At 37.3% G+C, this 72,089-nt stretch overlaps 4 protein-coding genes and 1 long non-coding RNA gene across 7 annotated transcripts; 1 reads left to right on the top strand and 4 right to left on the bottom strand.

The window, feature by feature from the left end:
• The first annotated feature begins 12,462 nt into the window (after positions 1–12,462).
• Positions 12,463–13,595, top strand: LOC131638222 (uncharacterized). The gene is made up of 3 exons (XM_058908769.1): positions 12,463–12,543; positions 12,646–12,711; positions 12,768–13,595. The coding sequence occupies exons 1-3, from the start codon at positions 12,463–12,465 to the stop codon at positions 13,593–13,595; spliced, it is 975 nt and encodes a 324-aa protein (XP_058764752.1).
• A 21,882-nt stretch (positions 13,596–35,477) lies between these two features.
• LOC131638220 (uncharacterized mitochondrial protein AtMg00810-like) lies at positions 35,478–36,500 on the bottom strand. Its single transcript, XM_058908768.1, has one exon. The coding sequence runs from the start codon at positions 36,498–36,500 to the stop codon at positions 35,478–35,480; it is 1,023 nt and encodes a 340-aa protein (XP_058764751.1).
• A 4,910-nt stretch (positions 36,501–41,410) lies between these two features.
• LOC131638226 (uncharacterized) lies at positions 41,411–48,010 on the bottom strand. Of its 3 annotated transcripts, none has more exons than XR_009294616.1 (6): positions 47,795–48,010; positions 46,761–46,847; positions 46,641–46,683; positions 43,482–44,877; positions 43,316–43,394; positions 41,411–41,726 (listed from the first exon to the last, which is right to left on the bottom strand). It is a non-coding gene; the product is annotated as an uncharacterized LOC131638226 (long non-coding RNA). The 3 variants fall into 3 exon arrangements; XR_009294617.1 differs by lacking the exon at positions 46,761–46,847 and having other exon boundaries at positions 43,482–44,697; positions 44,808–44,877; positions 47,795–48,008; XR_009294615.1 differs by lacking the exon at positions 46,761–46,847 and having other exon boundaries at positions 47,795–48,009.
• An 11,673-nt stretch (positions 48,011–59,683) lies between these two features.
• On the bottom strand, positions 59,684–60,934 carry LOC131638219 (uncharacterized). Its single transcript, XM_058908767.1, has 2 exons — positions 60,341–60,934; positions 59,684–60,247 (listed from the first exon to the last, which is right to left on the bottom strand). The coding sequence occupies exons 1-2, from the start codon at positions 60,932–60,934 to the stop codon at positions 59,684–59,686; spliced, it is 1,158 nt and encodes a 385-aa protein (XP_058764750.1).
• A 9-nt stretch (positions 60,935–60,943) lies between these two features.
• Positions 60,944–61,354, bottom strand: LOC131638216 (uncharacterized). The gene has a single exon (XM_058908761.1). The coding sequence runs from the start codon at positions 61,352–61,354 to the stop codon at positions 60,944–60,946; it is 411 nt and encodes a 136-aa protein (XP_058764744.1).
• Between the last annotated feature and the right edge of the window lie 10,735 nt (positions 61,355–72,089).

Here is a 72,089-nt window from a genome sequence, read left to right as displayed (position 1 = left end):
GTAGAAGCAATCATCGACGACAAACCATGGTATCACGACATCAAGAACTTTCTTCAAAAGCAAGAGTACCCTCTTGGGGCGTCAAAGAAAGATAGAAAGACTTTGAGAAAGTTAACTTGTAGATTCTTCCTGAATGAAGATGTTCTGTACAAGAGAAACTTCGACATGGTTCTGCTCAGATGCGTTGACAGAAAAGAAGCAGAAGTACTCATGAGAGAAATACATGAAGGTTCCTTTGGTACTCACACCAATGGACATACCATGACAAGGAAAATACTGAGAGCAGGATATTATTGGTTGACGATGGAGTCAGATTGCTACCAGTACGCAAAGAGGTGTCACAAATGTCAGATCTACGCCGATAGAATTCATGTGCCACCATCTCTTCTCAACATAATCTCTTCCCCTTGGCCTTTCTCCATGTGGGGAATCGACATGATTGGAATGATCGAGCCAAAAGCGTCCAACGGACATCGCTTCATCTTGGTAGCTATAGACTATTTCACCAAATGGGTTGAAGCAGCTTCATATGCAAACGTTACAAGACAAGTTGTCGTCAGGTTTATCAAGAATCACATCATTTGTCGCTACGGCATTCCTAGCAAGATAATCACTGACAATGGGTCAAATTTGAATAACAAAATGATGAAGGAGCTTTGTGAAGAATTCAAGATTGAACATCACAACTCATCTCCTTACAGACCAAAGATGAATAGAGCTGTAGAAGCAGCTAACAAAAACATCAAGAAAATCGTTCAGAAGATGGTCATCACTTACAAAGATTGGCATGAAATGCTCCCGTATGCTCTTCATGGTTACCGTACATCAGTACGTACTTCGACTGGAGAAACTCCTTTCTCCCTTGTTTATGGCATGGAAGCAGTCCTACCCATAGAGGTTGAGATTCCATCAATAAGAGTCTTGATGGAGGCAAAATTAACAGAAGCCGAGTGGTGTCAAAGCAGATTCGATGAATTAAACTTAATCGAAGAAAAGCGCATGACAGCTTTATGCCACGGACAGCTATATCAACAAAGAATGAAGAAAGCTTTCGACAAAAAGGTTCGACCTCGCACAATCAAAGAAGGCGACCTTGTACTAAAAAAGATTCAATCTTTTCTCACAGATTCGAGAGGGAAATGGACTCCCAATTATGACGGCCCCTATGTGGTCAAGAGAGCTTTCTCAGGAGGAACCTTAATACTCGCGACTATAGATGGAGAAGAATTCACCCGTCCTGTGAACGTCGATGCAGTCAAGAAATACTTCGCCTAAATAATTAAAAGAACAGCTCGCTAAGTTGAAAACTCGCAAAGAGCGACTTAGGCAAAAAAAAGCGTCTCAGTGAATCGAAAACCCGAAAGGGCGATTCAGGCAAAAGTTAGAGACATAAAAAATAAATAATCAATCCCGGTAGACTTAAAACCCGAGAGGGGTAGTTTACGCAAAAGTTAGGGATATATGGCAAGTAACTGTGTTCAGGACAAACTTGATCATTCAAAAATACAGCGCAACTCCGAGTGGAAGGGAAAGATAACGGTTGTCACGTTTCATCGTAGCCCTTTTCCCGAACAATTACCAATTTCCAACTTTGTAGATACTCCATGGAATCAAGCATTTGGCTGATTACCATTCCATATATAATAATTTGAGCCTTGTGCCTTTCTTTGCAAATCGAGTCTTATTCAGTTTCTTGAAATGCATTTTAAGTTTAAACAGTCATTTTCTTGAAACAAATGTTTTCATAAAATAAAATGAATTTACTTGCAAAAATAAAGGTGAAATTTCTTTCTAAGGTTTACAAACAATAGGAAGAATGCAAACAGTTGCTCCGAGAACGGTTGAGACTCCGGGAACCAAGATTTCCCCATGAGGTCGCTTTGCGAACATCTCCCGATGACGGATCTTCACTTCAATTCATATTACTCACTTCGGACAGCGGACAACTGATAACCAGGTATTCCCAACAGAGTTCGAACTACAAGAAGAGAACATCTTCTGATCAACAAGATTCAAGTCGTATCATAGGATTTTACATCCGCGACAATTCTATTCACATTCACTTTGCATTTCATAATCATCGTAATATTCATGCATTTTGTCTCACACCATATTTGCGTAATTAGCATAGTCTAGTCAGGTTTTGATCATATATACCCAAATTACTTGGGCATATACTCAAGATTCCCCTGCAAAGTTGTGAAAGGGTTTTCTTCTTCATAAAGAAGGTTCATACACCCAAATTCCCCAAGCAAGTCAACAAATGGTAGTCTCCCTCAAAGAGATAGTTTGTTCACTTTTGGAATTCCCCAATTGAGAATCTCCTGCAGAGCGACGCTCGACAATCTTCTTCAAATAAGGTAGTTTGTTTCGCATTTTGAATTCCTCAGAAGTTCGGTATTTCCCCAGCGGATCGACAAAAGATCCCCAACGGAGTCAGTGAATGGTAGTCTTCATCCAGAAGATAGTTCAGATTCCTCAGCGTAAGTAGATGAATGGTAGTCTTCTTCCCGAAGACAGTTCATCCACTTTCGAGCAAAGTCATTAGCCCCTCAAAAGAGCGCGGGACCATATGACAATCCTTCAAAAAACGTCAAGTTGAAAGGAGGGATGGTGAAGTTTCTTTATTTACCGTCAAATGGTATCTTACCTCCAAGTGCTGGTAAGAAGTTTGATGAGGAAACAAACCTTTGAAGTTTCTTTATTTACCGTCAAATGGTATCTTACCTCCAAGTGCTGATAAGAAGTTTGATGAGGAAACAAACCTTTGAAGTTTCCTTATTTACCATCAAATGGTATCTTACCTCCAAGTGCTGGTAAGAAGTTTGATGAGGAAACAAACCTTTGAAGTTTCTTTATTTACCGTCAAATGGTATCTTACCTCCAAGTGATTGTAAGAAGTTTGATGAGGAAACAAACCTTTGAAGTTTCTTTATTTACCATCAAATGGTATCTTACCTCCAAGTGCTGGTAAGAAGTTTGATGAGGAAACAAACCTTCGAAGTTTCTTTATTACCATCAAATGGTATCTCATCTCCAAGTGCTGATGAGAAGTTTGATGAGGAAACAAATCTTTGGAGAGTTTCTCTTTATCTGAGATATTGTCCAAAATCACAACTTAGACCAGTTTCGAGGTACAGACATCCGAAACAAGGGGAAGTTGTGCACCTTTTTCTAAGTGTCAACACTTAGTTAAAGAAGATGGATTGTGCATCCTACATTGCCATCCATTCACCAGAATCCACATGACGTATTCCTACAGGAGTTTGTCTCCTCATCCCCCGCCAAGTGCGACAACGGGATCAAGTCATGAAAAGATTTTATCAATTACAACATCTCAGGAGCGCCCAAAATTCGGGCATTCTTTGATATTTAAGTCTCTTTCACGCAGGAGAGATCGAGATATCAATCTCTCTCCCTCCGGATAAAAGAAACTTAAATAGGGGCATATGTCATACCCTAATTTTTGACCCCCCTGAGATGACATATCTTCAGGATTTTCATCAGGTCAAAGCAAGTACCCAGAGCAGTCACTTCTTCATTTGGCATTTAATCAAGGATGTTCAAAGACAAGAAAACTCAGGCAAAGGATCAATCAATAGAAGGATTGGTCTCTAACCCAATCATAGGACTCAAAAGCTTCACTTTTATATTCACCTATGATTGATTAGACACTCAGTCATCTGAGTACAGGTTTACTCAGGTCACCAGACTAGGGTTTTTGAGCCTATCAAGGACTGAAATCAGGGATCACCTTTGGGAAACCCTAAAAAGCTCCAGGACATCTATTAAAGACTTCAATCATCTTCAAATGATCCATACAATAAGATCCACTGGACATCACACCTCAATTCAAGATCCACAGTCACCAATTTCATCTGGTCGACAATTAGGGTTTTTAACCTAATTCATCTGGATAGTTGACTTTTAATCAGGGCATGGATCCAAAACTCAAGACATGATTCAAGAACCTCTACTACCTCAATATAACCCATTTACATCACTCATTTGAGGAAAAGATCTTAATTCCACACAAAAGTCCAAAATCTCACCTTATTTGGAAAAAGTCAACTGTATGGGATCACCTTTGACTTTTAAGATTTTTGGTCAAACCATGACTTTCAAAGATCAATATCATCAATATATGGATATTAAAGTCATTTGAACAAAGAAATTCAAGAAGAATCATCAAGGAGCAAAAAGTCGGGAATTAGGGTTTTTGAGGGCATTGTGGGAACTCAAAATTTCACCTACACAACTCAAAAAACTTCCAACATGAAAGTTGTAGATCTTGCAAAATAAAACAACATCTTACAATGGAACTTTTTTCAAAAGATCAATCATTTAAGAGATTTGGGAATTTTGAAGTTTTAGGTCATAAACACTTAGTAAATTTTCTAAGTGTTTTTAACCTAGTTTTCTTCCAACTTTGGCCTCATTTTTCACAAATTTGCCAAAGGATTCTGAAGGAACCATAAACTAATGATTTGAAGTAGATGTTTAAGGCTTTCCAAATTGTGTTCAACCTTCTCCAAATTCATTTTGAGCTAAGAGTTATGCTTGTTCAAAGTTGGCCTCATGAAGTGAAATTATAGGTCATGTACAATTTGAAACTTTGCAATTTTGTGCATTTTGCTTCACTAAGTGATGCTACACGACCTCTAATGCATCTGAAAACATGCCATGCATCCAAATTCATCATTGCATAAGGATTAGAGAAGATTCCCAAAAACAAAGGCATGTGATTATGTAATGATTGCATTTTTGAATTTATGGCAAATGATGAATCATCAAGGAATCTTGCTCTAAGCCAATTAGAACTCTCCTCTGAATCAGAAATGTTCCCTTAGATCATACAAGATCAATGGTTGGGGAAGCTAGCCCGAAAATGCATCATTGCATTTGGGATCTTTTCAAATTTTCTTCTTGGCTAAGAAACCAAACTCACTTCACTAAGCAAGCTCACTATGCACAATTACTCTGAACCAATTGCCTATAAATAGAGGGCTCTTTCTCATTCAGAAAACACACCAAAGCAACATAATTCTTGCTTTCTCTCTTCTTTCTTCATACTTAAGGTTTTCAAAGGTTCTTTGGCAAGAAGACTCGGATTCTTCAAACCAGAGCTCTTCCTTTGGAATTAAGTATTCAAACACCTTAGGGGAGTCATTTAGAGGTGATCCAAACCTCTGAAACACTTCTGGGCGTGGAGAATCATCATCTTCACCTCTCACTTGGAGCTGTTGCAGTTGGGGTCGAGCAAGAAGTTCTGGGCACTTTCAGTCCAAGTCAGGCATCTCAACACCTTCCAAAGGAGTCATTGAAGTTATCTGGATCCTTACAATAGCTCTGTAACACCTTTTGATCAGAGCCAAATCTTCATTTTTCAGGTAAGTTTCAAAAGCTTCAAACTCTATGATTCACGCATGATAAATTTAAAATGAAGTTACCAGTTGGTTTCTGCACCTTCATAGATCATTAGCCCTCAATCAATTGCATCAAATCATGCATATATAGTATTTCATGTTTAATTTCAGTTTTAGGGTTCTTAGTATTCATGCTTGCGAATTTTATGTTATACTGAAAATAAATAAAATTAAAGGACACCATTATGATCCTCGTTCAAAAACGAGCAAAATCCATGTTTACATCTTTAAGTTTGGTTGAGAAACGAAGGAGATAGCAAAATTCAAAATTTTGAAGCTTGAGGTTGAAGATGAAGATGGTGGCACCATTTTTGGAATTTCCCAGATTTGAGTTTATTTTATTTTGAATGATGGGTGTGTTATCTACGAATTCATCGTAGTGTCCCAATGGTTACAGCGCGCGTCCAAAAGCCTTGCCTTGCCTTAGGTCTGGGGTTCGATCCCCCCCTCAGACCTTTTGTTCATTTATTTTCTTTTTTAGCTCATTCATTGCTTTGTTCTACATATAATCATATGGGCTCCCTTCTTAAACAAGCCACGCGCGTGGCCCAGTTGGTATTTGTTTTGTTTGGTAATCTATAGGGCGTGGGTTCAAGCCTTGAAGGAGACAAACCCAAATTTTGTATCACTATTTTCCTTTGTTTTATTCACAAACTTCACATAATTATTTAACCTATCAAATTAATCCATTTTCACTTCATTTTTCACACACTTGTTATTTAATATACCTATTTTATGAATAATCAAAAAAATCATAAAAATATTATTTATTTCATGTATTTTAATTAGGTTTAAAATAGTATGTTTTAAGTGTTTTCTTAAATACTTTAAAATATATATTTTCATTTTGTTTTAACCTAATTACTTTGTGAATAATTTTATGATAAAACCCTAATTATTTAGGTCTTAATTAGGTATAGATTTCATCTTTGCCTTAATTAAGTTGACTTTTGTCAATATTCAAAACTGTTTTCGATCTCTGATTAAACAGATGATTAAGGTTTTCAAACAACAAAACCTTATATCATTTCAATCATTTTCAACTGTTTCTCATAAACAGTAAATCATTTTTTAAGTGGGCCTCTAATAGAGTGTAAGTCCCAACACCTTGTTCTCTTCTTAGCTTGTTTTCAAAACTGTATTTTCAAAATCTTCTTTCTGTTTTCAAAACATTCTTCTGGTATTTGAAGGGCATTATTCCCGGTGAAACTCTTCAGATACCTATGTGACCTATGTCCATCTTCATTTCTTCTGTTTTCAAAAAACCATTAACTGTTTATCATATATATATTCAACTGTTATCCATCAATTACTGGTAAGGCTTTGTACATACTTCTTCAAAGGCCTCCACTCCATCCAGGTTAGGCTTTACAAGCTTCCCATTTACAGTCTTTATTTAAATTATTGTCAAATATAGAACTGTTTATATATATATATATTAGAACTACGTTTGAGTATAAACCTTAGGACAGTTAAACTATATATATATTATAGGAATATGACCTAGGATTGAGAATGTCTTCCCGGTGAAGGCTCTTTCCTAATTAGAGATCTGTAGTTCAAACCCCCAAGATGAATTATTCTCGGTGAAACATCTTGACAAAAACCTTAGAATCCAAAAAAATAGGACACATCCACCCAAAGAGGAATTATTCCCGGTGAAACCTCTTACCCATTTGCTTAGAGCCAAAATAAGTTCAAAACTACATAGCTTTCTCTTGTGCTATAACAAGGACCCTCGATGACCCTCGATTAGCCTCCTCTTGGGCTTTGTACAAGGACCCACAGGCTTCTTAAAAGCATTTCCAGCTTCCTCTTAAGCTTGTATACAAGGATCCATCAGGTTTCTTATAAACATAGGAACAGGTCTTTAGTCACCTCTTAACATACCCTGGTGAGTTTCTTCCAATTTAAACCAGACTTTAAACAAGCTAAGTTTGTCTCAATTTTACATTGAGTACACCTTTTGGAATGAGAGACATGGACAGTCTCTGTCACCCTTATCTTCATCAATTTTCCTTAGCAGAGTCTAGGATCCATGTTTGCTTATCCTCAGCAAGAGTCGGCCTTAATCTTGGGCTTTAAAACAAGAAGTCTCCACTAGATATTCTTTCTGCCATTTTAACATTCTTTCATTTCAACAAAAACCCCTGGAAAGGGTTAGCCTCCAAAATCACTTCTTCAAAAACCAAAGATTCATTTCTCTTAGGAGATAATTTCCCCAAAAGAGTCAAAACCCCTGGAAAGGGTCAGCCTCCAAAAACATGACAAAAATCAGTCTTTTAACAGACAATTTCTCCAGCTGAGTCAAAATCCCTGGAAAGGGTTAGCTTCCAAAAAAAATCAGTCTTTTAATAAATAAATCCTTCAGTAGAGTCAAAACCCAACAAAAACAGTTAGCCTCAACCTTGGGCTTCATACAAGGCACCAAAACAATAAAACTCCCCTGTTAATAGTGAGCCTCAACCTTGGGCATTGTACAAGGCAGATAATAGAGTCTCCTCTAGTGAGTCCTTCATTGTTCAGTAGCCACAACCTTGGGCTTTGTACAAGGCAGATAAACCATATGTCGTGTGTCAAAGATTCCTAACATCTAGGATCTTTTCCCATAGAGTCATCCATACTCAGTTTATTTAAGAGTCCGCCACAACCTTGGGCTTCATACAAGGCAGAAAATAATATTTCCCCCTAGTTAGAGTCAGCCTCAATTCTGGGCTTTGTACAGAACACCAAATAAAACCCATCAAAATAGATTTTCCCTAAGTAGAGTCAGCCTCAATTCTGGGCTTTGTACAGAACATAAAAATCCCTTGTAAATTAATCCCCAGTGGAGTTTTCTCCCAGAGTCATAATAATAATCAATCAATCAAAAAAGCCTCAAGCTTGGGCCTCATACAAGCCAGTTAAAGATCAAATCTTTTATACAGTAGATAGACATAGCTTATCTCTATAGAGAGATCTTTCTTCTATCTCACCACATTCAAACAAACAAACATTACATTTCATTTTAATCAAGTCTCCCATTTAGGATTTTGAAAGGCATGAGTTGGCAGTAAAACCCAGACATGTGGTAACTTTCCCTAATTTGGATGAGCATCTTTCTTTCATTTAAGAGGCATTTGACTGGTATACTTGCACATACACAAGTAAGGTCCCCCTCTTGAATGAAATGAATTCAGTTATTCTGTCACTCTTTTAATGTTTGTGGTGGAATAGTAGAAATACCTCTCTATAAAGATGACTTCATGTCTCTTTACTGTTAACAGAGATTTAATTCAAGCTTCAACCTTGAGCTTCAAGCAAGGCACCCAAAAATAATTAATAATTAATTAGTTCCCCGAACTACATTAAGCTCTGACTTCCACTAGGGATATGTAGGCATGAGGTTCACAAGGAATCTCAGCGAGCTAATAAAATACCAAAAATAGTCAGTCTGTCTGTCTGTCTTTCTTTTATTTAATTCAATTCCTTCTCCTAATACAAAGGAGAAACTTTTCCAATAATCATTAGCAGCACAAACACATTTAGACACAGAGAAGGTTCCTGTAGAGTACTACAGATATGTAGGGTGCTTAAACACTTCCCTATGTATAACCGACCTCCCGGACTCCAGAATTTCTAGTCTAGGTGAATCCCCACACTTAGCAAACTCCTAGGGTTTAGTTGAGATCTTTTTTCCCCTTTCCTACTCGTAGGACAAATAAGAAAGTTCGTGTTTTATCGTAGGAAGAACTGAAATAAAATTCATCCCACCACGGGCGCATTCTCCTTCCAAATTTCGCGTGAAGGGTCTAGCGTGCCGTCCTCCCAAGTGAAACGGGGAGGTAAAAAATACGACAACCACAGGTGTCTCAGCAGATGTTATGACAATGTCAGGAACATGGGTTCCTTGAAAGAGCTTATGATGAAAGAGTAAAGAGCTTGCTCTTTTGCACATAGAATATTTGTCATTCAGGATGTTAGGAAATGATTCAAGATAATTCCACAAATAAGGGAGGGGAAAGCAATGGGGCCTTTAACACTATAGCTACCAGCATGCTTTAAAGTTTGCTTAAAAATATAAAACCCATAGTCGACTTTGGTCTTAGTCCCACCAATAGCAAAGATGAATTTACCTAGAACAACAGATGTCATACCCTAATTTTACCCTAAATTTTTAGTTCATCATTAACTCATACCATAGGTATTACCTTAGTTATTTCTTATCTTTGTGCATCATTACATCATACATATTCCATATGGTCATGATCCTTTAGTTGAAGTTCATCTGCATTCCATAATTCATTTGCATTTTAGACTTCATAATTGTTAAGTTGGCATTTTTTTAGTCCTTTTAATTTTTGGATCTTTAATTGCATTTTTATTTTAATTTTTATTTCAAGACATTTTGGATTGAGTTAATTAATTAAAATCATATTTTAATTACTAATATCAATTTAAACTAAGATGGAAATAGGAATTATTATCATTTATCACTTATTCATTTTTCTAAGCATTAGTAAACAAATAAATAGTAGTCCAAATTTGCACCACATTAAATTAATAAAAATAAAAAAAATAGTTTTATTTTTTCTTTCTATAATTACAATTACTTTGTGAATAAAAAAAATAGTTGTTGCTATCTGGTCAAGTGAGGACACACTGTGCTTCGTCCCATTTCCCACGCATCTGTCCAGCCTTTCATGTAAATGCCATCATGTTCACCATCAAACCATCATCTTCATACAGCATATAGCATATGCTCTGTACAAAACAACAAACATAACAGTCCAAAAACAAACAAAAACCTGTTTCAAAACCTGCAAACCCTGTCCACAAAACAACAAAAACTTCTGCTATCATTACACCAAAATAAACTAAACCAAACCTGCATACAAAAGTAACAAAATCAGTTCACTAATATGTTCAAATCCATCCCCAATTTCCCCCCAAAAATGATTTCAATCCCCCTATAAAGCATAGGAGACGAAAACCTCACAACTCAACCTTGAGCAATTCATTAAATAATTCAAATCGCACAGAGTCACGAAATTCAGAAGAAGAAGAAGAAACAGAAAGCATACAAAGGGTGGCTCGAAGTCAAAAAGGAGAAGCGTGAGATGTTGTCGTTGTTTTGTTCATATCTGAGCGTTGAGAAATAGAGTGAGAACGAGAGAGCTGTGAGAGAAGTGAGGGCGGTTGGGCCAGATCCATTTTTTCTGCAGACCCACACCCCCAAACGCCTCAATGCAGTAGGCAAATGGGCTCATTCTTTAGCCCAACTTGTTTACTTTTTTAAATAATCATTTTCAAAAAATGTGAAAAACATAAATAAAAACAAGTCTTTTTATTTAGAATAAATTCAAAGATGTCAACCATTTTCATTCAAATAAGTGCTCGATCCAATATCGAGTCAATGGCAAAACTTCTAAAAAAATAAAGAGAACTTCAAAAAAAAAACAAAGAGATCAAGTGACAAGAGGTGAACACCTCTTGAATACCTTCGATCATTTGAATCAAACATTAAAAGTTCTTTCTTAATCAAAGAGATCAAGTGACAAGAGGTGAACACCTCTTGAATACCTTCGATCCTTTGAATCAAACATTAAAAGTTTCTTTCTCTAAAAACGTTTTCATTAATTAAATCAAGAGAACAAGTGACAATTGGTGAACACCTCTTGAATACCTTGATCTTTTGAATTAAAATACATTAATTAAACAAGGACAACAAGTGACAATTGGTGAACACCTTTTGAATACTTTGGGTAAAGAAGGCGCTAGGTGAACACCTATGCTCAAACCTTTACTAAAACTCCATAAAAAATCATTCTTACCAACTTGGATAACAAGTGACAATTGGACTCGCATCCTTTTGAATATCTTGGGTGAAGAACGCGCTAGGTGAACACCTATGCTCAAACTGTTCACTAAACATCCATTCTAAAATCCATCAACAAACTCGTAGTTCTTTCGTAGTTCTTTCGAACTACAATCGCTCTGATTCTTCCATTGAAGATATGTAGGCATACGACTCAAATGTCTTGGCGAGCACACTAATAAAAAAATATAATTTCGTAGCTTCGAACTACAATCGCTCTGATTCTTCCATTGAAGATATGTAGGCACAAGACTCAAATGTCTTGGCGAGCACACTAATAACAAAATATAATTTCGTAGTCCCGAACTACGATTGCTCTGACTTTCCCATTGCACGAGGGAATACGTAGGCACAAGACACAAACGTCTTGGCGAGCATAATAATAAAAAATATTTTCTTTTTTCTCCCTAATAAAAAACCAAAAACATGTTCTTTCTCTTAATAAAATAAACATAGACTTAAGCTACCTCTCGATTGCAAAACAACTAAATGGGTCCCATCGAGTACGATGGAGGTAAGGGGTGTTAATACATTTCCCTTGCTTAACCGACTCCCGAATCCAAATTTGGTTGCGAAGACCATCTTATTCATTGTTTTCATTTCCCAAGGGTTTTATCAATATTTTCCCTTTCCCATTGGAATAAATACAATTTGGTGGCGACTCTGTTTGTTACCATTTCGTGGCGACTATTTTTTGACCCGCAACAGCAGAAATTGTAGACTTGTGTTAAGTTGGCACCCAGTTGGCAGCTCCAATCCTGTGAAGTATAGCATACTTCACACTTAGCTTGCTGGCATTCAATTTTTCTTTGACAGGCCACGTCTTGACTTGTCCAGCAGTAATTACCTTGCACATTTGATTATCAGACACTTCCAACTCAGGCTGAGCTTCATTGGATCTTTCTAGAAATTTGTTGATCACAATGGAGAAGTTAACACAATTTCCCCTGACAAACACTTTCAAGTAATCCTTAGCTTTCTTGTTGGCACAATCTTCATGTAAATTCACAATGAACTCCTTCACAAGGACTTCATAACACTTGGAGAATTGATTCACATTTTTTATCAGCCCAGCTTCATGAATGAGATTCACAATCTCTTCACACTCAATTGGCATCAAAGCAGGCACCCTGTCTGTTTATTTCTAGGTGAGATCTAGGGACAATAAATTCTGGTACTATGGACAAGGATGTAATTATTTTTGAGAATAGACCACCCATTATGGATGGGTCTAACTATGACTACTGGAAACCTCGTATGGTAGTTGTTTTGAAGTCTGTGGACAGCAAGGCCTGGAGAGCTGTGAACAAAGGATGAGAACATCCTACGAAGAAAGATAAAGATGGAATTTCTGTTAATAAGGATGAGGGTCACACTGAAGGTGGTCAAGCTGAAGAGAAAGAACCTGAGAAGACCAATGCTGATAAGGTGATCAAACTTGATGATCTCTCTAATGATGACTTGGTTGCTTCTATCAATCCAAGTATAACCAAAAGGCTTATGAGGAGGAAGGGAAGCAAGCTGTGGATGAGGACTCTCTGAAGAAAAAGACTGTGGTTAAGCCCAGTTCTGTTGGCCCCAAGAAATCTTGGAGCAAAGTGGTGCCTAAGAAGAAAAAGGCTAGAATTATTGCTGAGAATGAGTCGGATTCTGATGTTGCTCTGGATGTCAATGACATCCCTCCCAAGAAGAAGGCCTCTACTAGCAAGCTTGCTGCTAGTGTCCCTGAAGTGCCTATTGATAATATTTCTTTTCACTATCCATCCAGTGTAATCAGATGGAAATATGTCTATCAGAAAAGATTGGCCTTAGAGAGGGAGCTTGCTCAGAATGCTCTTGAGTGTGAAGAGATTGTGAATCTCATTCATGAAGCTGGGCTGATAAAAACCGTGACTCAATTCTCCAAGTGTTATGAAGTCCTTGTGAAGGAGTTCGTTGTGAATTTACATGAAGATTGTGCCAACAAGAAAGCTAAGGATTACTTGAAAGTGTTTGTCAGGGGAAATTGTGTTACCTTCTCCCCCACTGTGATCAACAAATTTCTGGAAAGATCCAATGAAGCTCAGCCTGAGTTGGAAGTGTCTGATAATCAAATGTGCAAGGTAATTACTGCTGGAAAAGTCAAGACGTGGCCTGTCAAAGAAAAGTTGAATGCCAACAAGCTAAGTGTGAAGTATCATATACTTCACAGGATTGGAGCTGCCAACTGGGTGCCAACTCAACACAAGTCTACAATTTCTGCTGTTCTAGGTAAATTCATCTTTGCTATTGGTACTAAGACCAAAGTCGACAATGGGACATATATTTTTTAGCAAACTTTAAAGCATGCTGGTAGCTATAGTGTTAAAGACCCCATTGCTTTCCCTTTCCTTACTTGTGGAATTATCTTGAATCAATTTCCTAAGATCCTGAATGACAAAGATTCTATGTGCAAAAGGGCAAGCCCTTTACTCTTTCATCATAAACTCTTTCAAGGAACCCATGTTTCTGACATTGTCATAACATCTGCTGAGACACCCCATGGGTAAACAATTATGTGTGTTCTTTATTGTTTTCATGCGTTTCTGTTTTAACGATTTATGTTGTGTAATTGTGGATGTCATAACATCTAGTAAGACATCCAGCGTGAGTTACTAGAATTTTCAATGATAGATGTGAACCCTTGGTACATTGTGGCAGTAGAACATAAGGAACGGAAACCAACTACGGTGACAAGTAACATATTTTTCACCAATGACATTCAGGTCACCCACAATTATGTTTTGAGATGAACCGTTGACACTCTCTATGGTATGAGCTGTAATGTTCTGGCCCAAGATCAACGTGGTAAAGTTTAGCATTCTTTCAAAAGAAATTTCACAGGTTCTCTCCTCCCCTGTATAAGCAGGATTGTGACACGCTTTGACTGACTCCATCATGGTTTTAAAAAGGTTGTCGAACACATTTAGAAGTTGTGACATTTCAGAAGAACCAGATGGTAGTTTCTTCAATAGGGACCGAGGCAAGAAAGACTGTCTTCCTTGAAAAAAAAGTCCTTCTTCAACATATTTCATCCCCCTTAAAGCTTTTGTTTTATTTCTTATAAGTATGGTAGGTTAATGGAGGCTTTGTGAGTATGGCTTCCTTCTCCTCCTGCTGAGAAGGAGGATGATTCTTATTATTATAATGCAATTGATAGCTTACTTGAGGCTTTGCGAGTATGGATTCCTTCTCCTCCTGCTGAGAAGGAAGATGGTTCTTATTATTATAATGCAATTGATAGCCTACATGAGGCTTTGCGAGTATGGCTTCTGTTATACCCCAAAATTTGCCCACTTCTTTTTTCAGGAAAGTTTCAATATGAAAATTAAGAGTCTCATATAAACATGGATTTTTTCAAAATATCCTGACATATGAAGAACTTGGTTTAAACTTTTTCAAAAGTGACGCGAAAGCGTCCGATCGACAAAAAAGAGTCAGTTCACGTATCCCACCCACGGAGGGGTATGGCCCGAAAGGACGGTCCACAGCTTCCTTCTCCTCCTGCTGAGAAGGAGGATGATTCTTATTTTAACGCAATTGATAGCTTACTTGAGGCTTTGCGAGTATGAATTCCCTGTCCTACTGAGAGAAGCACGAGGTGTTGACAGCTTGGCAGAATAGATACTTCTCTAACTTGGTAACCGCAGGAAGTATCTTTTCTAGAATAAATAGTGGAATCGGTACTTTGCTCGTTGTACTTCGGTTCCAGTATTCTATTGCGAGCTCTCGAGGTGTGGAAGTAAAATTTTGTTGTCTTAAAGACACCAATGCCGAGAATATTATAAAAATAAGAATCACACGCATGGTTGATAATTGTTTGAGCATGGTTGATAAATGGTTGAGTATAGTTTGAGTTTGAGAATTGTTTAGAAGATGGTGTTATTTATAGGAGAATGAAAATTTATGGAAGGTGAAAGTGAAAGGATGGGGAAGTGTGAATAGTTAGATAAACATGCGATTTTATGGATGCTGGTAGAATGAAAATTAATGGAAGGTAAGAGGATGAATACGTGACAAGTGATTTTGTGGAGGTGAATATTTTCAAAATATTCACCTCCACAAAATCACGTGTCACGTATTCATCCTCTTACCTACCATTAATTTTCATTTTACCAACATCCATAAAATCGCATGTTTATCTAACTATTCACACTTCCCCATCCTTTCACTTTCACCTTCCATAAATTTTCATTCTCCTATAAATAACACCATCTTCTAAACAATTCTCAAACTCAAACTATACTCAACCATTTATCAACCATGCTCAAACAATTATCAGCCATGCGTGTGATTCTTATTTTCATAATATTCTCGGCATTGGTGTCTTTAAGACAACAAAATTTTACTTCCACACCTCAAGAGCTCGCAATAGAATACTGGAATCGAAGTACAACGAGCAAAGTACCGATTCCACTATTTCTTCTAGAAAAGATACTTCCTGCGGTTACCAAGTTAGAGAAGCATCTATTCTGCCAAGCTGCCAACACCTCGTGCTTCTCTCAGGAGGACAGGGAATTTATACTCGCAAAGCCTCAAGTAAGTTTTCAATTGCGTTAAAATAAGAATCATCCTCCTTCCCAACAGGAGGAGAAGGAAGCCATACTCGCAAAGCCTCAAGTAGGCTATCAATTGCATTATAATAGTAAGAATCATCTTCCTTCTCAGATGGAGGAGAAGGAATCCATACTCGCAAAGCCTCAAGTAAGCTATCAATTGCATTATAACAATAAGAATCATCCTCCTTCTCAGCAGGAGGAGAAGAAAGCCATACTCACAAAGCCTCCATTAACCTACCATACTTATAAGAAACAAAACAAAGGCTTCAAGGCGGGTGAAATCTGTTGAAGAAGGACTTTTTTTCGTCAGAGTATGATGACGGTGGGGAGTATCATCAGAATGCCGAATATCAAGGATTATTTACCAAGACAATCTTTCTTGCCTCGGTTCCTATTGAAGAAACTACCATCCGGGTCTTCTGAAATGTCACAACTTCTAAATGTGTTTGACAACCTTTATAAAACCTTGATGGAGTCAGTCAAAGCGTGTCACAATCCTGCTTATACAGGGGAGGAGAGAAGCTGTGAAGTTTCTTTTGAAAGAATGCTAAACTTTACCACGTTGATCTTGGGCCGGAACATTACAGCTCATACCACAGAGAGTGTCAATGATTCATCTCAAAACATAATTGTGGGTGGCCTGAATGTCATTGGTGAAAAATCGGTTACTTGTCACCGTAGTTGGTTTTCGTTCCTTATGTTCTACTGCCACAATGTACCAAGGGTTTGCATCTATCATTGAAAATTCTAGTAACTCATGCTGGATGTCTTATTGGATGTTATGACATCCACAATTACACAACATAAATCATTAAAACAGAAACGCATGAAAACAATAAAGAACACATAGAATTGTTTACCCAGTTCGGTTCAAACAACCTACTCTGAGGGCTAACAAGCCAGGGAGGAAATCCAATATAAGCATAATTAATTCGGAGTTAAACTCCCCGTTTACAACTCCTCACTTAAAACCTACCCAATGTAATTCCAATCTATTCCTAGTCCTGAGTATCTCCACTCACTCCCTCTCAATCACAGTAGTGATTACAAATAAACATTATACAAATTCAGAGAGAAGACACGCTTCAAAAACACACCTTGATCTGCTTAAAAGCTTCAATCAAGAGACACACACTCGTGCTTAAAAGCTTTGAGTGGCAATTAACAAAAACAACCTATTCCAACGCAATCATCAAAGACAATTACTTGGAGTACAAGAGACAGCTACAGAACTACGGTTCTTCACAGTTAACAATCTTTCTCTCTTTGCGTTCCAAATTAGGATTGCAGACTTTTTATATGTAGCTCTTGGGCCTTGGGCTTTTTTAGAAACAAATTAGGGTTAACCAAGTTAACCTAATTTACACGCCATCTGGTTTTTACAGAATGTGCTGTCAGCAGAATCTTCTGGGCAAAATATTCAGCACACAATAAAAGGTTTCCTAAATTGTAGATTGAGAGAAATCAGGAAATACAACTAATAAAATATAACAGCTCCTACTGTCACACAAGGATGTCATGACATCAGTCATGACATTCACTACAGAACGTGTATTAGCTTAACACATATGCAAACTACTGTCTTCTCCCCAAAAAATTTTGGCCACAAGCTTTGACAGTAGACAATGCAAACTACTGTCTTCTCCCCAAAATTTCTCAGATCCATCAACATCTTATTCATCAGCATTATCTACAAGCTCAGCATCAGATTCAAGAGAGCTGATCAACTTCACAAGGCTCAGCATTGTCTACAAGCTCAGCATTGTCTATGCTTTGACAGTAGACAATGCTAATGAAGAAGATGTTGATGTATATATATATAAGCGGGTGTGATTTCGGGTTTCGAGAGCTGGTTTCACACTACCCAAACCCGCACCCGAAATATCAGGTGGCACCCGAACCCAAACCCAATCAATTTGGGTTTTCCCCCGTTGACTCGGGTTCGAGTGCGGGTGGGCCCCGCGTGTTTGGGTCTGCTTGTCATCCCTATTCATCATAAGCTCTTTCAAGGAACCCATATTCCTGACATTGTCATAACATCTGCTGAGACACCCCATGGGACCTCTAAAGCCAATGAGTCAAAGATTATAGCTGCTAAATAGGGGGAGTAGTACTATCACCCCAGAACAAGTTTTTCTATGTTCAGAACTAATTGTCTTTTGTTTAATGATCAAGCCAATTGTTGACAATTTATATTGTGCTTGAAGTAGTTGAGTAGCTAGCTGATGTGTGCTTGAGTAGTGTAGCTATCTTGTAGAATTCTGAGATGAGTATGTTGGTTGTATGTTGTGCAGACTTAGTATGTGGTGTTGTTTCTGCCTCTATCGGGTATGTGTGTCAGTATTAGCCTTTCTGCTTCTCTGGTCGTATGCTAGTTATTTTCTGCTGCTGTGTTTCTCTGATGGTGACCAGAGTGTTTTAGCCAAAAAGTGCAGCCAATCAAGAACATCTACATCCTCATACACCTCAACAAAACGGGGTAGCCGAACGCAAAAATCGGCATCTCGTAGAAACCACTCGGACCCTACTTCTCCATGGTAATCTTCCACTTTGGTTTTGGGGGGATGTTGTGCTAACATCATGTTACCTTATAAATCGCATGCCCTCATCTGTTCTTAACAATAGAATCTCTCATTCAATCCTTTTTCCCAACTCTCCACTTCACCCGATTCCTCCTCGAGTCTTCGGGTCCACATGTTTTGTACATAATCTCTCTCCTGGTCTTGATAAATTATCAGCTCGATCACAAAAGTGTGTCTTTCTTGGTTATCATCGATCCCAAAAAGGTTATCGTTGCTACTCACATACTCTACAACGATACCTCGTATCGGCCGATGTAACCTTTTTCGAGTTTGTTCCATATTTTGAGTCCAGCCAAGTAACTCCGAAACCCCTTCAGGATAATACTCCCACACCTCTTCCGGAAGTCCCATTTCTCATTATCCCCCATCATTCTAGCCCTACAGTTGACCCCCTCAATTCTCGCCCACTTCAAACATATCAGCGTCGTCAATCCACGTATGTCGTACCTATCCCTGAGAAAGTACCTATTTCTGAGACAGTACCTGCCCCTGAGGTCATTGCAGACTCTCCTCCGACGCCTTCGCCATCATTGGATCTGATCCCACAACTTGAGTCCAATCTTCCGATTGCTCTTCGAAAAGGTATACGTTAAACACGGAATCCTTCCCCACATTATATTTATTTATGTTATCATCGTCTTTCCCCCTTTGCGGTATACTTGTTTGTCTTCTCTGTCTTTTATTTCTATTCCTAACACTCCAGGTGAAGCATTATCTCACCCTGAGTGGAGGCAAGCAATGATTGACGAAATGTGTGCTCTTCAAGGCAGTGGTACTTGGGAACTCTTTAGTAGGTTGTCATTGGGTTTATACAGTGAAGTTGGTCCAGATGGTAAGTGTAGCAACCTACCCTAAAAATTAAGCTTTTAGAGTCGCCACCTATTCTGAAGGGCGAATAGGAAACCCTACGCAGTTAAGAGATCGGGGTAAGTTATTATAATCAGGTCGAGGGAAGGTGTTAGGCACCCTCAACCCTTTCCTATGGCTTTGAATCTAAGGTAACAGTTTATGGCTAAAAGTTAAGGTTAATAGCTAAAGAAGTGAATAGGAGAAAAATTGAGATTTTAGGGAGGGGGACTCGCCTTGGTTATCCAAGTGCCTACGTATCTCCTTAGGGAGAATCAGAGTCAACGTAGTTCGGGCACAGGGTTGTACGCCTTAGAATTAGAGCTTGAATGTGTTGACGGTATTTTGAATTACCGTTTCGCAGTTTTGAAAAGGTATTTTGAATTACCTTCGTAGTTTCGCAGTATCGAAGATATGAAAATCTGTGGTTTGTGGTTTGATGTGTTTTAAGTGTTTGGGCGTACAACCCTGATTTAATATGTCACCGTTAGATGCGATGATCAATAGATTTGATCAGTATAGCTAACGGATTAATGGGGCATTGCTGGTTACTCAGATCGATTGATTCGATCGTCGCGGGCAGCAAATTAAATGTATTTTAAATTACATTTTAAATCTCATGTCTTGTTCTTTTATCTCTCGTCTAATACGACTAATAGCTTTAGTCGGGTCGAGGAGAGAATTAATTGAAGGTTAATGTTTTCTTTGCCAAATGCGCAATGGGATTGGGCAAACCCTAATACTTACACCTTTATAGGGTTTTTGTGATTTAATATTAATTAAAACTAATTAAATCAATTAAGTCGAATAATCGACATAATCGAATAATAGGGAAAATGTTATAAACCTAAACCTAATCCTAATTCTATTTTCCTAATCCTAATTTATAAATTAATTTAATTAAACATAATTAGTGGATACTTAATTCAATTAATTAAACAAGTAAAATAGAAAATATATAATAAAACCTGGGCAGAATTCTGTGCAGCGCCCCTTTGATGTCCATGATAAGGTTGCAGCTCCTGGGGCATTTGATCTGGAGAGCTAACGATCAGATGGTTGCTAATGGAGGGTGTATCGTGAGCCAGCGAGGGCGTATAGCACCGGATCTATGAACTCATGCTTTATTAAATAAACAACGTCGGAAGTGGGGATCGAACCCCCTCCCTTATGCAAGAAGTCCTTAAGCGCCTCCTCTTAGCCATTGTGCCATGTTTTGTTCGCTATTAAAGTAATCACCAACAAAAATAATATACCAAAACGAATAACTCAAAAAAATTAAAATTAAACCGCGCCCAGTCACACCCCTTCTTCTTCGTGGGTTCTTTTTTTCAGAAACTCAAGACTTTTTGGCCACGCTTTGCAAACATTGCCACAGCCCCTGCAACATTCAAATAACGTTATACGTAATATAAATAGATTCCGAAACCATGGTTCGACTCCTTTAGATCCCCTGAACACTCCGGTGGCTTCAGTTTCCTCTAATTTTGCTTGTTTTGAAGAACCCCAATTTGAAGCTTGGGTAACCTATCAATGGTGGTTCTTGAAACCTGCAGTGAAACTCAAATTAATTGACACAAGGAGATTCTAAACGAGATTATAAACACAAACACGTATTCGAATTCGATTTATGATGCGCATATGGTGGAACTCGAATAAAAAAATTTCGGAGCATAAAACGCGGACGTCCAGATACGTGTGAGCGGGTTCAGATCGATGCTAATGATTTGGTTATGTTCAGAGAACTCCAGGGAATTGATTTAGATGTTTGGTTTGGCTCGAATCCGATTGGGATTCCTCTTCCTTCCTCTCTTTTTTTTCACGGTATTGCAAGCCTCCCAGCCTAGTTTTTTTGCCAAAAATCCCCCTCTTTGCCTTGGCTCCCATTCTGTCTTTATAATACTACCAATTAGGTCTCCAAATTTATCAGAAATCTTGCTTTTAAATGCTAAGATATTTGATTTGGAATCCAATCCAGTCTTGCCGTATTTCTTTTTTGATCCTCTGTTCTTGCAAATCCAACCTTTCCATGAAACGTGAACAAATTTGTTTTTTTGTTTTTTTTTTCTTTATTTTATTTTTATTTTAACAACCTAATAATAATAACTATAACTAATAATAATAATAATAGTAAAATAAAATACTAATAATTAAATAGTAATGATAGAAACTAATAATAATAAATGATAATTCTATCAAAATTAATAATAAACCAACTAATATTAATAAACCTTATAATTACTTCTAATGAACCTAATAAAACTAATAATCCTAATTATTTAACTTAATGACCATAATATCAAAAATATTAATAATAATTGATAATAGGTAATTAATCCTTAGTTAGTAATAATAGTATTATTCGATAAAATGAAAAAATGATAAAATAAACAAATGATGAGAATAAAAATAAAACAAATGTCCCAATATCAAATTAGATCTTAAGTATTTGCTATTCATACCTCCATTTTGTTTTAATCAATTTATAAGGGCATTTTATAAGAGATCGAGTTTATTAATAGATATATTAAACCCTATGGCTCTTAATTTTTAACACCCTTAATAAATTAAAAGATGTGAATTATATCGGGTAAATTTTGGGGTATGACAGTAAGATTGATCGATTTAAAGCTCGCTTGGTAGCCAAAGGATACACTCAGATTTTTGGGATGGATTATAGTGACACCTTCTCGCCTGTAGACAAGATGACATCTGTTAGACTTTTCTAGCCATTGCAGCCATTCGACATTGGCCTCTTCATCAAATTGACATCAAAAATGCCTTTTTACATGTTGATCTTGAAGAGGGAGTATATATGGAGCAACCACCCGGGTTTGTTGCTCAGGGGGAGTCCTCAAATATGGTTTGGATGAAGGATAGAAAAACACTTAGAAACGGGGGTTTGAATAAGTGTGACTTTAAAAACTCTTAAGATAAAAACAATGAACACAATATTTTTATCCTGGTTCGTTGTTAACGAAACTACTCCAGTCCACCCCCTTAGAGTGATTTACCTCAACTGAGGATTTAATCCATTAATCAATCTTGATTACAATGGTTATCCACTTAGAAACACTCTAAGTCTTCTAGAGTATATTGATCACACCTTGATCACTCTAGGAAATCAACACTTAGAAACTTCTAAGTCTTCTAGAGTCTACTGATCACAACTTGATCACTCTAGGAAATCAACAATTAGAAACTTTTAAGTCTTCTAGAGTCTACTGATCACAACTTGATCACTCTAGGAACCTTTTACAAATCAATATAAAATAAATGTTTACAAGAGTATTGAAATGCTTCTTAGAAAGCTATAATCACAACTGTGATAATTCTCTTAAGTTCTAAGCTTAACACTCACTAAGATATTACAATGAAAGTGAGGTTGAAGATGAAGTTCGTTAGTTTTGAATTCAGCAGCGTTTTGGTATTCTTTGCAAGAGTTGTTGTAATTGCTTCTGATTAGAACTTCACATATATAGGCATTTGAGAAGATGACCGTTGAAATGCATTTAATGCGTTGCGTGACTGGTCAGCTTTGCATTTAATGTTTTCACTGTTTTGTCAACTACCTCGAGCCATGCTTTTCTCTGCTTTTACTGACTTTGCCTTTTGTAGCTTCTAACGTTCCTTTTGTTAGTCAGAGATAGACTTCGTAGCCTGTCATCTAGAACTAACTTCTGATCTCAGATTTTGTGAATACAACGTTTGAATAATCAGAATCAGAGTTACAGCTTGGTGCAAAGCATCTTCTTGTCTTCTGACTTTAAAGTGATTTAGCATGATACTATAAGAACTTCAGTGCTTCTGCTTCTGATCTCAAGTTCTTCTGATGCTTCATAGACCATGTTCTGATTCTGCTTGACCATCTTCTGATGTCTTGCGAGAGCATGTTCTGATGTTGCAATCCAGAATCTTCTGAGTCAGTGCTTATTAGCGCTGAATTGTGCATACTCCTTATATATTTCCTTAAATGGAAAATGCATAGGATTAGAGTACCACATTGTCTTATACAAAATTCATATACATTGTTATCATCAAAACAAGAATATTGATCAGAACAAATCTTGTTCTAACAATCTCCCCCTTTTTGATGATGACAAAAACATATATAATTGATATGAATTTGCAATCAGAATATCAGATGACAAAAGACAATTTCACAGATATAGAAAAGCATATAATCAGAGTGTGTGAATATGTCTCCCCCTGAGATTAACAATCTCCCCCTGAAATAAATACTGGAAGAATTTATAAATAAAAAACTTCCCTGAGTATTTTTCATTTCAGCAGAGACTTTCACTTTGCCTAGAACTTCAAAATATTCAGAGCCTCTGCTTCTTGCTTCCATAGGACAGCTTCAGAGCTTTGAATTTCTTCTTAGTTGTCATAGCATGCTTGATTGAATCAGAATATTCTTGAATGTTTCAGAGCATCATCAGAGCATCTTTACATCCTGAAATGTTTCAGAACATACTAGACAAAAATTATCAGAACATGAATGTATCAGAGTCATAATGTGAATGTATCAAAGCATTCTTGATAACTATCATGTATCAGAGCATTCTTGATGAATAGCATTTATCAGAGCATATAAGATGAAGAAAATGTATCAGAGTATATTCTCAACCGAGAACATCAGAGCATTCTATGAATGACTATCAGAACATTCTTCTTCTTGCTTTTGATCTTGAAGCTTCACAACACTAAGCTTGCTTCAATTTTCCAAGAACATGCTTCTTTATAGGATTGCTTTTCCCATGTATTTGCTTCTTATGTTGAGCTTTTTCAGAATCTCTTCAATCCTGCAAAAAATCTTACAAACATAGAACTTGCAAATAATGTTAGGAATGTTGAGACTTAATCCCAGCAACTGATAATATAAATCAAATCAATTATCATGTTTCTCCCCCTTTTTGTCATAACATCAAAAAGCATTAAAAAGATTCACATGATAAAACAAAATAAAGTGAAGAAGATAATTTTTTATTGATTAACAAAATATATCAGAAGATACAGCAAGGATCAGAAGCATATGCAAGAAACAGATGCAAGAAACAAGAAAACATCTAAGACCAAGACACACTACGACTAGCCTAGTTTAGAAACTATCTTGGCCAGAAGGTTTTGAATCTCAGCAGTGCTTTCTGTCTGCGTCTTCATAAAAGATCTGAACTCATCGTGAGTTTCCTCATGTTTGTCCAGACGAGAAGCAAGATCAGCTTGATTCTGTTGAAGAGCCTTCATGGTGTTCACCAGAACAGAAGGTCCAGCAGAAGAAGCATCAAAGCTATTGTCCAGAACAGCAACATCGACCATGAGAACATCAGCTTGAGTTTCCTTAAGAGGAGATTGCATAGCAGGATGATTCTCAATAGCTTGTTTCTCGGCATCAGCTTCTGCTTCAAAAGCATCATCAGCATACACAGGTGAAGGGATATCAGAATCAGGATTCTCAAGTGCCAGAAGAATTGCAGCCAAATTCTTTGGAGGTGTAGGAGCAACAAGTTCTGAAGGGTAATCAACTTCTGGATATACCATAGCTGGTGCCTTAGCAGAGGGATTCTCCCTTAACCAGTTGAATAAGAACTCAAAGTCTCCAGTCACAACGTGATAGCTAGGCTTCCACACAACCATAGCCAAAGGATGAACTTCTTCAAGCTCATCAACGAAATCCTTCTCTTCAAGAGATTTCCAGCTCCTGATGGGATGATAGTACTTACCATCATCTAAATCCAAAAATTAGCCAGAAGATCCAATACTTTCAGCCAAGCATCTCTTCTAGATGTTCAGAAAATCAGTCTGAATATCCTTCTTAAAGACTTTCCACAACTTGCGAAGAACAACATGATCCATCTGGGACTCATAAGAAGCTTTCAGAGTTTCCAATCCAGTTCTGACCTTACACATCAACAAGTCATAGCAAGCATTAATAGAGGGTTCAGGAGGATTGAAGGTGAAACAATAGTCAGGGTAAAGAAGACTATAGGGTTTTTATTCTCTTGAGAACAAGGCAAGGGTGGTAGAAGATGAAGAATATATGGTGGAGGTGGTTGAGAGAATATTTTCATAAGGAAGATGGGGAGAGATAGCATTTTGTGGTTGAGGTTTTAGAACAGGTGTAGAAAGAAGTGGCTGGTTTATGTTTGTGGTTATGGAAGAAGATGGAGTGACAGAAGGAGGAGGCTTTTTTCTGAGGGGGACGTTCAGAAGAACGGTAAACTTTATGAATGAGCTTCTCAATTTGTTCATCAGTTCTTTTAGGTTTGAGATTCTCTCTGGGTTTCTTCTGCTTCTTTGCTTGCTTAGAATCAGAGCCTTCTTCTGTGGCCTTTCTCTTCAGTTTCTTTTCTTTTTTCTTATGTTCCTTCTTTCTTAACTCTTCTAGAGATGAAAGAGTTCGTCCTCGAATCCAAGCAGGATCAACAAAAGTTTTTGCTATAACACATGACTTCAGATAGCGTTTGACAGATTTGTCTAGCTCCTCTTTGAACATGTGAGAAAAACCCACAACACGAGTTCTTCTAGTTAGAATATCTGGAAACATTGTTGAAGGAGTGGTTACTTCTTCAATCAGCTGCATCCTTTTTAGAGTCTGAGCATTCAGAATAACTCCTTGGATAACAGACAAGTTCTTAGATGAGCCAGCTGCTCTCAGAACTTCTATCAAACCACTTTCAATCAGAATGTCTGAAATCATCCTTCCAAGAGGAATAGTATTCTTCTTGAGTTTGGGATTCTTCTGACGTTCTTCATCTTTTGATTCTTCTATATTAGTCTTCAGATGTTGAAAAAGAATGTGTGGTAGATTGACTCTCATTCCTTTTCCAATGCAGAATAATATATACTTCTGATCCTGATTGACATAGGTAGCAGCACTTAATGATTTTCTATGATAGAGAGATCCCAGAATGATCTCAGCCCATACTCTGTAGGAAGGCTTTAAGGCAATAATGAAGGTAGAGGCGATACCAGAAGTAAACAACTCTCGATCAACTTTCTCCCAATCAGTTCTTCCATGAAGAGCACCAGAGATTCCATCCAAACCATCAAGACCATATAGTTTCCTTATCAGTTTCTCAATTACAACAACTTCATGCCCTAGCACGAAGGAGATGATGGCAGTTGACGTAACTGTTGCATGTGTCCAGAAATCCTTAACCAATATAGGATAGACTGGTCCAATCAACCTTTCAAAGTAGTTTGACCATTCTTGTATCAGCATAGCAATTTTGGTTTTGAAATCATGTGCCATAAGGTTTTCAAAATCCACCATTGTTTCGCAGAGAACCTCTAGTTCATTATAAGGAATCGAACAAGACTTCAAAGGAAGATATGCAGGTTTCCTTTGTTGAACATGATGTTGCGATGATACCTTGCGTTGAACATTCGGAGATGAAGCCATGGATTCACACTGAGATTCAGGTTTAGAACTAGGTTTTATGCAAAACGAGAGAGATGAACAATGATGAACAAAGAGAGAGAGAATGTAAAAAGATGAAATGTTATGGAGATGAGTTTATATAGGCACGGATTTGAAATGAAATGCAATATGTTTCTGAATGAACAGGATTACAGAAAATCAAATGCATTTAATGTTGAGTGACGTTAGGGCAAAACGTGATATTTGAAATGATTTGCACAGTTACCTAGGGCGGCGTCTCATCAACTGCACGCATGTTTGTCCCTTTAGAGTGAACACGTGTTCATCTTCTGGAGTAGCTGGTGACAGCTGTTTTGCTTTAAAAGAGATTCTGAATCAACTTAGACATATGAAACGTTAGTGATAACAGAATCAGAATATCTAACTGACTAACACTCAGAACTTCTTATAAAAGAAAATAAATGATCATTTCAAATCTAGTACATATATCAGAACTTCTCATCTTTTCATTTTGGGCATAAATCCATACTGATATTCTTCAGAATGAACTTAAACCTATCTTCAGCAAGGGGTTTTGTAAAGATATCAGCCCATTGATGGTCTGTATCAACAAAGTTTAAAGATAGAACACCCTTTTGAACATAGTCCCTAATGAAATGATGTTTAATCTCCATATGTTTAGCTTTGGAATGTAAGATTGGATTCTTAGATAAACATATAGCAGAAGTATTATCACTGAAGATAGGAATACTACTCTCATATATCTGATAATCTTCTAGCTGACTCTTCATCCAGAGCATCTGTGTACTACATCCAACAGCAACAACATATTCTGCTTCTGTTGTAGAGAGGGCAATGGTAGCTTGCTTCTTGCTATACCAGGAGATCAGGTGACTTCCAAGAAATTGACAACTTCCAGAAGTACTTTTCCTTTCAACTCTATCTCCAGCGTAATCAGCATCATAGAATCCTACTAAGTTGTATTCTTCAGATCTTCTGTAGACTAAACCAACATTAGTAGTACCTTTCAGATACCTCAGAATTCTCTTAACAACTATTAAGTGAGATTCTCTAGGATCTGATTAGAATCTTGCACACAGACAAACACTGAATAAAATATCAGGCCTTGAAGCAGTAAGATATAGAAGAGATCCAATCATACCTCTGTAGAGCTTCTGATCTACCTTCTTACTTACCTCATCCTTACCTAGGACACACGTTGGATGCATAGGAGTTTTTGCTTCTTTGCTTTCAGAAAGATTAAACTTCTTCAGAAGTTCTTTCACGTACTTGGTTTGATGAACATATGTTCCATCAGAAGTTTGATTGATTTGAATCCCAAGAAAGTACTTGAGTTCTCCCATCATGCTCATTTCAAACTCAGCCTGCGTAGACTTAGCAAACTCCTTTCCAAGTGTAGCATTAGAGGTTCCAAAGATAATATCATCAACATAAATTTGGAAAATTAAAATATCCTTTTTAAAGGTTTTACAAAAGAGAGTAGTATCCACTTGTCCTCTAGTGAAACCATTATCCAGAAGGAAAGAACTTAATCTTTCATACCAAGCTCTAGGAGCTTGCTTCAATCCATATAATGATTTCTTTAATTTGAAAACATGTTCTGGAGACTTAGAGTCTTCAAAACCAGGTGGTTGGTGGACATATACTTCCTCATCTATATAACCATTTAAGAAGGCACTCTTAACATTCATCTGATATAGAGTGATGTTATGTTGAGTGGCAAAAGAAATTAGTAAGCGAATAGATTCTAACCTGGCCACTGGTGCAAACGTTTCTGTATAGTCTATGCCTTCTTGCTGACTATAACCCTGAGCAACCAGTCTGGCTTTGTTTCTTACAACTTCTCCTTTTTCACTTAGCTTGTTTCTGAAGACCCACTTGGTTCCAATGATGTTGAATCCTTTTGGTCTAGGAACAAGATCCCATACGTCATTCCTTGTAAACTTATTGAGTTCTTCTTGCATGGCAATTATCCAATCAGCATCCTCCAGAGCTTGATCAACAGAAGTTGGCTCGATAAGAGATACTAGACCAAATTGACATTCTGCATTGTTCTTAAGGAATGAGCTGGTTCTAATAGGATCTTCTTTCTTCCCAAGGATAACATCTTCTGAGTGAGCACAGGTGAGTCTAGAAGATCTTCTGATAGTTGGCTCTTCAGAAATTCTAAGATTCTCTAATGAAGCAGCAACTTGATCTTCTGACACCTTGCTTCTGGGTTCTTCAGCTTCTGAGTTAGAGACTTCAATATCTGCAAAATTCCCAAACTGCTTTGGCTTTTCAAGACCAAGCTTATCATCAAATCTGATATTGATTGATTCTTCAACAATCAATGTTTCAGTATTGTATACTCTGTAGCCTTTTGAGCGTTCAGAATATCCAAGAAGGAAACACTTTTGTGCCTTAGAATCAAACTTACTCAGATGATCTTTAGTGTTTAGAATATAACATATACATCCAAAAGGATGAAAATAAGAAATGTTGGGTTTTCTGTTCTTCCACAATTCATAAGGAGTCTTATTAAGAATAGGTCTTATGGAGATTTTATTCTGAATATAACATGCAGTATTTATTGCTTCTGGCTAGAAATGCTTAGCCATATTGGTCTCGTTGATCATGGTTCTGGCCATTTCTTGTAGAGTCCTATTCTTTCGCTCTACAACTCCATTTTGCTGTGGAGTTCTAGGGCAAGAGAAATCATGGGCAATACCATTTTCTATGAAATAAATCTCAAAGAATCTGTTCTCAAATTTGCCACCATGATCACTTCTGACCTTTATGATTTTACACTCTTTCTCAGATTGGATCTGAGTGCAGAAGTCAAAGAATACAGTATGAGACTCATCCTTGTGTTTCAAGAACTTTACCCAGGTCCATCTGCTATAATCATCTACGATGAATAATCCATATTTCTTCCCTCTGAGAGATGCTGTTTTGACTGGGCCAAACAGATCAATGTGCAGAAGTTCTAGCGGCCTAGAGGAAGAAACAACATTCTTAGACTTGAATGCAGGTTTGGAAAACTTCCCTTTTTGACATGCTTCGCAAAGAGCATCTGATTTATATTTCAGATTAGGGAGTCCTCTGACCAGATTTAGTTTGTTAATATGAGAAATCTTTCTCAAACTAGCATGGCCTAATCTTCTGTGCCAGACCCATTGCTCTTCACTAACAGACATAAGACAAGTTACCTTCTGATTCTTAAGATCTTGAAGATCAATCTTGTAAATGTTATTCTTTCTCTTGCCTGTAAATAGGATTGAGCTATCCTTCCGACTTACAACTTTGCAAGACTTTTGATTGAAGATTATGTCATAACCATTGTCACTTAATTGACTTATGGACAATAAGTTATGAGCTAATCCATCTACAAGAATTACCTTAGTTATGGAAGGAGTGTTACCAATACTTATGGTTCCTGAGCCAATGATCTTTCCCTTCTGATCTCCTCCAAGCTTTAGTTCTCCAGCGGACTTAAGTACCAGGTCTTGGAACATAGACCTTTTTCCCGTCATGTGCCGCGAGCACCCAGAGTCCAGGTACCATGACATGTTTTGCTTTGTCTTCTTTGCTGCCAAGGATATCTGCAACGGAAATTATCTTCTCCTTAGGTACCCAAATTTTCTTGGGTCCTTTCTTGTTAGTTTTCCTCAAGTTCTAATTGAACTTAAGTTTAGCATGATAATTAACAGGAGGTACAGCATGATATTCCTTAGGTTGTGCAACATGATATTTTCTATTTTGTGTCACATGCTTCTTTGTGTGTGAAATGTGAAAGCTTTTAGCATGTGAGGTGAGCCTAATATCATGGGAGTGGCCATACTTGAACTGATCATACAATGGCTTGTATTTGATTTTCATATCATCTACAGGTTCAAGTTTGTATGGGGTTTCACCCTCATAACCTATGCCAACTCTCTTGTTTCCACTCACAACATATATTATAGAGGCAAGTTGACTTCTTCCAATACCTCTAGATAAGAACTTCCTGAAACTCAAGTCATATTCTTTAAGAATATTGTTCAAGCTTGGAATAGATTTTTCTGAACCAGAAGATGACTCGGCATCTTTGGATAGTTTTAAAACTTTTTCTTTGAGTTCAGAATTTTCTAATTCAAGCTTCTTAGTTTCAGATACAAAGAGGTTTCTCAGCTTTTTGTATTTGATACTAAGCTTAGCCTTGATTTCAAGAATTTCAGCTAAATTGGAAGCTAGCTCATCTCTAGACAGTTCAGAAAATACCTCTTCAGAGTCAGAGTCTGATTCTGATGTAGATTCTGATCCATCATCTACAGTAGCCATCAGCGCTATGTTGCCTTGCTCGTCTTCAGAGTCTGATTCTGATTCTGATGAATCTGAATCATCCCAAGTTGCCATAAGACCTTTCTTCTTCTGGAACTTCTTCTTGGGTTTCTCCTTCTGAAACTTTGGACACTCACTCTTGTAATGTCCTGGCTCCTTGCACTCAAAGCACGTGACCTTCTTTTTGTCAGATCTTCTGATTCCAGAAGAATCTCCTCTTTCAGGCTTTTTAGAACTTTTGAAGTTCTTGAACTTCCTTTGCTTACTCTTCCAGAGATGATTTACCCTTCTGGAGATCATGGACAGTTCATCTTCTTCTTCTGATTCTGATTCTTCAGAATCTTCTTCCTCCGCCTGAAAAGCGTTAGTGCATTTTTTATTTAAAGACTTTAAAGCAATAGACTTACCTTTCTTTTGAGGTTCATTAGCATCCAGCTCTATTTCATGACTCCTCAAAGCACTGATCAGCTCTTCCAAAGATACTTCATTCAGATTCTTTGCAATCTTGAATGCAGTCATCATTGGGTCCCATCTTCTGGGCAAGATTCTGATGATCTTCTTGACGTGATCAGCCTTTGTATATCCCTTGTCAAGCACTCTTAATCCAACAGTCAAGGTTTGAAATCTTGAGAACATTATTTCAATGTTTTCATCATCCTCCATCTTGAAGGCTTCATACTTCTGGATTAATGCAAGAGCTTTTGTCTCTTTGACTTGGGCATTTCCTTCGTGAGTCATCTTCAATGATTCAAAGATGTCATGGGCAGTTTCCCTGTTTGATATCTTCTCATATTCAAAATGAGAAATAGCATTCATCAGAATAGTCCTTGACTTATGATGATTTTTAAATTGTTTCTTTTGACCATCACTCATTTCTTGTCTTGACATCTTTGCTCCACTAGCATTTACTGGATGTTTGTAACCATCCACAAGCAAGTCCCATAAATCACCATCTAGACCCAAAAAATAACTTTCCAATCTATCTTTCTAGTATTCAAAGTTTTCACCATCAAATACTGGTGGTCTAGAATATCCATTTCCATTTCCATTGTTGTGTTGATCATTTGAAGTAGATGTAGAAGTGGATGTAACAATATCAACCATATTGATTTTGTGTTTTTCTCACCCTGAATCTTTTTCTAACACGGTTAAGTGCTTGCACCTAGAACCGGTGCTCTGATGCCAATTGAAGGATAGAAAAACACTTAGAAAGAGGGGTTTGAATAAGTGTGACTTTAAAAACTCTTAAGATAAAAACAATGGACACAATATTTTTATCCTGGTTCGTTGTTAACGAAACTACTCCAGTCCACCCCCTTAGAGTGATTTAGCTCAACTGAGGATTTAATCCATTAATCAATCTTGATTACAATGGTTATCCACTTAGAAACACTCTAAGTCTTCTAGAGTATACTGATCACACCTTGATCACTCTAGGAAATCAACACTTAGAAACTTCTAAGTCTTCTAGAGTCTACTGATCACAACTTTATCACTCTAGGAAATCAACACTTAGATACTTCTAAGTCTTCTAGAGTCTACTGATCTCACTGATCACTCTAGGAACCTTTTACAAATCAATGTAAAATAAATGTTTACAAGAGTATTGAAATGCTTCTTAGAAAGCTATAATCACAACTGTGATAATTCTCTTAAGTTCTAAGCTTAACACTCACTAAGATATTACAATGAAAGTGAGGTTGAAGATGAAGTTCGTTAGTTTTGAATTCAGCAGCATTTTGGTATTCTTTGCAGGAGTTGTTGTAATTGCTTCTGATCAGAACTTCATATATATAGGCATTTGAGAAGATGACTGTTGAAATGCATTTAATGCGTTGCATGACTGGTCAGCTTTGCATTTAATGTTTTCACTGTTTTGTCAACTACCTCGAGCCATGCTTTTCTCTGCTTTTATTGACTTTGCTTTTTGTAGCTTCTAACGTTCCTTTTGTCAGTCAGAGATAGACTTCGTATCCTGTCATCTAGAACTAACTTCTGATCTCAGATTTTGTGAATACAACGTTTGAATAATCAGAATCAGAGTTACAGCTTTGTGCAGAGCATCTTCTTGTCTTCTGACTTTGAAGTGCTTTAGCGTGATACCATAAGAACTTCACTACTTCTGCTTCTGATCTCAAGTTCTTCCGATGCTTCATAGACCATGTTCTGATTCTGCTTGACCATCTTCTGATGTCTTGCGAGAGCATGTTCTGATGTTGCAATCCATCTGAGTTAGTGCTTCTTAGCGCTGAATTGTGCATACTCCTTATATATTTCCTGAAATGGAAAATGCATAGGAATAGAGTACCATATTTCCTTATACAAAATTCATATACATTGTTATCATCAAAACAAGAATATTGATCAGAACAAATCTTGTTCTATCATTGTAGGCTACACATGTCTCTTTATGGTCTTAAGCGATCTCCGAGAGCTTGGATTGGCAGATTCAGCACTGTAGTACAACATTTTAGTATGGTCCGTAGTGAAGCTGATCATTCTGAGTTTTATCATCACTTTGTCCAAGGGTGTATCTATCTTATTGTATATGTGGATGATATTGTCATAACTGGCAGTGATCAGCAGGGAATACTCCAGTTAAAACAACATCTCTAGGAAAAGGCCTAGTGTATGAAGATAAAGGACATACTCAATTAATTGGATACTCCGATGCTGATTGGGCAGGGTCACCCATTGATAGACGATTCACCTCTGGGTATTGTGTACGTGTTGGAGGAAACCTTATATCTTAAAAAAGTAAGAAATAAAATGTAGTTGCAAGATCAAGCGCCGAGGCAGAGTATAGGGTCATGGCAATGGCAAAATGTGAACTCATTTGGTTAAAATAGTTGCTCAAAGAACTTCAAATTGAAGAAGCAAGACCAATGACACTTGTTTGTGATAATCAAGCTGCATTGCACATTGCCTCAAATCCAGTCTTCCATGAGAGGACCAAACATATTGAGATAGACTGTCACTTTGTCAGAGAGAAGATTGAATCAGGCGACATTGTCACAAGCTTTGTCAACTCCAATGATTAATTAGGAGATGTGTTTAAAAAATCTTTGCGAAGTTCTAGAACTAATTATATATGTGGCAAGCTTGGTGCATTTGACATATATGCTCAAGCTTGAGGGGGAGTGTTGATATTTGTAAATATAGTGTTAAGAATATTTGTATATAGAATAGTCCCACCTCGACTATATCATGTAATTAGCTGTAATCTCTATATATAATAAAGTCTCCGTAGTGCTTTACAAAATACACAGTTTATTCAAATGTCTCTTAGTCTCTCGTATTTCAGCATAAACTAACGACTAATGAGTATGAAAACCCTAATTGGGTTTCATATGAAGGCTCAGATTCACCGTTTCTCAAACAAGAGGCGGAAGAGAGGAGCATCACTATGGCTGCGTTGCCAGTATATGTAGAATGAACCACAATGGTATTTTCAAACATATACTGAAACACCTTGCTAGTGATAAGGCTTTTCAACCTGTTGTCTAATTTAAAAGCTGAAAACAACATCACTGCCTTGTGTGTCCTATATAAAGAAGGGAAATGCTAACCAGTGTCAAAAAATCATATCATGTGAGAAAAGTGAGGCTTATCAAGTGCAAAAAAAGGAAATGTATAGAGATAACCTAATATGAAGTGCATTAAAGTACCTTATGAGTTATTACTCATTAGAACAGGAGTAGCACGCTTCCCTTGAAATCATTTTAAAGTCAAAAACCTCCTATTCATTTGCATTCAACAAAAAAGAAAAATGCACTCAGCCAAACAAAATAACATAATGAAAAGAAATAGAAATACTGACCATTTGAAATAGAAATGCTCTCCACTCAAATAAATATAAAAAAATGCATGAATATCCAATGCTCAAAGTAGTTTCTAGTTTCCTCGAGAGTTAAGTGATCATTCCTTCTCAGAGTCATCCCCTTTCCATCATCAACAAGCATATCAAAATAAATTTCTAGCATGAAACAACAGTAGTGATAAAATATATAAGCATAGAAATTCTTTTTGGCACTTCATATGAAACCAAGTAGTGTCTAGAAACGTGTCAGCACATAAATTGATGAAATGCGTCAAATGAAAAACAGTTACTATAATAATTAGTGCAGAATTAGGGAAGGTATACTGAGTCATTCTCATTCCACCGTGGTTGGAGTACAATAAACTATGTTCAAGAATGAAATAAAAGTACAAGTACAATAAACTATTTTCAAAGAAAAAAATTTAGGAAGTCAATTCACATGAAACCAAGTAGAGTGGATATCTGTTTTAGAAAATGGTGATGTGTTCTGTTAAGATACGAAAGACTAAGAGGCATTTGAATGAACCGTGTGTCTTGTAAAGCACTACGGAGACTTTATTATATATAGAGAGATTACAGCTAATTACATAATATAGTCGATGTGGGACTATTCTATATACAAATATTCTTAACACTATATTTACAAATATCAACACTCCCCCTCAAGCTTGAGCATATAAGTCAAATGCATCAAGCTTGCCACATATATAATTAGTTCTGGGACTTCGTAGGGATTTTGTAAACACATCTGCTAATTGATCATTGGAGTTGACAAAACTTGTAACAATTTCGCCTGATTCAATCTTCTCTCTGACAAAGTGACAGTCTATCTCAATATGTTTGGTTCTTTCATGAAAGACTGGATTTAAAGCAATGTGCAATGCAGCTTGATTATCACAAATAAGTGTCATTGATTCTTCAATTTGAAGTTCTTTGAGTAACTGTTTTAACCAAATGAGTTCGCATGTTGCCATTGCCATGGCCCTATACTCTGCCACGGCACTTGATCTTGCAACTACATTTTGTTTCTTACTTTTCCAAGATATAAGGTTTCCTCCAACAAGTACACAATACCCAGAAGTGGATCGTCTATCAATGGGTGACCCTGCACAATCAGCATCAGAGTATCCAACTATCTGAGTATGTGCTTTATCTTCATACACGAGACCTTTTCCTGGAGCACACTTGATGTATCTCAGAACCCGGACAACAGCATCCATGTGTTCTTGGAAAGGAGAATTTAAGAACTGGCTTACCACACTAACTGCAAAAGAGATGTCCGGACGAGTGACTGTGAGATAATTCAACTTTCCAACCAATCTTCTATACCTTCCTGGATCAGATAGAGGCTCCCCCTGATTGGGTAGCAATTTGACACTTGGATCCATAGGAGTATCAGCTGGTTTAGCGTTCAACAACCCTGTTTCTTGCAAAATATCCATAGCATATTCCCGCTGGGATATCACCAAGCCATCTTTAGATTGGGCCACCTTAATTCTCAAGAAATAGCGGAGTTTACCAAGATCTTTTGTTTGAAATTGATTCGAGAGATGTTGTCTCAACTGGAGTATTCCTTGATGATCACTGCCAGTTATCACAATATCATCCACATATACAATAAGATAGATACACCCTTGGGCAGAGTGACGATAAAACACAGAGTGATCACCTTCACTACGGACCATACTAAATTGTTATACTACAGTGTTGAATCTGCCAAACTAAGCTCTCGGAGACTGTTTAAGACCATAAAGAGACTTGTGTAGCCTACAAACCATTTGTGAGGACTCCCCCTGAGCAACAAACCCAGGTGGTTGCTCCATATATACTTCCTCTTCAAGATCACCATGTAAAAAGGCATTTTTGATGTCAAGTTAATGAAGAGGCCAGTGTCGAATGGCTGCAATGGCTAGAAGAAGTCGAACAGATGCCATCTTGGCTACAGGCGAGAAAGTATCACTATAATCCAACCCAAAAATCTGAGTGTATCCTTTGGCTACCAAACGAGCTTTAAAACGATCAATCTTACCATCTGGACCAACCTTCACTGTGTAAAGCCAACGACAACCTACTAACGATTTCCCAGGGGGGTAGATGAACCAGTTCCCAAGTACCACTGCTTTGAAGAGCACACATTTCGTCAATCATTGCTTGCCTCCACTCAGGGTGAGATAATGCTTCACCTAGAGTGTTAGGAATAGAAACAGAAGACAAAGAAGACAAGCAAGTATACTGCAAAGGAGAAAGACGATGATAACATAAATCAATATAATATGGAGAAGGATTTCGTGTTTGACATATACCTTTTCGAAGAGCAATCGGAAGATCGGACTCAGGTTGCGGGATCCGATCCGGAGATGGCGAAGGCGTCAGAGGAGAGTCTGCAATGACCTCAGGAATAGGTACTGCCTTAGGAATAGGTACGACAGAAGTGGGTTGACGACGCTGATATGTTTGAAATGGGCGAGTAGTGGGAGGTTCAACCGTAAGGCTAGAATGGTTGGGGATAAGGGGAAATGAGACTTCCGGAAGAGTTGTAGGAGTACTTTCCTGAAGGGGTTCCGGAGTTACTTGGCTGGACTCGAAGTATGGAATTGACTCGAAGAAGGTAACATCGGCCGATACGAGGTATCATTGTAGAGTATGTGAGTAGCAACGATATCCCTTTTGGGATCGATGATAACCAAGAAAGACACACTTTAGTGATCGAGCTGATAGTTTATCAAGACCAGGGGAGAGATTGTGTACAAAACACGTAGACCCGAAAACTCGAGGAGGAATTGGGTGAAGAGGAGAGTTTGGAAACATGATTGAGTGAGGGATTTTATTATTAAGGACATATGAGGGCATGCGATTAATGAGGTAACATGTCGTGAGCACCGCATCCCCCCAAAACCGGAGAGGAACATTACCATGGAGAAGTAGGGTCCGAGTGGTTTCTACGAGATGCCGATTTTTACGTTCGGCTACCCTATTTTGTTGAGGTGTATGAGGACAAGATGTTTGGTGCAGAATACCATTGGATGACATAAAAATTTGAAATTGTTGAGATAAATATTTGCGTGCATTGTCACTTCTTAAGGTACGGATAGACAAGCCAAATTGGGTTCTTATTTCTTGATAAAAATTTTCAAAAATAGAAAACAATTCTGATCTGTTCTTCATTAAAAATAGCCACGTGCAACGTGAAAAATCATCAATAAAAGTAACAAAATATCTAGACCCAAAGGTAGACTCAGTACGCGAAGGACCCCAAACATCGGAGTGAACTAAAGCAAAAGGGGACGCAGCCCGTTTATTGACTCGATTGGGAAAGTGACTACGAGTATGTTTCCCTAACTGACAAGACTCACAATGTAAACTAAATAATTTAGATAAGCTGGACACCATCTTTTGGAGCTTGGGAAGACCTGGATGACCTAACTGCGCATGTATAATGAGTGGAGAATCTGTGGCAGAGCATGTGGAGAATGACGTAGAGAAGTAGTAGAGGCCTTGAGACTCACATCCGACGCCAATCGTCTTCCCCGAACTCCGATCCTACAAAGTAACAGCACTATTAGTAAAGGTGATAGAACAATTAAGGGCACGAGTTAAACGATTGACTGACAGTAAATTAAACGGACAATTAGGTACATATAAGACAGAAGTAACAGAGAGAGATGGTAGGATTTGAACAGTACCAATCCCTTGGGATTGGGTTTGAGAACCATTTGCAGCGGTTATACTAGGTAAGAAACCAGAGGTAGAGATGGAAGAGAAAAAACCTTTATTACCGGTAACATGATTAGACGCACCAGAATCGAGGACCCAAGGACCAAGAGGAGATGATTGAGAGAGGCAAACAGATGAATTACCAATGTGTGCAACTGAAGCCGTGGAACCAGAGTTCTGATTAGTCTTACACCACCTGAGAAAATCGTCGTAGCTTGGCGTAGGATTTTGAAGTGAAGGTGAAGTCTGCATAGTATCGGGATAATCAATTTGAGTTGTATTTACCTGACGTAGAGGTCTGCCATGCAGCTTCCAGCAACGGTCGATAGTATGCCCAAGCCGATTACAATGGTCACACTTGGGACGAGGTTTGGAGTTGGATGACCCTCCTCGAAGGCGATTTTGATTGTTTCCAAGAGATGCAAGGGCAGCAGTGTCACCTGGTGTTGGAGCAGCAATAGATGGAGGAGAAACCGGACCAAACTCATGAGGTGTAGCCAAGCGCAACAGTTGTTCACTAACTGTATCATAGCTAGGAACAATAGTACCTGATAAAATCTGGTTACGAACAGATTCGAGTTCTGATGGTAGTCCTTTAAGTGCCATGACCATGAAATATTTACTCTGCTGTTCGGCATGAGCTGTTGCATCTTTTGCGTAAGGCATGAGGGTTTCATAACTTTCTTTCAAGGCATCAAGCTTACTCAGATAAGCTTGCACATCCATATTTTCCAACGTCAGTGTGTTGAGTTTGTGGATGACACTGTATAGAGAGTGAACGTCGTTGGAAAAGACTTTCTTGGCCTTTTCCCATACCTCATAACAAGTGGAGAAGGCTTGGTACTGAGCTTGGAGGTTAGGTGCTATGGAAAACTACAACACAGTACACAGAGAGGCATCAGTTTTCTTCCATTTAGCGAGTTTGTCGGTTGCAACGGCAGACAATTTTGTGGTTAGGTGCTCTTCAAATCCCTGACCGTGAAACCACATATCGACAGCACGAGCCCATATGTTATAGTTTGCTGATCCTGTTAGTTTTTCACATGGGATCAGCGGAACTTTAGTAAACGAGTCTCCCATAGCTTCAAGTTAACAAGAACGGGGCTGTTTGAACTGGAGGGTAGATTTTTGCGAGTCAGAAGAATAAACCGAGCGGATCTGCGATCAGAGAACAAAACTGAGCCAAAAAAAAATTGTTTGATGAACAGTACCACGCCGATGAACAGTTCGCGAAAATGAATAGTGCGCGCGATGAACAGTACCAATATAGTCGCCAAAAAAAAGGCAAACCGGAGTGATGACACGGTTTGCAGAAGGAAATTTCGGTCAACCGGGTAAAACACGGCGAAGAATTTCCTCTTAGTAGGCTCTAGATACCATGTTAAGATACAAAAGACTAAGAGGCATTTGAATGAACCTTGTGTCTTGTAAAGCACTACGGAAACTTTATTATATATAGAGATTACAGCTAATTACATAATATAGTCGATGTGGGACTATTCTATATACAAATATTCTTAACACTATATTTACAAATATCAACATGTTCCATTGTACCATGCTTACAACATCAAATTTGACATAGAAACACACGAAGATTCAAAAGAATAAATGAAAGGCGGGGGAAGAAGGGAAAAATCCCAAAAATATTGAGTTAGGGTTGGACAAAAGGAGGCTCGGATTCGCCTTTTCTCAGACACAAAAGAGATGTTTGCAAAGGCTCCATGTTTGCAAAGGCTGCATTAACAGAATTTGTGCTTAGGGCCACATGGATAATTTCACACAGGCAAAGAGTCACATGGCCAGGAAACAACTCTTCACACAATGTCTGATTCAATTGCTGAAATCATCGCCACTGCCTTGTTATTTAAGAGAGAGAAAAATTGGAATAGAAAAGAGAGTACATGTGAGTATGTATGTATATGTGCAGAGCTGTTAGCAAATTTCACTGAGAAGGATCATCGACTTGCACACAGCAACTCAGAGTGGCAATGCCTCTGAAGACAACCTTATCTCTGAATGTGGATCCACATAATTAATCTAACAACTAATGTGTGTAAACCATATTTGCAGGGTTACAGAGGAAGGCTCAGATTCACCTTATCTCAAACAAAAAGTGGAAGCTTCATTGAGTACTCTGTTAAAATATCTTGCATTCTAACATAAACAAACCACATCACAGATAAAATGCCAACATCACCAAGTTTAAAAAGTGATAAAACAAAATTTTATGGGGATAAGCTATATTATAAAGAACAAATGAAGCGCATTATATGAAACCTGCACTTAGCCAAACAGTTAGAAACCACCACAAAATGGAAAAAAAAATACATAAAATATAAAGAGCTAACCAATGTAGATAGGAGTAACAGATCCTCTAGTTTTCTATTTAAGTATATCTTTCAAAACAACAGTCCTACGGTGAAAGGGGTAGTAATGTTGAGGCTCAACCATCCACCACTTCCTCTATGGCACTCCTCTCGCAATTTAAGCAAAATAGATTTGTGGCATTTACATTGAATGGGGAAAACTAGGCCTTGGGTGAAATGAAGCATTTTGGGTTTCTTTGAGTATTGGGATTGGATGACTTGTGAAAATTTTAAATCATACTACAATGACTCAAAGGATCAAGCTCTAGGAGATCGTTAATGTGGATAAGCCGGTTCCAGTTTTGGTAAAGAGTTACAAAACATCACAAAGTAGATTTGGGAAGGATTCCTTAGGTGTCCATTCTTTTCTCTGCTTAGTATAAATCAGAAGCAAATTGATATCTAAGACTAGCAGTGTTAAAGTTTTGTCAGGAAGTGCCCTTTTCTACTCAAAGTCTTTCTCTTTCCACCACGGACAAGCGTATCTGCATATAAATGGGGTTGCCAGACACTTGACAGAAATACATTATATTAGACCAATAAATTGGTGGCATAGAATAGAAGAATCTAGGTCCATTTTAAGCTTTAAATTGGGATACAGTTCCTCCAGTATTTGAACATATCTCAAAGGTATAGTTTAACAATCCATATCAATTATGACGTTAAATTGGCTTCCATGTACGTACAGAATCCTCAATGAGCTAATTTGTCTTTTGCTATAAAATCAAATAGCTACGTAGTATGATCCATGAGTCCTTTAATCATTTTTTAACTTTCTTTCTTAAAGTTCTGGTAAGGTGTGAAAGCCTCAATGCTCAAAGGAACAGTCTGCAATGAAAGGGACATGGAAAACAAAATAAAGTCTCATGTTAAAAACTATATTGCCAGTTAATTTCAATTTTAATATTATGCAAAAAAACACCATCAAAAAAGCACGAAAACTAAAAGATAAGAAAACTACTATATGTGCAACTTTATATCACTGTCAAATCAAATGTATGCAAAGCCAAAAGTATAGGCATGATTATTGAATGAACAAAGTATTATATGTGCCAGTTATATTTGTGAGTTACAATTTAAATATGCAGTTAAGGATAAGTATTTTATGAACTTCAGCAAAAAAATGATTTATGACAAGATCTTTTATGTGCAACTTTATATCATTAAAAAAGCAAAAAAACACCATAAAAAAACCACGAAAACTAAAAGATAAAAAAACTACTATATGTGCTACTTTATATCACTGTCAAATGCTATGAAGCACGGACACTCCGAATTTGATCACGACACTGACACGGCGACACCGATAAAAATTTTAAAAAACGAATAAATTAAACGTAATCACAAGTGTCGGTGGAAGTGTCCGATACCGACACAGACACGCCTGTTTTCAGAGGTGTCGGTGCTACATAAATGTATGCAAAGCCGAAAGTATAGGCGTGATTATTGAATGAACAAAGTATTATATGTGCCAGTTATACTTGTGAGTTACAATTTATTATATGTGCCAGTTATACTTGTAAGTTACAATTTAAATGCAGTCAAGGATAAGTATTTTATGAACTGCAGTAAAAAAATGATTTATGACAAGATCTTTTAATGTCCCAATTGTTAACTTTGACTCTGGGAAACAAACAAAATTCAACCAAACGGAATAAAGAAAAGGACCCAAACACAATTAGAGTTAGGGTTGAACAAAAGGAGGCTCAGATTCGCCTTTTCTCAAACAAACGAGCAAGTTCGCCAAGGCTGCATCAACAGTATCTGTGCAAAGAACCCAGAGAGGATTTCACAGAGACACAGAGTCACCATGCCTGGAAACAGATCTTCGCTCATGTCTGATTCAATTGTTGAGAACATCACTGCCTTGTTATCCAAGAGGAGGAGATGGAAGAAGAAGAAAAAGAAGTATATAATTGAGACGGAGGGAGTATGTATATGTGTATGCATGCATGTATGAAGAGCTGTTTGCAAATTTCACTGAGAAAGATCATTGGCTCAGCAACTCAGAGTGGCAACAGCTCTCAAAACAACCTTATCTCTGAGTATTGAGCCTCATACTTAAACTAACGACTAATGAGTATGAAATCCCTAATTGCAGGGTTTCAGATGAAGGCTCAGATTCACCTTTTCTCAAACAAGAGGTAGAAGATAAGAGGATCATCACCATGGCTGCGTTGCCAGTATATGTAGAATGAACCACAACGGTATTTTCAAACATATACTGAAACACCTTGCCAGTAATAAGGCTTTTCAACCTGTTGTCTGATTTAAAAGCTGAAAACAACATCACTGCCTTGTGTGTCCTCCATAAAGAAAAGTGTCAAAAAATCATATCATGTGAGAAAAATGAGGCTTAGCAAGTGCAAAAAAAGGAAATGTATAGAGATAACCTAATACGAAGTGCATTAAAGTACCTTATAAGCTATTACTCATTAGAACAGGAGTAGCACGCTTCCCCTGAAATCATTTTAACATCGAAAACCTCCTATTCATCTGCATTCAACAAAAAAAGAAAATGCACTTAGCCAAACAAAACAACATAATGAAAAGAAATAGAAAGTATAAAATAGAAATACTGACCATTTGAAATAGGATTACCAAGCCCTCTAGTTCTCTATTTCAAATGTATAAAAAATGTATGGATATCCAATGCTCAAAGAAAATTATAGTTTTCTCAAGAACTAAGCGACCATTCCTTCTTAGAGTCATCCCCTCTCTAGCACGAAACAATAGTAGAGTGATATAAAAATATAAACATAGAAATTCTTTTTGGACATCACTTCGTATGAAACCAAGTAGCGTCTAGAAATCCCTCGCACAGAAATCGATGAGGTGGGTCAAGTGAAACACGGTTACTATAATTAGTGCAGCATTAGGAAAGGTGTACCCTGAGTCCTTCTCTTTCCACCACGGATGGAGTACAAAAAACTATATTCAAGAATGAAATGATAGTTTGAGTACAAATAAATTATTTTCAAAGAAAAATTTTTAGGAAGTCAATTCACATGAAACCAAGTAAGTAGAGTGGATATCTGTTTCACAGAAAATGTTGATGTGTTCCATAGTACCATGCTTACAACATTAAATTTGAAATAGAATAGAAACAAACAAAATTTCAAAAGAGCAAATGAAAGACGGAAAGAAAAGGGAAATCCCAAAAAAAAAAAAAAATGAGTTAGGGTTGAACAAAAGGAGGCTCAGATTCGCCTTTTCTCAGACACAAAAGAGAAGATGTTTGCAAAGGCTGCATCAACAGAATCTGTGCAAATGACCACAAAGGTAATTTTACACAGACAAAGAGTCACATGGCCAGGAAACAACTCTTCGCACAACGTCTGATTCAATTGCTGAAATCATCATCACTACTTTGTTATCTAAGAGAGAAGAATCGGAATAGAAAAGAGAGTATGTGTGTGTATGTATGTATGTATATGTGCAGAGCTGTTAGCAAATTTCACTGAGAAGGATCATCGGCTTGCACAGCAACTCGGAGTGGCAATGCCTCTCAATACAACCTTATCTCTGAATGTGGAGCCTCATAATTAAACTAACAACCAATGTGTGTAAACCATAATTGCAGGGTTACGGAGGAAGGCTCAGATTCCCCTTATCTCAAACAAAAAGTGGAAGAAAAGAGCCTGACCACGGCTGCATAATCAGTACCTGTAGAATGAACCACGATGGTATTTTCAAATAGATACTGTAACACCATGCCAGTAGCCAGGTTCTTCAACCTCTTGTCTGATCTAAAAGTTGAAAACAACATCATAGCCTCCAAGTATCCTCTACCAAGCAACTTATATAATAATAAGATATTGTTGAATGTGTAAGTCATATAAGAGGTTTAGCAAGTGCAAAAACAGAAAATTAATAATTTATTAAGCACACAGAGCAAGTTAAAAATACCTCAAAAGTAATTAGAACAAGTGCGGCGTGCTTCGTCTGAATATTTTAACATCAAAAACCTCAAATTCATCTGCGTTTATATCAAAGAAAAATGCACTTAGACAAACAAAACAGTGCAAAATGAAAAGAGAAGAAATAAACTACTAACCATTTGGGATAAAAGAGTTCCAAGCCCTCTATTTATATATTTAAATATAAATACTGATTGATAAACAAGGCTTGTTATGTTATAATTTTCTCAAGAGTTAAGTGCCAATTCATTCTCAGTATTTATCTTTTAACTATGTACAGGCATACCTAAATAAATTTCAAGAATAAATCAATAAACAATATCGCTTCAAATGAAAATGAAAACATGACTCCAAAAAGACTACATATGATGTACAGCATTAGAAGTAAGAATGACGAACTACATCACTTCAAATGAAAACATAACTCCAAAAAGACTTAAATGATGTACGGCATTAGGAAATAAGAATGGTGTACTGCTATGCTTGCAGCAATGTAGCATGTTCACGTGTCATTTTTTTATTCTTGCTTAGAAATTTTAGGAGGAAAAAAATTACGTAGATAGCAATCCTCAAAAGCGACAAGCGTCATATATGAAAGAGATGGAAAATCAAAATAAAGTCTCACAGTAAGTAATATCAGAAACTCATTCCAAATTCATGTATTATATGTAAAAAAAAAAAATCATTAAACAACAAAAATACAGGCATGAAAACTAAAGAAAAACACTTCATCTATAGATGAAATCTCATAATTAGTCTTTTTAATAATAACATAATCACTGTCAAAAAATGTAAGCATACTAGAAAACATATGAGTGGTTTTGGAATAAACAAACGATGCAAATTTTGTCTTTTAGTCTAAAATCACTTGTAACGATAAATAATTATGGGCTGCATTGAAAAAAATTAGTTTTTGTGAGAAACACTTCTCACTACTCTAATGCTTCCATCATTAAAAAATTTACTTGATGGAAAACAAACAAAATTAAACCAAATTCAAAAAAAGGGGAGAACAATACAGGGACCCCCATCCTTACAAAATTTGAGATGGGGCTGAAGAAAAGAAGGCTCAGATTCGCCTTTTCTCAGACAGACGAGTGAAGAGGTTCCCAAGGGCTGCGTCAATAACAGCGTCTGTGCAAAATACAACAAGTGTGATTTCACACAGGGGCAGAATCACCTCACCTCACCAGGAAACATCTCTTCACCCGATGTCTGGCTCAATTGCTGAAAACATCATCACTGCCATATTATATAAGAAGAAGAAAAAGACAGTAAATATTGCCTTGTTATCAAAGAAGAAGAAGAAGAAGAAGAAGAAGATGAAAAAGAAAAACAAGCTCATGGAAGAACAGAGTAAGTATATATGAAATGAGAGTTGTTTAGAAACTTCATTAAGATGGATCATCAGCTACCACAACAACACAAAGAGGCAACAACTCTCAAAACAGCCCAATCTCTCTGAGCATGGAGCCTCATACTTAAACTTTTCAGGGTTTCATAGAAAGGCTCAGATTCACCTTTTTCTCAAACAATAGACAGAAGAAAAGAGCCTTAACATAGCTGCATAACAAGTATCTGTAGAGTAAACCATAAACCAATAAATGGTATTTTCAAACAGATACTGCAACACCTTGCCAGTACTAAGACTCTTCAACTCTTCAACCACCTGTTTGATTTATAAAAGCTGAACACAACATCATTGCCTCATTGTGTCCTTTTATCAAGAATCAAATAAATCACATCACACAAGAAATGTGCGAGTCACATAAGAGTTTTAACTATAACCTAATATAAAACACAATAAGATAATTGAAGATACCTTAGCATTTAAACATTGAACCCGTCAAATTCATTTGCATGTCCTGAACAAAGATAAAAATGCAGTTAGCCAAAAGAAAAAGAACATAATGAAATGTAACCGAAGATATGAAATACCAACCATTTGTGATTTGAGAATAAAAAGTACCATAACCTCTATGAAAATAACAAAACAATAATGCTCGAGTTGAATCATCCTTAGCTTTCCCTTCATAATTTGCATTAAAAAATTAGTTGCGAGAAATGCTTCTCTCTCACTACTCTAATGCCAACATAATTCAATTTGACTTGGTTGGAAACAATTCAAACAAACAAAAGTAGATCAAACTGTAAAAGAAGGACAAAAAGAGGGATCCCAAACACAATTTGAGAGAGGGTTGAACAAAAGAAGGCTCAGATTCGCCTTTTCTCGGACAGACGAGAGAAGAGGTTCCCAAAGGCTGCGTCTAGCATCTGATACAGAACTACAACAAATGTAATTCCACACAAACACAAAATCACCTCGCCATGAAACAACTCTTCACTCAACGTCGGATTCAATCATTAAAAACATCATCACTGCCTTGTTATATCTAAGAAGATGAAGAAGAAAATGAAGAAGATAACATTGCATGTCATCAAAAAAGAAAAAGAAAAAAAAAGTTCACATTGAAGAATATATGGGTGCAATATAATGAATATGTTAAGAGCTGTTTACAAATTTTACCGAATGATCATCGGCCACCACAACAACACAGAGAGAGGCAACAACTCTCAAAACAACCTTAGCTCTCTGAGTGTGTAGAGCCTCATATTTAAACTAACAATTAATGAGTCTGTAAACCCTAATTAAAGGGTTTCACATGAAGGAAGGCTCAGATTCACTTTTTCTCAAACAATAGGCATAAAAGAAGAGCCTCAACATGACTGCATTATCAGTATCCGTATAGAATAAACCATGAAAAGGTGTTTTCAAACAGATACTGTGAAACACCTAGCCAATACCAAGACACTTCAAGTTTCAACCTCTTGTTCGATCTAAAAGGTGAAAATAACATCACTGCCTTAATGTATCCACTATCAAGAAACTAATTTCAAATAAATCAAATAATGTAGCCGAAGATATGAACAAGATTAACCTAAAATGGAACACACGAAGAAGCAGGTTGAAAATACCTTAGCGTTATTCTCCTGAAAATGTTTATAACATTGAAAAGTTCAATTCATCTGCATCTTCATCTTCCACGTTTTCCTATAGGAATTTAAGCGAAGTGGATTTGCGCAGTGGGGAAATGATAGGTTTGGGGCGAAAGGAAGCATTTTAGGTTTTGTCACCTCATCCTTTGCGATTGTGACACACCTTATGCGGTGTCAAATTTATCTTTATGTTTTTTTAGTGTATCTCCCGAAGTATTTTTATTTATTTTATGTTTGATTTGGGTTGTCGATGCATCTATCGAACTTTTTTTTAAAGGAATATTTTCCAAACTTTTTTTTAAAGGAATATTTTCTAATTTAAAATACTTTTGTAGATATATTTTCAGAAAAATTTAAAATAGAAGGAGAAAAATGTACTTCCAAAAACATAAGGATGTTAAGTACTTAAAAATACTATAGGATGGATTGAAATATGTTACAATGATAATTGAGACTAATTAGAAGTAATTTTACACTGCATACCAATTTAATGAATTATTTTTTAGACATAAAGAGAAAAACATGGAATACGTATTTATTAAAATTATTTAATTATAATTTATTTTTTATTTTTAATCATTAAATAAAATAAAGAAAAAGAATGGCAACTTTTATACTTGTCAATCATATAAACTTTATCCTATTTTGGATTAATAGCTATTTTTCATTTTCTTTTTTTTATTTAACGTGGTTTATCTTTCGGTATGTTTGGAAATTGGGAAAGTTTACGATTTTTAAAACTTTTTCAACTATGGGTAGGGGTGTTCAAAACCAAATCAGTCCAATAGAAAACCGCAAAATCGAATCAAATCGAAACCGCAAAAAAAAAACGCATTTGGTTCGGATGTGTTTGGGTCATTTTTTATAAAACCGCGCGGTTCGATTTGCGGTTTGTATTTTACAAACCGAACCAAATCACATTACATTACAACCCCAAACTTCACGTAACTTATATCTAACCCAAACTCAAACATATTATGTTTTAATCTTACGATTACAAATGATTTTCTCTTCCTCACATTTAAGGTTTCAGTTTAAGTCTTCTCAAATCTCTCTTAGCGGTAGATAAAAAACACCAGTCAAGGTATTTCTAGAGAGAGATGTTCCTCCTTCTCTCTAGAAATTTTTTCCCCAATCCCCTAGGTTTTGGTGGGGCTCTTCTCCACCTCCATGATGATCCTCTCCTTCCACCTCTATGGTGGCCACCCTCCCTCTCTCTCTTTTGAGAGCACTTTCTTCTTCATCCCTCTTTCTTCTCATTCCCTCACCATAACCAAACTTCTCACCAGAACCTCCCTCTCTCAACCACTACCAACCGTCAAGTTTTCTTTTCTTCTTTTACGGCCGCCACCGGAACCACCACTGCCAAGAAGAACTGACAAGTTAGTTGTGAGTTTTCTGTGTAACACCCTACTATCCCCATTAATAAAATATATAAAATTAACGCGAATATTTTTCAGAGTGCATACGTAGGATGTCACATTTCATAAAAACCATGAAGTCTCAAGTCACTTCGGTTACTTTATTACTAAAAAAAATAAATTAAATAGCGGAATATTTAATTCAATTTGCTTCCATGGCACTAAGGTCTTAACAACAATAGTCTCCACAAAGTATGTGGTTCAATACACGTCTGAAAACAAGATACGTAACGAAATAAAACAAGTAAAACATAACGATTCCCACATCATGTGTTACGTATCAGAGCGACTCCTAAGACTCGATCAAGCAACACGAAGTCCCAACACTACTCAGGTACCTGGTTATCTGTACTCCCCAAGGAGCACAGACACAACAACAGAAAAGGGGTGAGAATTAGATTCAATAATTAAACGGTAGAAAAAAAAGCATGCTAAGGAGTAGTAATTCACACCAAACAGATATTCACAAAGCACACACAAGTCATACTCGATTCACAACCAAATATATATATATATATATATATATATATATATATATATATATATATATATATATATATATATATATATATATATACACATCTATATATGCAATGTGACTCACTGACACAACAACATGCATGTGGTACCAACACAAACCATTCGGTTCATTCATTGAACCCGATTCCCGTCGGAATTCGAATAAGTCGTATACGTTCCTCTGAACTAACACTTATCTCCATCACAACTCCCACATGGAGTCCGGACAAGACTGGGCACCCATCACGAATTCCCACCTAGCTCATCTCCACATGACACAAATGAATGCATGACATACAATTATGCACAAGACATCACCATTAGTGCATAATATACAATCCTCCACGATCACACGTGAGCCATATACTCACCATAATTCCCACTGGAATTACCATTCTTGTATCAATACTGTTCACATAAAAAAAATCACTAAAATTATCTACCAAACTTCACAATTTATCACATGATATAATCACTTTAATTATAAACCGACACCTAATTTAATTGGTCATCAAATCATATAATAATATATATTAGTAAGGCTGAATTTATTTAATATATTAGTAAGGCTGGAATTGGTTTACTAATGTATAGGCTTTCGACTTCCACCGAACAATAGTAGCGATGAAGATAATTATTCATATAGCTATTTAGGAATTAAATCAATAAATATACTGTGAATCTTGCTCCCACAGCCTGAATTACACACTTCCATATAAGTTCTAGTATACTAGTTTTCTTTTTGTTAATTTTAATTATATTGTGTAATAGGTTAGTTTCTAAAACATGAACTATGTGACAATATATATTAATAAAGTCTAACCAAACTCATGTCAATTTCTTCACTACACTCATTCTACTGCAACATGAAGCTATTAGAAACTAGCTACTATCATGTATACAATTCAAGACCGGTAAAAAAAAGTGATCGCTCCTGCACCGTAAAATTTTCCTGCTTATGCATCCTATAGTAGTTATTATGAAAATATGAGTATTTTGTTTAGTACCAATTATCCCCTCTCTTAAATATTAACAATACTACAGTACCTATTCCAATACGACACCTTTGATTTATTAGATTGACGTTTAGAAACAACAAAATATTTTTATAATTTTAATGAATGTGTTTCATCGATATTGCTTCAGGAAATTAATTAAATCATTTAGAAAATTATATTCCTATTCTAAAACACCCAATTTCTAACACAACTTCATCTCTGAATCAATTAGTTCATAAACTATACAATACCATAACCACACAACAATTATCTATCTCTATTCATGGTACAAAAACAGAATTATAATTACTCATTCCTCATACTCATCACCAACAAATTGAGAAAAACACAAACTCTATTGGAGGTTAAGGAAAACCTCTCTACCCTTTCATGATTTAGACACCTTTAAATGAACAATTTCCCCACTTACCTTAATTTTGAGCTTGAATCTACAAAAATTGATGGAAACTTCTTGCCCTAGCTCTCTCTTGTTTGCCCCTTTCTCTTTCACGTTCTAGCAGTTATTTTCTAAGACTTTGCTAATCCCTCTATAATTTTGTTTTTATCCTCCTTAATTGACTCCTAATAATAATAATATTACAATCAATAATTTATTATTATTATTATTATTATTATTATTATTATATATTTATAATAAATTTAAAACGTTAGCTCATAATATATATATATATATATATATATATAGTATCAAATAGCTTATATCTACTTATTTTACCGTATATACATACTATGCACGGTACCTCCAAAACTGTTATTAGTTGCTAGCGGATCTTGTTATTAGACTACACACTACACAGTACTATATATCATATGTGAATAAAAGTAGATGGAGTACAATTATAAACATATAATATCTATATATGAATTGAAAGTGACACTATATATATATATATATATATATATATATATATATATATATATATATATATATATATATATATATATATATATATATATATATATATATGTTGTGAAAAACGATACCAATAACAAAGTATAATAGGGAATTATAGGAGAGAAGAAGAACACAATAATTGGTTATAACCGTTATTCTTTTACTTTCTCTTAAAACAAGATTACAAGTTTACAAGAATAACAAATAACCTCTCTCACCCTAAATTAGGATTTGCAGCTTAGCAATGATGAGAGACTAGTATGCTATTTATAATAAAACCTAACATACTAACTAATGGGCTTTTTCCACAAGGCCCATTACACAAGTCAACTTAATAAACAAGCTAACTTAACAAATTAGGGTTTAAACACTAAAACCTAATTTAACATGCTAACAACCCTAGCATCTTCGACACAAGCATGTGAACAACCTTCGACTTCATGCTTAACCCTGTCGAACCAAGAAGCTACCCTTCGGCCATACTAGAGTTCGATCCAAAATCTCACAAATCTCCACCTTGGATCTAACTCTACAACATCAAGGGAACAAACTAGCTTTCTTCATGCAGCTTTATCAACTGCATACAGTGGAAAAACTTGCAACTCGACAATGTCTTGGTGATCATATCAGCAGCATTGTCTTCAGTCGAAACCTTCAGCACTTGGACTTCTCCACGCTCGATTACTCCTCTGACGAAATGCAGCCTCACATCAATGTGCTTAGTTCGCTCATGATAGGCTGAATTCTTCGACAGGTGTATTGCACTTTGACTATCACATTTAACAGTGATACCTCGACCTTGAAGTTTCAGCTCCTTCGCAAAACCTTCAAGCCACAATGCTTCTTTCACAGCTTCAGTTAATGCAATGTACTCCGCTTCAGTGGTTGATAGAGCAACAACCTTCTGAAGTGTTGCTTTCCAACTAATTGCTGTGCCAAACATAGTGAAAACATATCCAGAAATAGATTTCCTGGAATCCATACAACCTGCATAATCAGAGTCGACATATCCTTCGATTACTGCTTTACCATCTTCACCCAAGGCTCCACCATAAATTAGGACTCTATTCAGAGACCCATTTATGTACCTTAAAATCCACTTCAATGCTTGCCAGTGAGCCTTTCCAGGATTCGCCATGTACCTGCTTACAAGACTTACTGCGTATGCTATGTCGGGTCTAGTACAAACCATAGCATACATCAAAGAACCAACTATATTAGCATATGGGATGCTATTCATATAGGCTCTTTCCACATCAGTACTGGGACACTGATCAATACTCAGCTTGAATTGAGGGTTTGTTGGAGTCACAACTGGCTTCGAATTCGACATACCAAACTTTTCAAGAATCTTCCGTAGATATGCCTCTTGAGATAGGCATAACTTCGACTTCTTTCTATCTCTTCGAATGTCAATTCCAAGAATCCTGGAAGCAGCTCCCAGATCCTTCATATCGAACTCCTTATTGAGTTCAGCCTTCACCCTCATCACATCTTCGACACTGTTGCTTGCTATGAGAATATCATCCACATAAAGCAACAAAATAACAAATGAATTACCAGGTCGAAATCTGAAGTAAACACAGTGGTCGAACTGACTTCTAATGAAACTTATGCGTGCCATGAACTTGTCGAATCTCCTATTCCACTGTCGAGGAGATTGTTTCAGCCCATACAAGGATCTCTTTAACTTACACACATAATCATCCTTCCCCTTTTCGACATACCCTTCAGGTTGCCTTATCAGGATCGTTTCATCTAGATCACCATACAAGAACGCAGTTTTCACATCCATCTGTTCCAGTTCAAGATCGAACTGTGCCACCATGGCAAGCAGCATTCGAATGGACCTATGTTTCACAACAGGAGAAAACACATCATTGAAGTCGACACCTTCTTTCTGAGTGAAACCCCTTGCGACTAACCTTGCCTTATATCTTTTCGACGTCACTCCTTCAATTCCTTCCTTAACTTTGAAAATCCATTTACAGCTGACTAACCTTGCCCCAGCAGGTTTCTTGATCAGTTCCCAAGTGTGATTATCATGAAGAGATTTCATCTCATCATCCATGGCCTTCAGCCATTCAGTCTTATTTTGACTCCTCATAACTTCCTTATAATCTCTAGGTTCATCATCAAGAACCTCACTGGCAGAGATTAATGCATAAGCTATAAGATCTGCATACCCAAGTCTCTGAGGTGGTTTGATGACTCTTCTCGACCTATCTCTCGACAATAGGTAGTCATCGTCAGTTTCCTCAACTTCCTCAGCATCTTCTGCTTCTTCTTCGACTTCATCAGGGACATGCAATTCAGCATCAACATGCTCCACCTCAACAGGAATCTCTACCTGTTCCAGCTCTTCGTCAGATGTTTCTGTACTTCGACCAACATCATCAGTTTTCTTAAAAGCCATTTCAGCTTCATTGAAAACAACATCTCGACTGGTGATACACCTCCTGTGACCTGGCTCTAGGCACCATAGCCTATAAGCTTTGACTCCTTCTGGGTATCCCATGAACATGCATTTCAGAGCTCTAGGTTCGACCTTGTCTTGCCTAATGTGAGCATAGGCTATGCAGCCAAATACTCTCAGTTTGTCGAGATCTGGTGGATGTCCCGACCAAACTTCTTCAGGTGTCTTCATATCTAACGCTGTCGAAGGACATCTGTTTATCAGATATGTTGCTGTCGCAACAGCCTCAGCCCAGAACACCTTCTTTAACCCCGCACTAGTCAACATACATCTAACTCTCTCCAAAATAGTTCGATTAAACCTTTCAGCCAAACCATTTTGTTGTGGAGTACCTGCAGTAGTTCTATGTCTTGCAATACCAGAGGTAGCACAAAAACTGTCGAATGCCTCATTGCAAAATTCAAGGCCATTGTCGGTTCTCAACCTCTTGACCTTTCTGCCAGTCTGATTTTCAACCAGAGTCTTCCAACTTTTGAAATTCTCAAACGTTTCATCCTTAGTCTTCTGGATGAATACCCATAATTTTCTGGAATAATCATCTACTATGGATAGGAAATACCTTGCCCCAGAATGTGATGCACACCTTGCAGGCCCCCAAAGATCAGCATGGATGTAATCAAGTGATCCATGTGTTCTTGATTTGCCTTTGTTGAACTTCACTCTGCAAGATTTTCCAAGTACACAGGGTTCACAAAACTTCAGCTTTTCAACTTTGTCTCCACCAAGCAGATTTTATTTCCCTAATTCGACCAGACCCCTTTCACTGACATGGCCCAATCTCATGTGCCATATTTCAGTTTTCGACAAAGGTTTCGTGGATGCAACATTTGTCGAACCACTTACAACTTCAGCCTCAAGGGTATACAAGCCTTGTTTCTTCACGCCTCTCAAGACTTCCTTTGAACCCTTCATGACTCTTAGGATACTTTTCTCTCCTTGGAAAACATATCCTTTCTTGTCGAATTCACCAAGAGAAAGCAGATTTCTCTTCAAATCAGGAACATACCTGACTTCAGTCAACAACCTTATTGACTCATCATGGAGCTTGAATCTAACAGATCCAATACCTGCAATCTTGCAAGCCTTGTTGTTTCCCAGCAATACTGATCCACCATCTTGATCACATAATTCCTCGAACAAGTCTTTGTTTGGAGTCATGTGCCAAGTGCAACCTGAATCCATAATCCACTCTCTCTTAGAGTCACTGCTTGAAACCACAAGAACATCAGATGATTCGAAATCATCTTGAACAATGGCAGCGTTGCCATTATCCTTACCTCCATGATATTTCAGGCGTTCAGGGCACACCTTTCTTGTGTGACCCTCCTTTTTACAATGGTAGCATCGAATGCCAGATGCTTCGCCACTGTAAGACTTCGACTGGCTTTTGCCTTTCTTCTTGTCGAACTTACCATCCTTTCGTAAGAGTTTTCCTTTAACGGCCAAACCTTCGCCAACAGTCGAAGGTTTATGCTCCTTTCGTTCATTCAAGTCCTTAGAGTACAAGGCTGATTGAACTTCTTCAAACGTCAGGGACTCCCTTCCATACAAGAGAGTTTCTTTGAAGTGAGCATGTGATCTAGGCAAAGAACACAATAGTAACAGCGCTTGATCTTCATCATCGATCTTCACATCAATATTTTCAAGATCAAGAATCAGCTTGTTGAACATATCCAACTGCTCAGCCAATACTTTGTCTTCAATCATCTTGAATGAATACAAAGCTTGCTTCAGGTAGAGTCGATTTACCAGCGATTTGGTCATATACAAACTTTCAAGTTTCACCCATAACCCTGGTGCCGTCGTCTCCTTTGATACCTGTCGGAGAACCTTATCACCAAGGCTCAACAAAATTGCGCTGTGTGCTTTCTCGATCATAGTTGTCTTCTCCGCTGCCGTTAATGCAGCATTCATGGCTGCCTCTCCCTTCAACGCTTCCAAACAACCCTGCTGAACCAGTAGGGCTTTCATCTTCAAGCGCCACAGACCGAAATCATTCACTCCGGTGAATTTTTCAATCTCATACTTTGTTGACGGCATCTTCTCCACGCTCACCGCACCAATTTGTTGTGAAAAACGATACCAATAACAAAGTATAATAGGGAATTATAGGGGAGAAGAAGAACACAATAATTGGTTATAACCGTTATTCTTTTACTTTCTCTTAAAACAAGATTACAAGTTTACAAGAATAACAAATAACCTCTCTCACCCTAAATTAGGATTTGCAGCTTAGCAATGATGAGAGACTAGTATGCTATTTATAATAAAACCTAACATACTAACTAATGGGCTTTTTCCACAAGGCCCATTACACAAGTCAACTTAATAAACAAGCTAACTTAACAAATTAGGGTTTAAACACTAAAACCTAATTTAACATGCTAACAACCCTAGCATCTTCGACACAAGCATGTGAACAACCTTCGACTTCATGCTTAACCATGTCGAACCAAGAAGCTACCCTTCGGCCATACTAGAGTTCGATCCAAAATCTCACAATATATATATATATATATATATATATATATATATATATATATATATATATAAATCAGGATACGAATATCGGTATAGAATTATATGCATCAAATCACATAAAATTAACACTAATAAAATCAGCAAAACATTAGCTTATCATAAAATCATAGAAATTTAGATATTTCATCCTAAACATGTTTCTACGCATCATAGATTATCACACGGTCTCAAATAACTATGTAAAAACTCGCCCTTACTATTGAACCAAAAAAATTCACAAACAACACACAATGACTAAATATTTTAAATGGGTGTTACAACTCCCCCCACTTAAAATATTTTCATCCTCGAAAATGTACCTGACGAGAACAATTTTGGATACGACTCTCACATCTTGCTCTCTAATTCCCAGGTCACACTTCCTCTAGCAGCTCCTCCCCATGCTACTCTCACTAAGGAAATATCATTGGCTCTTAATTGTTTCATCTTGTGATCCTCGATCCTTATCGGCATTGTCTCTACAGTAAGATTATCTCGATTCTGTACATCATCCCTCTGAATGACATGAGATGGGTCAGTGATGTACTTTCGAAGTTGCGACACGTGAAACACGTCATGCAAGTTTGAAAGTTCGGGTGGCAGCGCCACTCTATATGCAACTGTTTCGACTCTCTGCAAAATTTGATACGGTCCAATGAACTTAGGATTCAATTTCTTTGATTTCAATGCACGTCCAACACCTGTCACAGGATTGACCCTCAGAAACACATGGTCACCTTCACTAAATTCCAAATCTTTCCTCCGGTTATCATGATAACTTTTCTGTCTGCTCTGGGATGCTTTCATCTTCTCCCTGATCATCTTGATTGCCTCAGTAGTTTGTTGCACTATTTCAGGTCCAAGCACAACATTTTCGCCCGACTCATACCAACATAGAGGTGTTCTACACCGTCTTCCATATAATGCTTCAAAAGGCGTCATTCCAATGCTAGAATGGTAACTGTTATTATATGTAAACTCAATCAACGGTAAATGGGTATCCCAAGCACATCCTTTCTCGAGTATGCAAGCCCTCAACAAATCTTCCAATGACTGAATAGTTCTCTCTGACTATCCATCTGTCTGCGGATGATAAACAGAACTCAATTTCAAACTAGAACCCAAAGCTTCCTGCAAGCTTTTCCAAAATCTGAAAGTAAACCTCGGATCTCTGTCTGACACTATGCTCAACGGAACTCCATGCAACTTCACCACTACTCTTATATAAATCTCTGCTAACTTGGATAAAGGAAATTTGATGTTAATCAGTATAAAATGTGCTGATTTCGTCAACCGATCCATAATTACCCAAATAGCATCAAAACCTCTCGCCGTATTTGGTAACCCAGTAACAAAGTCCATCGAGATACTATCCCACTTCCATTCTGGAATTTCTAATGGCTGCATTAAACCTGAAGGTTTCTGATGCTCAACCTTTGACTTCTGACATGTCAAACAGGCGTACACAAATTAAGCTATATCCCTTTTCATACCTGACCACCAAAACAATTTCTTCATATCTTGATACATTTTCGTAGCTCCTGGGTGAATGCTCAAGCTACTCCTGTGACTTTCCTCTAAGATCATCTTCCTCAATACATTATTATCCGACACACAAATCCTGTCCTGGAATCTCAGCACACCAAACTTATCCACTTTAAAGTCACTATCAGTATTAGTTTCTCCTACATGCATCAAATCCACTAGTTTCACATCAAGTTTCTGATTCTCCCTAATCTTATTAAGGAAATCATTGTTCACCTTAAGCATACCCAATATAACACTCTCAGGGGTCAATTCACAAACCATACTCAAGTCTCTGAATTGTTCGATTGAATCCATCTCCTTCATCATTAACGCAAACATGTGAATCGTCTTCCGACTTAGAGCATCTGCTACCACATTAGCTTTTCCTGGATGATAACTCAAGCTAAAGTCATAATCTTTCAGAAATTCTAACCACCTCCTCTGCCTCATATTCAATTCTTTCTGGTCAAATAAGTATTTCAAACTCTTGTGATCACTGAACACTTCAAATCTTGATCCATACAAATAATGTCTCCAAATTTTCAATACGAATACCACTGCTGCTAACTCAAGGTCATAAGTAGGATAATTCCTTTCATGCACTCTCAATTGTCGTGAAGCATAAGCCACGACTTTCCCATCTTGCATCAATACTCCACCTAATCCCATCTTAGACGCATCACAATATACAACAAAAGGTTCATGAGGACTTGGTAGAACCAATACTGGTGCCGTAGTCAGTTTCTTCTTCAGTTCTCTGAAGCTTTCCTCGCATAAAATATCCCACACAAAGGCTTGGCCTTTCCTAGTCAACTGAGTCAATGGAAGAGCCAAATTAGAAAACCCCTCAATGAATCTTCGGTAATAACCTGCTAAACCCAAGAAGCTTCTAATCTCTGTCACTGACTTTGGAGGTTCCCACTGAAGCACTGCACTTACCTTGGATGGATCCACTGTTATGCCATCACCAGAAATCACATGTCCTAAGAAACTCACTGTTTGTAACCAAAACTCGCATTTCGAAAGCTTTGCAAACAACTTGTTATCTTTCAACACCTGTAACACAATCCTCAAATGTTCTGCATGATCTTCTTCTTACTTAGAATAAATCAGAATATCGTCAATAAAAACTACCACGAACTGATCTAAGTAAGCATGAAAGATACGATTCATGTATTCCATGAACACACCCGGCGCATTGGACACTCCAAACGGCATCACTGCATATTCGTAATGTCCATAACGAGTTCTGAAAGCTATTTTCTGAATATCATCATCTTTCACTCGAATCTGATGATAACCCGATCTCAGATCAATCTTACTGAAAATACTAGCTCCCGCAAGTTGATCCATTAAATCATCAATCCTTGGAAGAGGATACTTATTCTTAATGGTCACTTTATTCAGCTGACGATAATCAATACACAAATGCATACTGCCATCCTTCTTTTTAACCAACAACACTGGGGCTCCCCACGGTGACACACTAGGTCAAATAAACTTCTTATCAAGCAACTCCCCTATCTGAGATTTCAATTCTGCCAACTCTGATGCGGACATCCTGTATGGTGCCATAGATATGGGTCTGGTACCAGGAACAAGATCAATTGCAAATTCCACTCCTCTCTTCGGAGGCAACTCTGTAATGTCATCTGGGAACACTTCTGGAAATTCCTTCACCACCGGTAACTCATTAATCGATGCTTTGCCTTCAACTGATAGTGAGGCAAACACAACAAACATTTTAGCTTCATCTTCCAACAAGATTCTCAATTCCTTGGTAGATATAGAATTAACCAACTCTTCCTCCTCTGGAGTCAGAAACAACAACGTCTTCCTATAGCAGTCAATAAAAACATGGTTGTATTCAAGCCAATTCATCCCTAAGATAATGTCTAGATTACTGAGTGGTAAACAAATCAAGTCCACTCCGAAACCCTTACCAAAGATGGTCAACGAACAATTCAAACACACTAAGGACGTAGTCACAGAACCGATAGATGGAGTATCAATCACCATCCCCCGATTCAAAGTAGACGACACGAGTTCTAGTTTCTTCACATAATCAATGGAAATGAACAAGTGGGTTGCACCCGTATCAATAATAGCAATTAAAGAAGTGTCATGGATAAAACAAGTACCTCTGACCAAACGATCCTCTTTGGTAGGCTGAGCTCCCACCAATGCAAATACTTTCCCACTTGTCTGTGACTTCTTCGGCTTCTGACAATGAGTGCTGATGTGACCCTGCTCTCCACAGTTGTAACAGGTAGGTATATTGGTCCTACAATCTGCCACAAGATGACCTGGTCGACCACACTCGAAGCATTTCTTCACATCATTATGACATTCATTAGCACGGTGACCCACACCACCACATTTGAAACATTTGATAGGATTGGGGGCAATTCCTCCCCCACTTGGCTTCTTACCCACAACAGCTTTTTGTTTCCCTTTATTAGCCGAAGCACTATAAGGTGTACTTCCATGTCTTTGCTTATCCCTTTTATCACTCAAAGTCTTGTAATGAGCAATTCGAGCCCTGTTGTCCTCATCATAAATTCTACACCTGTTCACCAGCTCCGGATAATGTCTAATCTTCTGATAGCCAATACCCTGTTTGATCTCAGGACGCAGCCCATTCTCAAACTTAATACATTTAGAACTCATAGTAGCATCAGTATTATAATGAGGACAATACTTCACAAACTCCTCAAACCGAACCGCATACTCTGCAACCATTGAGTTTCCCTATTTCAATTCCAGGAACTCAATCTCCTTTTTGCCACGAACATCTTCTGGAAAATACCGCTCCAGAAGCTCAGCCCTGAACACCGTCCAGGTAATAGCACTACATGCCGCTTCCAATCTTTGATGATTGTTATTCCACCAGTCTTCAGCTTCACCCTCCAACATGTGAGTACCAAACTGTACCTTCTGAGCTTCATTGCATCCCATGACCCTGAATATCTTCTCAACAGACTTAAGCCATTTCCGTGCAGCATCTGGATCATGAGTACCCTCAAATGTAGGCGGCTTGTTACTCTGGAACTTCTCCAAATTACGGAATTCAACATCTCCAGCATTCTGATTGTTATTCTGCACTGCCTGCACAACAGTATGCAACGTAGCAGCAAGAGCAGCATCATTTCTCCCAGCCATACTGTTTCACATTAACAATACATCTTAGAAGAACACACAAATACATCCACTTTATGGACAGACTCTACTACAACACCTGGCCGGACGGACCGACCTGCTCTGATACCAATTGTAACACCCTACTATCCCCATTAATAAAATATATAAAATTAACGGGAATATTTTTCAGAGTGCATACATAGGATGTCACATTTCATAAAAACCATGAAGTCTCAAGTCACTTCGGTTACTTTATTACTAAAAAAAAAAATTAAACAGCGGAATATTTAATTCAATTTGCTTCTATGGCACTAAGGTCTTAACAACAATAGCCTCCACAAAGCATGTGGTTCAATACACGTCTGAAAACAAGATACGTAACAAAATAAAACAAGTAAAACATAACGATTCCCACATCCCGTGTTACGTATCAGAGCGACTCCTAAGACTCGATCAAGCAACACGAAGTCCCAGCACTACTCAGGTACCTGGTTATCTGTAATCCCCAAGGAGCACAGACACAACAACAGAAAAGGGGTGAGAATTACATTCAATAATTAAACGGTAGAAAAAAACATGCTAAGGAGTAGTAATTCACACCAAACAGATATTCACAAAGCACACACAAGTCATACTCGATTCACAACCAAATATAAATATATATACATCTATATATGCAATGTGACTCACTGACACAACAACATGCATGCGGTACCAACATAAACCATTCGGTTCATTCATTGAACCCGATTCCCGTCGGAATCCGGATAAGTCGTATACGCTCCTCTGAACTACAACTTATCTCCATCACAACTCCCACATGGAGTCCGGACAAGACTAGGCACCCATCACGGATTCCCACCTAGCTCCTCTCCACATGACACAAATGAATGCATGACATACAATTATGCACATGACATCACCATTAGTGCATAATATACAATCCTCCACGATCACACGTGAGCCATATACTCACCATAATTCCCATTGGAATTACCATTCTTGTATCAATACTGTTCACATAAAAAAATCACTAAAATTATCTACCAAACTTCACAATTTATCACATGATATAATCACTTTAATTATAAACCGACACCTAATTTAATTGGTCATCCAATCATATAATAATATATATTAGTAAGGCTGAATTTATTTAATATATTAGTAAGGCTGGAATTGGTTTACTAATGTATAGGCTTTCGACTTCCACCGAACAATAGTAGCGATGAAGATAATTATTCATATAGCTATTTAGGAATTAAATCAATAAATATACTGTGAATCTTGCTCCCACAGCCAGAATTACACACTTCCATATAAGTTATAGTATACTAGTTTTTTTTTTGTTAATTTTAATTATATTGTGTAATAGGTTAGTTTCTAAAACATGAACTATATGACAATATATATTAATAAAGTATAACCAAACTCATGTCAATTTCTTCACTACACCCATTCTACTGCAACATGAAGCTATTAGAAACTAGCTACTATCATGTATACAATTCAAGACCGGTAAAAAAAAGTGATCGCTCCTGCACCGTAAAATTTTCCTGCGTATGCATCCTATAGTAGTTATTATGAAAACATGAGTATTTTGTTTAGTACCAATTATCCCCTCTCTTAAATATTAACAATACTACAGTACCTATTCCAATACTACACCTTTGATTTATTAGATTGACGTTTAGAAACAACAAAATATTTTTATAATTTTAATGAATGTGTTTCATCGATATTGCTTCAGGAAATTAATTAAATCATTTAGAAAATTATATTCCTATTCTAAAACACCCAATTTCTAACACAACTTCATCTCTGAATCAATTAGTTCATAAACTATACAATACCATAACCACACAATAATTATCTATCTCTATTCATGGTACAAAAACAGAATTATAATTACTCATTCCTCATACTCATCACCAACAAATTGAGAAAAACACAAACTCTATTAGAGGTTAAGGAAAACCTCTCTACCCTTTCATTATTTAGACACCTTTAAATGAACAATCTCCCCACTTACCTTAATTTTGAGCTTGAATCTACAAAAATTGATGGAAACTTCTTGCCCTAGCTCTCTCTTGTTTGCCCCTTTCTCTTTCACGTTCTAGCAGTTATTTTCTAAGACTTTGCTAATCCCGCTATAATTTTGTTTTTATCCTCCTTAATTGACTCCTAATAATAATAATAATATTACAATCAATAATTTATTATTATTATATATATATTTATAATAAATTTAAAACGTTAGTTCATAATATATATATATATATATATATATATATATATATATATATATATATATATATATGTGAGCATATCATGTGAGAGCATTTTTAAATGAGAGATGAGAGGAAGAAATATCAACTATTTGATTCATCAAGAGAAAGAATGTTAACACATTAATGAGGCTATTAATTTCTCTCTCTTGATGAATCTAAGGGTTGATATTTCTTCCTCTCATCTCTCATTTAAAAATTGCTCTCACTTGATATGCTCTCTCTCTCTCTCTCTCTATCTATCTATCTATATATATATATATATATATATATATATATATAGAGAGAGAGAGAGAGAGAGAGAGACAGAGAGAGAGAGAGAAATTGCTTATATCTACTTATTTTACAGTATGTACATACTATGCACGGTACCTCCAAAACTGCTATTAGTTGCTACCGGATCTTGTTATTAGACTACACACTACACAGTACCATATATCATATGTGAATAAAAGTAGGGAGTACAATTATAACCATATAATATCTATATATGAATTTAAAGTGACACTATATATATAAACCAGGATACGAATATCGGTATAGAATTATATGCATCAAATCACATAAAATTAACACTAATAAAATCAGCAAAACATTAGCTTATCATAAAATCATAGAAATTTAGATATTCCATCCTAAACATGTTTCTACGCATCATAGATTATCACACGGTCTCAATAACTATGTAAAAACTCGCCCTTACTATTGAACCAAAAAAATTCACAAACAACACACAATAACTAAATATTTTAAATGGGTGTTACATTCTGCACACCTCAAACACAACAGCAATGGATGATTTTCTCCCTCAAGTTGATGCTCATGCAACTCTGTTGTCCGAAATTTGTCGTCCACCACCGAAGCCCCCATGGTTATAGAGTATGAAAATTTGAACAGAGATGGTTAATTTCGGTTTATTAATTTATGTTATATGTTTTTGTGTTTTAGTGGTAAATGATGCACTCTTGATGTTTGACAAAATGCCTCAAAAGATTTTTGTGTCTTGTAGCATGTTTATGTGTGTCTATTGGCATTTCATAGTGATTGAGGAAGCTTACAAGTTCAACATATATTCCATGACTATCTCTAGTCATCTATTAATTTGTGAACACACAGAAAATTGGGGCAACTTTGAGACCAAAAAAAGTCGAAATGTGCAAACACAAGTCAAAGAAATCATCCTTAATTGGATTTGGAAAAGGACTATGGATTTGGAAATCATCCTACGAACTCCATGCAAGCCTTTAAACTTAAGGACACTTGTGTGACTTGTTTGTATTTGCTACTAACCATTTGGTCTTTTGCAGGATATGTTTGTAGGACTTGTTTGTCCTTATTATCTTACGATTTACCTGACACATTGCATCCGCATAACATCATGACATCATGACATCATAACATTGCATGTTAACTAACCCTTTCAAGGATCTTAGGGATTTAGAGCGCACAATTTCAGGTGCTCTTATCGAGGACGGAATTCCTATCTAGGGGCAAGAGGATTTATTTTCCTCTGGCCACATACCTTCCAATTCAAAGACATCGTACCTATCATGGGGGAAGAGGATTTATTTTCCTCTGGCCACATACCTTCCAATTCAGAGACTCAGTACCTGTCAAGGGGAAAGGGGATTTATTTTCCTCTAGCCTTATACTTTCAAATTCAGAGGTATCCCAAATCAAAGGTGATGACCGACTCGATATGGTGAGCTCGATTCTCATAGAAGAACGTCCAAGAATCAGAATTCTTCAGACGAAGATGCGACCAAATCATTTTCTAATGTTGCTAACTAAATTCCTTAAAGATCCTTGAAAACATTGCATCTGCATTCATAACATCGCATAGCAGGTTTCTTACAATAGGTCTCTCATCCTTCCTTGCTATTTATTTCAGCATCATGGATCTCGAGCAATCAGTCAAAGACCTTCAGGCTCAGAACACCCAGTTCCAAGCTTTGATTCTGAACTTGTCCAAGGGGCAAGACGAGTTGAAAACTCTTCTGACCAAGAAAGAGAAAAAGACTAGAAGATCTGTGGGTGTCTTTAACATGGGAAGAAGATTCTGAGGACCACTCAAGAAAGCTGAAGAAGTCAAGGTTTCCGAAGAGGATGACGATGAACAAAAGGATGATGCTAGTGTCAAAACTGATGCGAAAAGCAACCCTGATTCTGTCAAGCCCTCTGAGAAAGGAGAGGACTACTATTATGAGGACGAATATCCTGATGACAAATACAAGCTGCTGGAAGAACGTATGAAAGCCATGGAAGTTCAGAAGGTACCTGGGCTAGATTTTGAGGAACTAAGACTCATCCCTGGAGTTGTTATCCCTCCAAAGTTCAAAAACCCAACCTTCGCTAAGTATGACGGAGTCTCTTGTCCCAAGATGCATCTGAAATCCTATGTGAGGAAAATTCAGCCTCACACTACTGACAAAATGCTATGGATCCACTTTTTCCAAGAGAGCTTATCTGGAACTCAACTCGAATGGTACTATCAACTGGATAGTGCCAACATTCATACATGGGAAGACTTGGCTGGTGCTTTCTACAAGCAATACCAATACAATGCTGATCTCGCGCCAACCTGCATGCAACTACAAAGCATGTCCATGGGATCTAATGAAAGCTTCAAAGAATATGCTCAGAAGTGGAGAGACCTAGCTGGAAGAGTCCAACCTCCTTTGGCTGACAGAGAGTTGGTTGATATGTTTATGAGCACGTTGACCGGCCCTTTCTATAGTCATTTGCTGGGGAGTTCATCTTCTGGATTCACTGAGCTTATATTGACTGGGGAACGTGTCGAGAGTGGCATCCGAAGTGGTAAGATTCAAGTGGCTACATCCTCAGGTGCTACAAAGAAGCATTTCAATGGGAAGTCTGATTCCAATGCAGTGTATGGGCAGAAAAGGAGAAACCATGACCAATCTATTGGGGCAATTATGATCTCCACACCGGCGCCTCAACAAGGCCGTCAAAACAAACAAAACACACCCAGGCGTCAATTCACAAAGATCAATATGACGCTAGCTCAAGCCTTACAACATCTGCTAAAGGCAAATTTGGTTACCCTGAGGGATCCTCCTAAGAATCCTAACACCTCTGCTCCAAGCTACAAACCCAATGCGAGGTGCGTATATCATTCTAATAGTCCTGGACATGACACAGAGAATTGTTGGCCGTTGAAGAATAAGATCCAAGATATGATCGACGCAGGCGAAATTGAGTTCGACCCTCCTGCAACCCCTAACGTGATCACGGCTCTCATGCCTAATCACAACAAGACTGCTGATGTTGTGAATGGCTAGAAGGATGTCTTTCGAATCATTAGATTTACTTTTATTTGCAAATTTTCTTTCCTGTTTGTTTAAACATTCGACTTATGATAGACATTATCTGTTTTAATAATCATCATTAGTGCATTGCATATGTTTGTCTTGAATAAATTATTTCGATATCACTCATTTTAAATTGTGTCTTTACTTTGCATATGTTTTGTGTTATTCAACTCCTACTAAGCTGCAAGCCTTTTGAGGGAGGATGACGAAAAATGATACCGCAACCTCATACAGTATGCTTTTGAACGGACTATGTTGACGATGTACAGGCATTGTTTCAATTCCTAAACAGTGGAGAGATAAGAATGATAATCCCTCGTCAACCCCTTTGAGCCTAAGGTGTAGGAGTTTTCTTTCTTGAACAATTTAAAACCTTTGATCATAACTTGGGGCAGGGTAGTTACTCAGTTAACTCAGTCATGCCAGTACGCTTTTACACAAATAATGATGGTTTCCCGTAATCATTAAGTCAGACAGTCAACATCTATCAAAAGAAAAAAAAGCTATTAAGTCAAAACCTATGAAAGAGACTTATATGAAATTGAAACATCCCGCTGACTATAATCTCAAAATAAACAGTTCAGGCAAAAGTTAGGGACAACAAAGTCAAAAAAGGAGGTTGCTAAAAATCCTCAACAAAAGAAAACATTTCAAAAGAGGCCACTACAAATCCTCGACAAAATAAAGTATTACAACAAAGGATGACTGCCTGTCCAAATTAAACTTTTGATACTTTAACCATCATCAAATATCAATGTTACAACTTCAAGCTTCGCTAAGGCTTAAGCGCAGGATTAACTGAGCATAGGATCGAAGAACATCACGAAGATTGGGATGGGTATAAACAAAATTTTGAGCCATTATCCTTTGTTTCCTAAACCGTGAACCAAGCCACGTTACAACCCTTGAAATTCCTAACTGAAGCATGGTTAGTTCGAAAGCATACTATCACCAAAAGGGTATCCTGACTCCTTAAGATTTGCCATAAATGCTTAGTTGATATCCTGTTTTTACAAACATCACGTTTTTATAAACATCACGCTTTTACATCTCCTGTTTTAATGTTTTTCAAAAAAACTCAAGACAGACATATGCATTGCATCTCATGAATTCATTATTAAACAAATTCTGCTACATACTTTCAAGTGTTAACATCAGAAAGAATCTGCACAGGGTATGACTAATGACTAAAAGTCATCCCGACAGACGAAACCATCTCGGTAACAACATCTCTTATAACTGACTCAGTTGATTAGTACAAGGGGCATGACATGCTTTGACCAGTCAATTTGGGGGCAATCAGGCCAAGATTCAGAGAATCTTTCAGAAGCATCAACAATCAGGGGCATGCACCCAAGTGGGTCCGAAGCTACTTCCCGATCAGTCAGGGGCATCATACTAAGTACTAGGGGCATGTTACCCATAGTACACATCTCCTAAGGTCCTCGCGAGGCGAATCTCTTCAAACTCCCTAATAGCTGGGGCAAAGCTATGCAAGGCATGTTCATCACTGTGATCAATACTCATTGGTGTTTTCCAATCAATACGAGTCCAGGAATGGCAAGTGCTATAATCATTGGGGGCAACGTTCAAGACATCCATATCTTCCCACAAAGCCGGTTTCACAGGATAATATCCCCACAGAGTAATCTTTAAGAAGATACCTTCAAATGTTCTCGTCCCAATAAAGACTTAGTTCCCCAACGGAGTTTTACGTCTTCGACACTGCCGATTCCCCGACTCTTTTCCCTTCTCCAAACAAGGTTATTCATCTCTCTTATCCCCAGGCAGGGTACATCAAGATCAATCATTCAAATGGCTCTCATCCCCAAGCTGAAGCCAAAAATCCCCAGCTAAGTATCCTCGGATTTCGTATTCTCCACAACAGTCAAGGATTTATCTTCCCCTCCAGACGCTACTACAATTTACTATCATCATTAACAAACATTTTGCATTCATACATCATACGCCTCATGGCATTGCATACAATCTTATTCATTTCAAAAAATAAACATTACAATACATGCATCACGACATTGCATAAAATTAATACTGCTCTTTTCAGTCTATTCCTACAAACCAAATGAATAGTATCTTCTAGATATAGTGCAGAGATAATCAAGTCAACGATTTAATTCTGGTGCTCATTCAAGACAGAGATTTAGTTCTGACACTTAATTTTGGATATCTTCCAAAGATAGTTCAGAGATAATCAAGACCAAGATTTAATTCTGATACTTAGTTTCAGGTATTCTCCATAGATAGTTCAGAGATAATCAAGACCAAGATTTAATTCTGATACTTAGTTCCGGGTATTCTCCAGAGATAGTTCAGAGATAATCAAGACAGAGATTTAATTCTGATACTTAGTTCCGGGTATTCTCCAGAGATAGTTCAGAGATAATCAAGACAGAGATTTAAATTTGATACTTAGTTTCGGGTATTCTCCAGAGATAGTTCAGAGATAATCAAGACAGAGATTTAATTTTGATACTTAGTTCCGAGTATTCTCCAGAGATAGTTCAGAGATAATCAAGACAGAGATTTAATTCTGATACTTAGTTCCGGGTATTCTCCAGAGATAGTTCAGAGATGATCAAGACAGAGATTTAATTTTAATACCTAGTTCTGGGTATTCTCTGCGAATAGTTCAGAGATAATCAAGAGACTTAGATCGAATTCTATCACCACGAACAGTGCTGGTATGATCGACCTCCAACAAATACTTCTCAATACAAAGGATTTAGTCTAACGTACGACTCATCCTAGGATGCAACCTGACGTACGGTGCATTCTAACAACACAAAGGGTCCGGTCTAACGTACGACTCATCCTTCATCCTAACGCACAACTTTCCAGACATCTACCGATGCAAAATTGGATCCGGTCTAACGCACGACCCATCCTTCAGCCTAACGCACGGCTTTCCAGACATCTACCGATGCAAAATTGGATCAGGTCTAACACACGACTCATCCTCCAGCCTAGCGCACGGCTTTTTCCAGACATTTATCAAATGCAAATTGGATCAGGTCTAACGTACGATCCATCCTTCAGCCTGACATACGGCTTTTCCAGATGCTTAACAAATGAAAACTGGACCCAGTCTAGCGTATGACTCGTCCTAAAAAGTATAGCCTAACGTACGACCCACTTTGACACTTATCAATACGGTGGATCCAGTCTAACATACGACTCATCCTAAGTATATCCTGCAGATACAGTCTAACATATGATGTATTCTAATTATCAAGTCTATCAAGCTGGATGGCATCCTTAAGCCCATCTCAATCAAATCTCAATGTCCTGGTGGCATCTTTAAGCCCATCTCAATCAAGTCTCTCAATGATTGGGCGGCATCTTTAAGCCCATCTCCGAAAAGTCCCTTTCCCATCAGCAAGGGCAAATTTCTTGGTATTCTAGTGTTCAATCCTCTTCTACCTTCAGATTCCGACAGGCACACATGCCAATCTACATCTTCAGGTTTAAAAAGATTGAACAGGGGCAGCTGTCATACCCCAAAATTTGCCCATCTCATTTTACTTCCCAAAAATTCAAGACTCAAAGACACATTCTCCTAAACAATGGCTCAAGGAATTAGGGTTTTGATTCTTCTGAAGAAACTTAATAAATCAAGATCCCCAATGCATTTCATATGGCTTATGATGTTTCAAATTATCTCTATGGCAAAGTACAAGCTTCAATTCAAAAGATTGCTCAGTCAATTGTTCAGAAAATCAACAGTCGACTAGTTTGACCTAAAAGTCAACTGTGGTCAAAGTATAGTCAAAACTCCTGATTTTTTTGTCAACAACCTTATTTTGAAGTGTCATTCATCATTTGATCAAGTATTGATCATGATTCATCAAGAAAAGATCAGAAATCAACAAAACCAAAAGTTTCTAAATTAGGGTTTTCATAGGAGAAAGTCAACTGAACTTTGACCAGCCATAACTTTCACATGGAACATCATAAATTTTTCATCCAAAGCCTATTTTGAAGGAAATTGAATTATCTATAACTTTGTCTCTCTGAATCCAAGACCAAAAATGCTTCATTTGGGAGATATGAGCCAAAACATTACAGGTCCTTCTAGAAGATCGTAAAAAAGTCATCTTTTTGCAAAGAAGTGTATATGAACATGGAAACTTCAATGAAGATGAAACCAAAAGGAGTGTTTAAAGGACTCTTCAAGCTTTCTAAAAAGTCCAAGAACACTCAAAAATATGGAAAATTGAGAAGGTTACAACATGTGCAAGTTAAGCAATTTTCAAGAGATGTACAAAGAGAAATATGGTCCAAAATGATTCTTCTTCTAAATGGGCTTGATTTCTTTTTGTTCTAACACCATATTAAGCCCATCCACGACCATGGGATATATCTTTTATATTTTTATTATTTTTATTTATTATTTTATAGATTTTATTCATTAAAATCATAATTTAATTAAATAAAATTATAAAAATAATAGAAGATTTGATTTGGCCTCAGAATTGATTCAATTAATTGTCAAATATATCACATTAATCAAGAAAATTCGTGGCATTTGGTTTAGGAAAGATTGAGTGCAAAAAATAGAAGGATTTCATGCATATTCTCTAAAAATTCCAACTCACTCAATAAGCAAGTATCCGAGCCCATAATATAACCTAATTTAATCCTCTATATATAGAGAATGTATTAGGGTAAATGGAGGACGAAAATAGGATTCTTGAGACTAGGGTTTCCAAGTTCAAAGTTACACTCAAAATTTACAATTTTTAAATCTTGATTGGCAGACCTCCTCAGAGCCTCCTAACCATCCAATCCTGTTCTGGAGGTAAGCAAAGGTAGAAAACATCCCTTGAATAGCCCCCATGCTCATCATATAGCTGCATATACCTTCATACCTCTCAATACATTATTCATTATCGTTTTTTTAAGTTTATGGCCTGTTTCGGTGAAAAATAACGTCGCTAACATGTTCATATGGTGTTTTAGAATCAATTTGATTATTCATTCGCAACTTTTGGTGTCCGGAACGAGGATCACCATTGTTAGGGCACAAGCTTCCTCCATCGCCGAGTCTCCGCGTACAGGCGTCCTCAAGCTAAATCGAGGCCACCATCATGATCGCAAGAGGCCATTAGGTGGATC

This window comes from Vicia villosa, unplaced genomic scaffold (genome assembly GCF_029867415.1).
Source record: "Vicia villosa cultivar HV-30 ecotype Madison, WI unplaced genomic scaffold, Vvil1.0 ctg.002222F_1_1, whole genome shotgun sequence".
Taxonomy (NCBI): domain Eukaryota; kingdom Viridiplantae; phylum Streptophyta; class Magnoliopsida; order Fabales; family Fabaceae; genus Vicia; species Vicia villosa.
This window is presented reverse-complemented; position numbering and strand designations above follow the sequence as displayed.

Bases quoted from the DNA above. Each gene is read 5' to 3' on its own strand.
- LOC131638222 (XM_058908769.1), top strand. From the start codon at position 12,463: ATGGACAAGGATGTAATTATTTTTGAGAATAGACCACCCATTATGGAT. The intron at 12,544-12,645 runs GTAGTTGTTTTG...TCTGTTAATAAG, and splicing joins ACTACTGGAAACCTCGTATG to GATGAGGGTCACACTGAAGG. The intron at 12,712-12,767 runs GTGATCAAACTT...TATCAATCCAAG, and splicing joins AGAAGACCAATGCTGATAAG to TATAACCAAAAGGCTTATGA.
- LOC131638220 (XM_058908768.1), bottom strand. From the start codon at position 36,500: ATGGTCCGTAGTGAAGGTGATCACTCTGTGTTTTATCGTCACTCTGCC.
- LOC131638219 (XM_058908767.1), bottom strand. From the start codon at position 60,934: ATGGTTGCAGAGTATGCGGTTCGGTTTGAGGAGTTTGTGAAGTATTGT. The intron at 60,248-60,340 runs GTCAGAGGTACT...GATTATGTGAAG, and splicing joins CTACCAAAGAGGATCGTTTG to AAACTAGAACTCGTGTCGTC.
- LOC131638216 (XM_058908761.1), bottom strand. From the start codon at position 61,354: ATGGCTGGGAGAAATGATGCTGCTCTTGCTGCTACGTTGCATACTGTT.